A 69,090-nucleotide genomic window follows, 5' to 3' on the forward strand; every position below is an offset into this window, starting at 1 on the left:
TTGCAGTAGTTTCTTGACGATAGAAGAGTTTGTGGGGGGCGGTCTTGTTGCGGTGATTTTGATCTTGGCGGGGCAGACTAAGCACAGTGCAACAGCGCTGCAGGAAAGGGAAACCGGTTACAACTCACCTAGACACAGTCACGCGATCTGTCGGTGCAGCTTCAGAGCTAGGGCCCGCTTCAGACTTTCGAGTAATACAAGTCTGCATTGAAACACAGGGCAAAAGAAATTGGGACTGACACGGTTCAGAAATCATGACCCAAGGAGCACACTTGACTGCGAGAAGCCGATCCAAAGAGAAGATCAAAACCTACCGGCATTACAGAGGACATTCTCTCCCAGTTTCCGGGCGTATTGACGCGGTCATGGAGCCAGGATTGGATACTTGACTGAGGAAGGGCTGTGTAACTCTGAGGAGTCCATGAGGGGGCGGCCGCATTCAATCCGTGCAGTTGCCGTGAGTTCGCCATCTGAGACAATGAAGGTTAGCAAATTAGAACTTTGAGACACTACTATAAGACGGTGCAGATGAATAGGATATGCTATCCGGATGATGTGTAGCTGCAGGAGCACCGGAAACCCAGGCAATAAATGATGTGTTGTACGTTTCGTACTTCCAGGTTCTGCGCCTTGGCCATTAAGCATGCCGAAACAAAGTAAATCAAGATGCTCTTTCCAAAGCGGTATGAGACAAATTGAAAATGAGGATACCAGGGCTGGCAGTCTGAACGATTGAACACCCTGGATGCTATAGTTGATATGATATATCTGTCCGCGATGAAAGGTCCCGAAGCCCTAGTATTTGAATGACGAAGAAAGAATTTGGTTTCAGGGCCTAGCTATTCCTGCTTCTCTAGACACCAACGCATTTCCTGTGCAAGGCGCCTCTTGTTGTCGAGAGTTTAGGTATATGAAGAGTCGGAGGTTAAGATCTGAACCGTCCTGGATCCGCACCATCCTAGATCTGACGGCTAAGCAGGATAAGGCCTCAAAAAATCCAAAGTAGCTTTCCCATGCGCTTCAAGTAATGAAAGAGAATGGATCGGGGTTGGTTTTCGTTGCTAATATTGAAGAGAACCACTGGTGTCTAAACCTCAATACTAGGACCCAGATCAAGGTGCCATCCGGTAGCACACTTGACTGGGTTGTATTGAGCTGCTGGAGAAATCCCCTGCATGGCGTTTAGCTATGAAGAAGAGTGTAATGACCTCTATAGTGAGGACGAAGCAAGACGTAGTTTGGGCGGTAGGTTATTGCGTAACCAGAAATTAGAGCAATGCAATAAGCGCCTAGCTCTCCGATTGAACTACCTCTATGGCTCCTGCTCGTATAACGAGGTATCCAGTCTACTTTTGAGTGATGGTGTATGAGATCAATCAAGTGTTCCGCGACGTTGTGCAAAGCCGCCAGTATCGTTATAAGTTGTCAGTCTAGTTTGTTCTGAACAACTTCAATTGGTATAGGAGACTGCGAATATTAAGTTTTGAGTAACCGCTGATGAGGGAAGGTCGTGGCTTGGGCCCTCCTCGCTCAGACGAACTTGAAAAGGATACCAAGCAGCACGCGCCGTCTTTGCCAGTTGGGCCGGGGCTATCCTAATTTCCCCAGGAGATGAAAGTTTTATGCTTCAATCTGTTTTCAAGTAGTGAGTAGAGGCGAAGAGAGGTCAAGACTTGAATGCTCTCATACCTGTTTGAACAATATTGAAGTCAAGCGACCACGCAGTAATCCTGCCAGAGTTATGCACGCAGTTCTTTGCGATGGCAATGTGTTCGTAGCTTGTTTTAAGCCCGCTGTATGTCGTGATGCAGTGAGCTCTCCAATTTTCTGGTCACCGGAAATATGTTTCCAAACAGCTTGCGCTTAGTGCAGTAGCACTGTCAAAGCTATCTGACCACTTTCGTATGATATCTAGCAGTAACCTCAGATCAAGATTGAATGTCCCTGGGCGAGGAGGTGGAAGGGGATCGCGATGGAAATTTAGCTCCGAGCCATCCAACAGCTGAAGAAGCACTGCCAAATTGCAAAGTCGACTAAGCTACTCCGCTAGGGATGCGTCTGTACCGCTTCTAGAGATGGAGGAGATCCTGCTTCGGCCCAGGGTTCTAGTGTTAAGAGACCAAAGGTGTTTGGTGCGGCGGATCCGTCTAGGCCAAGATCTAGGAGTATGCGGCTGTGTAGGGAATGGAAAAGGTTTCAGAAGAATGCACTTACCGCGACTTCGAGGATCCAAGCTCGTTCGAGTTTGATTTTAAGATGAAATGGTGATAAGGATGAAGTGGCGGGCGATGTTGGTGTTGGTGAGAGTTTAGGTGAGAGAGTAGATGAGGCGGGTAGAAAGGAGAGCTGTGGGGGGTTTCTAGCGGCATGTCTTCGGCAGGAATTCACCTAATTTTCCAAGGAGCAGTGTGAAAACGCCCCTCAATACCCAAGGCAACCCCAAACCGTACATCAGCAAGCTCTACAACTCTCGGTAGTAGGGTAACTGGAAGAAATTGAGCGAAGAGTATCGGCCATCGACAGCTTCTTGAACTTTCTTACATCATGCCACATAGATAGGCTACGCCGCAGCCGCCCTTGGGATGCCGGGAGCAGTCTTTATTTTTGTGACTCGAGCCCCGATAGCTCTGTCGCCGAGGGCAGATGATCTCCATTCATTTGTACTTTCGCAGAAAATAATGGCAACGGTCCATCCAAACAGCGTATCTCCTCGAAAGACGGTTTCGAGAAAAGTAATAATGCGCTCCTCTGCATTAAGTTAAGTTTGTTGATACGACCCGATGAATGGAATTGGGCACTTGAGCTTTGGCTTTCGCAGAACCAATAAACTGGGGGAAGAACAAGATCTTACTGGTGTAAGCAGCGGTTGACATCCTGGTTAGAGTTTGTAGGCCAAGGAAAACTGGATTGCTTGGAAGGCTTAGGAAACTACAACGGTCTTAAGCCAACGGCTTTAAGCCAACGGCTAGGCTCCCCCTAGGCTTTTCCTTTGGGAGCTGGTTTTGGGTTTAATAGATTACTGAATCGAAGCGAACAGCTATACCTGTGACGACTAAGGCCAAGCAACAACTGAAGAGCTCCTCAGTAACAGTATCAGTTCAGCTTCTCAGGGGTGTAACAGCGCCGATAAACCAAACTATGCTACAACCAATATATTGAAGGTTCTCATGTCCCATGGCGCTAAGATACCAAAGCGATTAGCCATCCAAACATGGGGCAAAGCTACAGAGCTGAATGAGATTCTTAACTGTGTGCAGCGAGAAATATCTTGACAAATCGCTTCATGGACCAGATTGATGGCATTGTAATACAATTGGTGAACGAGTCGGAGCGGCAGTGGACGATGTTGACGGATGGAACTTTCGGGTTTGAGGAGTCCTTCATTTCGTTCAAGGACAGACGGATAATGAAGATCGTTTGGGAAGATCAGTTCTAGTGCTATAGTAGTGGACGAATACGTGTGAAAAACTTACCCTTTTGATATGAAGATAGGAAATGTCAAACTGAGGACGGTAATGAGGGGTGGTACTCCCAGAGTAACGCGGGTAGACGTACCATAGGATTTGATGCCATAGTTTCATTTGACTACCTATTCTCAAGTCCATGGCGCTAGCACGGCACCGAATTTCTTACGGCTCACGCCTATTATCACTTCGCATATTATCCCTCATATATTTCAATGCGTAAGAGCTGATTTTGATAAAACGGCAAAGAAATGGGCCACTTTCAAGTTGGAGACGATAGTTCATTATTGAGAATACTTTGAGGGGTATTCCGTTCAATAGAAACGGTTATGAAAATTACCTCATGGAGCAATCAGAATTTGTTTGGCTGCCGTAATTTTAGACAGGGCTCTGGTCTATCTAGGCATAGAATATATACCCCAAAGCCATTTTTTCCCACCAACGCCAAGCATCCATAGGGAGGTGCTATGCTCCAAGACTTCGTCGAGGACGCATCTATCAATCATTACAACATGCAGCCGATATTCAGTCAAACTGGAATATGGGTTAATGAAAGAAACAAACTAGGCATTGATGATGTCAACCAACCGGTGTAAGGAAGGATTCAGCCACAAACCGCGCCCTTGCGTTCAGCTGATGTTTGTGTTAGCCAGGTTACATAGTTCAAATTTTCAGGCACATAATGTCGATATAATGGCTTGCTACTAGTTGCGAGTACTAATGACTTACGAAAAGTTTCATTTCTGAAATCTCTTTGTCCACCTCCTCCATAAACTGAATGATGAAATCAACCAACTTGTGTTTGAGCATCTCTTCTGTATGGAAGTTGGTGATCAGGAAAGAAATGTCATATCCCTAAGCACAATTCAGCCTTTAAATCCGAATATAGGAGCCAAGTGAGGCAGCTACTTTAACAGGCTTCCTTCGAAGAATGAAGAAGGCCTCTGCTCTCTGCGTCAGAAAGCGCGTAAACTTATGCACTAGTATATGCTCTATCTCATCCGCCTGCTTAATTTTGATGCTAATCCGCACGCTATTGATACTGGGCTCGATGAACACCTTCTCATTCTCGTTCCTCGATACTGTTAACGGGTTCAGTAGAACCTCGGGAGAGCTCGCTGCTTCGATCTCAGGAACATTATGCCGCTCCGATGCTTGGGAAGCAAAATTTGAGAGGGATAGTGCAGCGGTAAGGGACGAGCGAACGCATTGGAGGTACGGCCGGAGAGATTGGGACTGCGGGGGCATCAGCTTCTCGAAGGCTACATGAGGGGCTTCTTAGAGGTCATTAATTACCATGTTGATAGAGAACTCCGAATCAGTCAAGGACGCGACCTGGTATGCTTTTATGGCCTCGTCCACTCCATGCGTGTTCTCGCTGATGACGCGGGGATGTGATTAGTCAGTTTTCTTGGTGCTTCTACGGACTGCGAGTCTTCGCCCTTGCCCCACGAAAACTTTATAGATTTAAACACATTTATCTCGTCCTTACCACCCATTCTTCGCAAGTTTTACATTTTCTTACCTTTCCGAAATGGATCCCTTACCTGGTAAGAATTAAATTGCTCTCCACTTCTGGGCTATTGAGCTAACTTCCCGGCGCTCCTAGTTGTTGTCAAACACCAAGGCAAACGTTATGATGTCGAACTAGACCCTAGCTCTACCGGGGAAATCTTCAAGTACCAGCTCTTTTCTCTAACTGGTGTGGAGCCGGATCGCCAGAAGATCCTCGTAAAAGGTGGACAACTCAAGGATGACACCGACATTTCGAAGTTAGGCATCAAGCCAGGACACACATTTATGATGATGGGCACGCCGTCGGGAGATGCTGCAAGCAAGCTGGAGAGGCCAACGGAGAAGATTCGATTCTTGGAGGATATGACCGAGGCCGAAGCAGCTCAATCCGAAGGAGCCACACCGGCGGGGTTACAGAATTTGGGCAATACTTGCTACATGAACTCTACACTTCAAACGCTTAGATATATTCCAGAACTGCAAGAGGAGTTATCTCAGTACTCTCAAAGGTAAGTGCTAGTGAATTTATGACTTTCATAGATCTAACAGCTATGCAGTGCGTCAAGCTCTGGTGGACAAAGCGAGCTCAGCCAGTTCGGTCTCGGAGGTCTCGGAGCTTCCATGGATCTTACTGCATCTTTACGTGATCTCTTTAAGCAAATGTCAGAGACCCAAGAAGGTTTTCCTCCTCTGGTGTTTCTAAACGCTCTTCGAACCACTTTCCCCCAATTTGCGCAACGTTCTAAAGACGGGCATGGTTATGCCCAGCAGGACGCCGAAGAGGCGTGGTCACAAATTGTCTCGCAGCTACGACAAAAACTCAAGATTAAGGACAGCGCAGCTTCCGGAGAGGACACAACAGGCAAAGCTAAAGATTTGTCGTTCATCGACAAATTCATGGCGGGGAAGTTCCAGTCAATCATGGAATGTGATGACCCTGCGGCTAAGGAAGGTGGCGAAGAACCGGCGAAGAGCGAGGATGAGTTCTTCAAATTAAATTGCCACATTAATGCCGAGACCAATCACCTTCGTGACGGGCTTTTATCTGGTCTTAAGGAGCAAATCGAGAAGCGGTCTGAGGTGTTGGGTCGAGATGCCATGTACACGAAGACTTCACGGATTTCAAGGCTACCCAAGTACTTGCCAGTGCACTTCATGCGATTCGATTGGCGTAGAACTACAAATAAGAAAGCCAAAATCATGAGGAAGGTCACTTTCCCCCAAGAATTGGACGCGGTGGAGTTTTGCACAGAAGACCTAAAGGAAATGTTAATTCCAGTAAGAGACAAGATTAGGGATATTCGGAAGGAGGAAGAGGATGTCGAGAGGGCACGTAAGCGACAGAGACGCATGCGCGCCGGCGAAGAAAATGATATCGAACCAAGCGGTAAAAATAAGGCTGCTGCTGCTACTAAGGAGCCGCTGCAGAAGAAGGCAGAGCAGAAAGCTGCAGCAGAGGCCAGTGCCTCTGGAGACGTAGAGATGCCTGATATTGAGTACAAGACGGAAGCACAAATTGAAGTGGAGCGCGCCGCCTCTATTCTCGCAGCCAAAAAGGAGCTTCTTACTCTTGTTAACCCGAAGCTTGCTGCCGACGAAGGCGCCAATCAGACTGGCCTTTACGAACTTCGTGGAGTGATCACCCACCAGGGTGCCAGCGCGGACAGTGGCCATTACACGTCGTTTGTTAAGAAGCTTGGACCAAAAGATCCTGTTACAGGAAAGCGAAAGGAAGAAGACGGGAGGTGGTGGTGGTTCAATGATGATAAGGTCTCGGAAGTCGATTCTGACAAGATTGAGACACTGTCAGGTGGTGGTAAGTGCTGGACGAGCTCCATTTAAACAAGTGGTCACTAATGAAATCTCAGGCCAGAGTCATTCGGCCCTGATTCTCCTCTACCGCGCTGTTCCTCTAGTCAAGATAGAAGATGAGGCGAAAACAGAGAGCAAGGCATGATCAACCTCGCTCTGAATTGCATTATGCCGAGTCTTAATGTTCATGTTCTCAGTCTCCACGGAGACCTGAAATCCTTGGGCAAGGCAGGCGTTTATCTTGCATAGCATAAGAATGAGGGCATGACTAGGTTTAGATTTTGCATTGTGCTCAGAATTGTGTTAGAAATGTTTAGATGACTTTAGCTTTCAGACTCTAAGGGCGCATTTCTCTCATAGTCCTGTGATGTCACTCACTCACGACGTGCATTTGCTTAGGTTGCGCGCTTTGAAGATGTTTCCGCGTGTCTACCTGGCCCTCTACTTCTCATTTCAACGCCAAGCTCTACACCCTCTGCTATCCGCGTCTGATCTTCGTGTATTTGCTTATATGTATACTTCAAACTTCTAATAGTGATAAATATCAGATGCGCAATGTTTTACAGTCACGAAGGTAAGCTATCTCTCGCTTCAACATAAAGGTCTTATCGCGCTCATCCTTCCAGTTCTCACTTCGCGCAAGTACGGAGTTGCTACCGTCTGGTAGGCCATCTCTCTTCGCTATACCTCGTGCTTTCATGAAGCTAATTGGCTATCTAAGGCTCGTTGCCACCCTTGGTTCTAAGTCTACGCTTAAGAAAATCAATCGCAAAGCGATCCTCGACGTCAACGTCCCAAAGGCATGCCAAACCATACAAGCGCCAGAAGCCCCAATGGCTTTGCGTCTGCAGAGCAATCTCCTGTGAGCTAGCCTTGCGCATTGTAGTAGTCTTTCTATGGTGGCGAAGTAATTGCTGACTTGTCCAAGCTACGGCCTCTCACGAGTCTATCTCCAACAATGCGGATATGTGCTTGCAGACGCGCAAAATGCGCATAATGCTATGCGTGCGATGCTGAAGATTGTCAGAAACGCGGGGCTGGACCCGGAAGCTGGCAAATCGAGGTGATAATATCAGGATTACTGTAGTAACATCTTGCTAATATCTTGAAGGCGCGGCCAGCTTGTCCTTGAAGATGATCCATCCTTCTTGCCCGACTTTGCTCTTCTGCCGCTTGATTACGATCTTGCGAACCTCGCGAACCTCGCAATCTCTCTTCCTGGCGAGACTCAACGCTCAGACTCCCTCTTAGTGACGCCTTACGGCTCTCAAAACCTTCACGATGAACAGGCTCTTGCGAGACCTATCGGAGGCCTTATCAATCCTTCGTCTGACGCTGGAGACCGCGGGGATGTTGGCGGGTTTATTGTTCACAGCGATGACGGTCGTGGAACGAGTAGACTGGCCGGTCCTAGTAGCATCATTGGACGAGAGGGCGATGGATTCCTACCCGATGCAGGCTTCGGTTTTGATGCTGAAGGCAATCTATTAGAATTCACACCTATCCAGCGAATAAGCAGTACACCGGCTGTAGGCGAAGGTCGTGCATTAGGAAGTGATGCTGGGGCAAGTGCCAAAGTTAGGAAAGAGCACGAGGAAGGTCTTAAGGCTAGTGCTAATGTAAGTTGCTTTCTCTACAACAAATCCAGTCCGCCTTTCCAACCACTTGGAGTGATAGACATTGAATAGTTCAATGAAGAAATTGAAACTGGGGAAATCAAAACCCGGGCGATGCTGAATTTTAACAAGTTTTTCATTCTGCTAAATGGGCTAATAATTATTTGAACCCAGCTCGGTGGCGACTACATGGATATCGACATTCTCGACTTAGGAAACGACTTCGATGTTCTACCGGAAGGCGAAGCATTCCCATCAGCCACCCGTCAAGCCAGTGATGAGCACACCCCCTCCTCTGAGACTTCCTCCACCGCGGAAGCACTGATGCGCCGCAAACGTCGTGCTGCGCGCATCATCCCTCTCGATCAGACAATGGAGCTCCGCAACAGCGACCTCTCACGCTGGAACACTGAATACCTTCAAAACATGGCGGAAGCCACGCGCATCAAAATGCAACACAAAGCCATCACTCAAGCTAAGAAGAATGCCGAATTCTGGATATGGGGATCGGGAATAGGCAATATCGGACGTCGGTTTGGCTACTCGGAGACCAAGACTCCATTGGACATATTCTATGGCGACGCGCTTTTCGAGGCCTTGACAGGTATTAACAGAGCAGCTACGGCTGGGCAGAAGCGCGATCGCGATAGCGGCATCGATGAAGCCACTGAAGGTGAATCGCGCCGCATTCGTCGTCGATCAGATGAAGACCAAGTCAGTCGAGGCAATGACATGGAATTAGGCGAAGGCGTCTTCGCGCCAATGGGGGACGAATATGTGGAGATGCCCCGAGATGCCCCTTCAGCACTTGATGATCAGCAGCTCTTTTCTGCTATGCCATGGAACATCTCAGCATCAATTCGTGGCTCGTCCGTGACACGCGGGAGATCAGCTCTTCGATCTGGTTTTCCAACCTCTGCCGGGCCAAGTTCTCTCGGTGGGCTTCTAGGCTCATTGGGCCGACGAGGGAGTCGCACGGTCAGCGCATCACCACTTCACGGTCGCGGGCAACCCGGTGGTCTCGAAGCTCTACGCAGTCTCGAGGGCGAAGACGAATTCGGCATCCTCGGTGGTGATGACTTTGGCTACTTAGGGGCGGGCGCCGAAGACGACTCAGACCTCTACGCTGACCCTCCGCTTATTGAGCCCCAAACCAGCCAGAAAATTCGTGATGCGCTAGATGCTGAGGGCATCAACTTTCTCGCTTTCGTCCATGATGGGATTCAGGAGAAACGGAAACGCCTTCAGGAAGAGCTGGATGCAGACTTCTTGCAAGCAGAAGCAGCGGCGGATCTAGATGAAGTGTCATTCGAAGAGCTGTTGCCACCACTGACCAACACGAGGGTTGTGGCTGCGCAGGCGCTGCTGCATACGCTGGCCTTGGCGACAAAGGGCTTGCTGACTGTCCGGCAGGATGAGCACTTTGGCGAGATCGGGCTAAGGATCGTCGAGACTATTGAAGATGCCGATGTTGCTTGACGGTAAGGCGATATATGAGATCCAGACATTGTGGATGCATGAACATGGAACAATCTTCATGCAACGATCTTAACTGCAATATAAATGGATGGGAGGTGTTTGGTGCAATTCCTCACTATGCCACTTTGCGGGTATTTTCGACAACCTTTCTAGAACGCGTGTCTTTCTTTGCTTTTACAACTCCGAGTTTCCCGAATCATAATTTGCGAAGGCCATGGAGACTCTAATCTTGCCGGTTCGGTTTCGAAGCTATGCTTCTTGCCTTTTCTTTAGCAAGGTAAAGCTTCTATGTCTACTTCTCTAGATACCCTGTTCTTAGACATCAATGATGCAATCATGTAACTCCCGTACGCCTCGTCCGCCGAATATCGAAGGATCAACGTCCGAGCCATGACCATTTCAACTTCTTCGCACTTCGGTGTGCTAAGAGGTTCAGCCCTTGTAAGACATGCCCACCAGAACTCCTAGTCCAATGACTTCTCATCAGCTCCATAAGACACCCTCCTCGGCATTGCTCTCTCACATCCCGCAGTATCTTTAACCCTTGCCAACCCCATACTCTGATCGAGATCCGCTAATATCCCCTGCAACACCTTCGCACCCGATTTCCCCGCTATTCCTAGCCCATAAAGCCACGGTCGTCCGATGCACACACCCTTAGCGCCTAGACACAAGGCGTTGATCACATCAGCACCAGCGCACACCCCGCTATCAAACGGTATAGTGACGTCGTTCCTAACTGCGTCCACGATCTCAGGCAATACTTCCGGCGACCCAATCGCGCCACCCAATTGGCGTCCACCATGATTCGACACAATAACCCCATCCATCCCCACCTCGACCACCTTCCTCGCGTCATCCACGTGTTGAGTCCCCTTCAGCACAATTGGACCCTCTTAGTTATCCCCGAGCAGCTGCAGCTGGTCCCACGTGTGCCCTCTGCCGGAGAAGACGTCGCCCTGCCAGGCCAGCGCCGCGGCGTGCCTGTCTTCATCCACGGATTTGTGCTCCAGGTGGTCCGACTGGAAGATGCGGCGGACTGCGAGGTCAGTGAAACTCGTGTTGTCGCCGATGCCTTCCATGAAGGGCACGTAGGCAGAGTCGAGGTCCCAAGGGCGCCACGAGAGGGCCCAGGTACCGAGGGTCACGATGAGGACGGAGAAGTTGCATTTGCGGGCGCTGAAGAGGGGTTATAGTGGATCAACTAACCAACCCTCCACATCTCAAGATTTGCCGTGTTGAGGAGAGAGGGGGGGAGGGTAGTCTAAATGCAAGGCCACAGTGGGTGCAGGCTTACCGATAGCGTTATCTCGTCCTCCTGCGGCCAATACAGCTGGAACCACCTCAGGCCATCCCCGCTCGCCTGCGCCACATCTTCTATCGACGATGAGGCCGCCGTACTTATGATATACGGCACGCCCAACTTGGTGGCAATCTCTGCGATGCCAAGCTCGCGGTCTCTGTGGAAGATGGTCTGCACACCGACGGGCGAGACAAGGAGCGACGAGTCGTAAGTCTCGCCGAAAACGGTCGTGAGGTGGTTTGGCGGAGCATGCGCGGGATGAGCTAGTAAGGACGGGGTGTGTTAATTCACCGTCCTACACAATACACTTGTAATGGAAGATGTTGAGCCATATCCTGCCATGGTAGCATGTCTAACACGCGGGGGAACTTCGTTGCCTTCCACTGTCGGAAAGCCGGCCTGTTCGCGCCCATTGTAGCTCCCTCGTCTGCCCCGCCGGTGACATAATTGTACCCTCGGGACGTCATAGCTTCCTTAGCCTGTGCCTCAAGTTTGTTTGGATCTGTGGTTACGGTGGGTACGACGTTCTCAAATATGCCGCGCTTGTAGATGTCGCTTCGGTAGGTGCCATACTTGCGGGCTTTCGGGTGCGGTTTGTGATGTCCTTGGATTGCGGCCGTGGATTGAGGGTTAGTATAAGCAATTGAGGAGATTGGACACAAAAATTCGGTTCTAACTGAATGGCAATTGAAGTAAGATAGCGTTGAGAATGTTATAGATTAAGTAAAGTTAAAGTTGCAGGTACTCTAAATGTCAAGCTTAGCGTCATATTTGCTGCATGACGTTGTCGATCCCCACGTGCCCAAACAGGAAAACGAGATACCTTTGACTAAAGCTTTTCACTACAGAAAATCCTTCATACCACTCTACTCCATACGAAGGGGGAATTATACGCATTAACATTATCTCGTGATTCTACCCCCCAAAACAAAGCACCGTGCTATATTTTTCCGCTCACCTGGACGCATTTGCTCGTCTCAATAATTTTGTTCTAGGTACAGAGTTAGCAAGGACGCGATGATAAATCATTGGAGTTGCTTACGGTCATTCCAGTATAGAGTATCTAAGGAATTGTCTATTAGCATTTTTATTCTTATAGGCAAGCAAAGTGGAACCCTTACCGTGCTGAACCTCCGGTCCGGTAGCACCAAGCTCCCATCCAAAGTTCAATTTGATGTATTGCATCAAGTGACTAGCAACCTTTACATGGCCGACATCCGTTGGGTGGTATTGAGGGCCCTATGGTGGTGAGTTACAACAATTTGATAAATGAGATATTCTGGATAGCTCACAATATCATTGTGCTGCATAATCCCTGTGGTATTGAAGTAGTGAACAAATCCAGTATGCTTGTAATAATTGTAAACTTCCTCAATCTCCTCGATAAATGCACCGCCTTGAGCATAGCTGTTCCCAACAGGACTGAATCCATTCCAAAGAGATACCAGGATAATCTGTGCATAGGGATAGACTTGGTGAACACCTTGTACGAACTCAAGATAGCTTTGAAGAAATTTCTCGTTAGTAACGTTGTTGTGAGTGTTATTGTCGTTGGTGCCCAGATTAATGACAACAATGTCGGCCGCTGGACGCTTGCGGAAATCCCACACTTCCGGATTGTCATTGTAGATCTCTACCGCTCGGCCAGACGTGTCTGACGCATGATACCATTGGTAGGTCTGGCCACGAGGATTTCCCCAGCAGTTGGTGTCTACCAAGCAGATCCCGGGATAAGCTGTGATGAAAAATTCAACATTCCCAAAACCAGCACCAAGACCCCAAGCGTAGGACGATATGCCTTCATATGTGGCATATTGACCTGCACTAAGCGAATCTCCGATGATCTCAATTGTCTTGGAGTAGTTTGGTAATTTAATCAATTTGCTTGAGGAGCTGACATGAACGCCAGCAATTTGAATACCATATGCCCAATTGGTGACCCGGAGTTCTAGCGTTTGTGGGAGCTGGGCTTGCGTGGTTAGATTAAAGCTGGTGGTGGTGCTAGATATGAACTGGTGAGTGGAATTTGCCGTGACATTGGTAAACATCTAATCAATGTTAACTGACGTTCAAACACTTGACTTAAAGCAAGGCAAGAGCTTACCCAATCCTGACCGTCCAATCTATATGCAACCAAGACTCCAGGTGAAGTATAATTGCCAAAGCCGATAGCAACCTAATTAAGCATAAACCGTCAGCCTAAATTAAGTGAATCGACGTCCCAGAATGAGGGAGAGCCGGCCAAAGAAATGGCAGTCTCAAAATGAAAGAGGGACCGTAACATAGAGTACGGATTGGTCGCCTATGCCGCTAAGACGAATCTTTCATGGCGTGCAAAACCCTCGTGCGTGTTCATTCCCACATTCCAAGTACTAACTTACTTTGTCTCCGATGAAGCTGAATTTCAAGCCAGGAGCTCTAATTTCGCGTAAGCCTTCTGTAGGCAGTGTCAAGTGAGATGTTAGAATACTCACGACCACCCTGGAGACCGAATACGAATCAGTAGCTGACAGTCGTAGTTCACAGAAGAGTGCTCACATGAGATGTGCTTGCTGTCCCATCTTCCCTTGTAAGAAATCTCGCTCGCACTTGGCCCGTAAGTTCTCCAGCTACGATCGCTTGCTACTGAAGCAATTGTTGTGTCTAGAAAGACCATATCGCGCACCTGGCCATTCTGGAGAATTGTCGCGGATGCTACTGCCGCAAGAAGACTCAGGGTAGATGAAAAGAACCTCATCTTGCAGTTATTGAGATGTAAAAGGTCGAAGAAGGGCGGAGAAGCTTCCGAGTCCAAAAGACTCGAAAGCTTTGAGCCTTTTAATTCACCATGATCATGGACAAAAATTTCCAAGCTCAAGCGGGATGCTTGCTGCGAATAGCAAGACCATCGTGTCAACAAATTCCGGGTCCATGCTGCTAGATGACGATAGTTGACTATGCGATCTCCAGGATTACTCGGCTTAGTACTCTCCGCAGATCTAAGAAGTGTTAGCTTCCGGGTTTAGTCCTCTCCACCATGCTCTGGCGGGGCCACTGTTGGTGGAAGATGCAGACGGCAAAGGTAAATGACTCCAGAACGCACCCAAAGATTTTTGCGGACTTGCATCATTGAGCTGGGCGTGCTGAAAGATGCAGCATGTCTCTCACGATCACGTCCGATGAGGTGATATCTGATCGGCTTAAGGGAGTTTACCCAATATGCCCCCCGGCTATCTAGGTCGGGAATGCTTGAGCGGACAGGGCGACTCCGCACCGGGAAAGGGTAGCACTGAGGTTGCACAAGAGAGAGACAAGCAATAAGAGAAGGAGGAGTATAGATCGCTGCTGGCAACAGGGACAGCCGAGGAGCATACAGATATGTCTGTCGACGCCCAATTGCTGGCGACGGAGTGTTTTGGACGCCGCACGGTGCCTGCTTCCCGGGCCAGTACTACGCAGACGATGATGCGGTATGTAGGGCTGCAGTTCGGTCTCTATAAAGGTCTCTGGCGAGCTGCTATTGGAATGCTGGGCTCCTGGGGGGGTGCATGAGAGCGCAAAAAGAAAACACTGGTCTTGGCTTCCCCATGTCTCTCCTCAACCTCGCTCTGTGCGACTTACCACCCCTCCCTATCACGGTCATATCGTCACCGCCAGCAACCGCCAGAGACACGGCGCTCTCTCCAGCCCACGCCTGGCGCCATGAGCATCGTGTCTTTGGTCCGACAATGACATGGCCTCCATAGCAAAGACGTCTAATGGCCTCCCCCGCCAACTCCATCCCAGATACACAGCTGGGCCTCACCCAGGGCGAAATTCAATTACTCCGCCAGCACCAAGCCCTCGCTCTCTCCCAGGCCGGCAACTCCTCGTCGCGAGCCGCCAGCAATGCCTCCAGCCAAGGGCGTCTCCTGCTCGATCCAAGCAGTCTCCAGGCCTTAAGCTCTCATTTCGACCGTTTAATGTATTCCATCCAACAGAGATGGCAAACAGTGAGTATTTGAAATCTCTAAGCCTTATCCGCCAGTTGAGCCCAATCAGAGCCATTCATCGTGCTAACCTTCAGCCTCTCAGCTGACCACACAAACACAAACCGCAACACAAATCCAATACGACCGCGCGGGCAACGCGATCCAGATGGCCGACACAGAAATCGCCCGCTTCCGCGAAATCCTGAAGCAAATCGACGAGCTCCAGGTTGAGTTCGATAAGGTACGCCGCATCGGTGAGATCGTGAAAGGTTTTCGCGCACGCGTAGAACACCTCGAACGGAGAATATAAAGATCGAGTCTGGCGCAAGGGCATGTCTCTGCGCATTTCACGAAGTTACGACACCCACAGAACCCATTGTCCTCGCGGACTATATCATTATTACTTTAAGAGCGGAGGCCTCGCGGCACAAAACATCTGATAGTGGACTGTTGAGATTGGGTGTTTCGCGGCTTCCAGTGTCCTTACTGGAGTATCTGTATGTTCATTTGGAGTATACCCAGGTTTTTTTTTTCGTTTCTTTAGTAGTTTGGATCTCTCTTAACTCTAGTCCCCACCTAGTATCTCTCTTAATCCCTTCTAGTCATTCTCACCCACTAGTTTATACTATTCTTAACTTGCAGATTTGCCTGGTGGTCTCAGCAGTTCTGCTTTTAGTTGGCTAGCGCGTTTTCCTAACGTCTTTCAACCCTTTGCTCCTTATAACTATCGCTTTCGTGCTGCATAGCGTGTCTGAAATGAGCGGCATTTACTTTAAAGAATCCAGCGAGACTGAAACCGGCTAATAATTTTTTATAATCGTAAATCTTCCATATTAAAATATAAGCCTCCGATGCCTTCGTTCAAAACTTGGTTTCGGTCTAAGACTAGTATACTTTGTATTCCGCTATTTGATTTTGATGGACAAATTCCTTTCCTTGATGGAATCTTGCAGCACCCCTTTCTCCCGCATGCCTCCCAATCCAGATCTAATCTCGAGAATCTAATGTTGCAGATCGATTTATTCGATTCCTTAACAAGACTTGTGCTACACAACACGTCAGCCTCTCAATACTAGCGAGAGAACAGCAACAGGTCCCACGTTATGCCCAAGAGCAGCTATCCGAGAACAATTATCCAAAAACAGCTACCCCAAAAGCTACTCATCACTATCCGATCTCTCTCTCTGCCAGGTCAGCTTCACATAAGTCACTCTTGGAGATACCACCCACACCTCCAAACAATGGCCCAGAAGCACCCTCATCCTTACCATCAGTTAAAGCTATATCACGAATCCACCGCAAGGCCAATCTACCCCATATAATCTTCAAAATTCGTCCTCTGTCGTCTTAGGATCGAAAGCCAACAGATAGATCCAACTAGCTCCAGTCACACAGCACGAGACTAGAAACCCCGCGCAAGCAATCTAGTAGCTCAAATGAAAGCTAGAGCTCGCACTATGCGTCTCGTGACGCCTCCCCCTCCCCACCCCTCCCGCTACCGATCCCACCTCTCCAACTTCAACCACGCCTATCTCGACAGGCCCCGCGCCCTTTCCGTTCCGGCCCGTGGAACCGAGCCACCCGCCACCGATTGCAACGCAACGAGCGCAGGTACGCTGAGCGTGTCACGCGACGCCACGGGCTCGCAGGGCTTGCTCAGCGATGCTACCTCGCTGTCTCACCTACCTCACCAACGCGCAAATCCTAGAATCACACACTCCGATTCGCCCGCGACACCTTCTCGAATCCTTCTCGAAACCCTCGCCACAGATCTGAGTAGGACACACGCACTTGCGCTTAGCACGCAGTTCAGATACACCGGCTTCCAGCCTGCTAAGAGTGTTTTGTCCTTGCTGTCGGATCCACCAAGACGACCGCATACGATCGCATCAACCCCCAACCCCTCGCGCACTCCTGCTATCATTACCAAAAACGTACACAGAAAGTCGTAGAAGGCCTACAGCACCATTAACACAAGCAGCCCTGGGCCCCTCAACTCCCGCATCCGCTCCCAACTGCGTCACTAACACGACCAACGACACTCATACAATCCAGTCCAGCTACCCCGCCACGAATCCCCCTAGCTCCTCCCGGGCCAAGCACGAAGCTGTCGCGTTGCAAGGGCGGATTCGAGCCAAAGGGACCCGTAAAAGAGACCCTGTTTTAGCATGAGACATAGGCGGGGAAGTGGGCTCTGCTCCTATGACGCTGCTGTCGCGTGCGCCTGCCGTGTGGCGTCGGAGCTGGTGATCGACGTTGAGATGAGGCGCTAAGAGGCGCTGGCGCGAACTAGTGGGGCCATGGGAATGGCACACTAAGTGCTGTCAAAAAGGGGATTGGGGGCGAGTGGGAATGGGGGAATGAGGTAAGTGGGATGAGGGAGTTAACGATGTTTAGGTGGGTGAACCTGGGTAGTGGGGATGGGCTTAGTGGGTGAAGGGGCATGGAGGCGGAGACTGTTTGGGCGAAATGGATGGGGATGGAATTGGGGAGTTGGGATGAGGAGATGAGGTTTTGTTAAAGTTTAACTAATTGCTGTAGTTTGATGGAGATGCTTGCTCGAAAATTTTAGATATGTCGTCCCATCTTGAGCCGTTGGAGAGTTGAAGACCCAATGAGATATTCTGGGGGCGGAAGTAGTTATGAAAGGCCCTTGTGTCAGCCGTATATTAGGTAGTAAAGCATCTGTGAATGCGGTATGCCAGCCACCGCCACACAAACGTATGTGTTGAGGGAAGGTAAAACTTTCGAGCAGTTTACAGAGGTCAAGCTCTAAAGTAGTCAGGGTCACAGATGTAGATGCAGACGTGGCAATACAGGAATCGCTTCTCTAGTCTCCAAATTCTGTATAGTAGCTTTGCATTTTTCGTAATCTCTTGCTTAGACTTGCCTCAGCCAAGCACGGGAAATATGCCGAAGCTACTGTGAGTAGTGCGAGCCCGATGTGAGAGCAAAACGGCTGCACAGGCGCTATTAATAAAGGACTGATATAGCAACCGCAGGGAGAACCTTACCTTTAGTGTGGCGCGGTACGTGAACCGGTGGGAATATCCGGCGTTAACTCCATAGATATGCCTCCAAACACACCTTTTATAAGTCCACGAACGCCCCAGCTCCCGCGGCATCGTGTAAATGCTCTTTTTTGGGTGTAGAGTTTGGTAGATTTGTTTTGACTGCGTTCAGCTCCCCACCTGCGTCTCCAGCCAGGAAGCGGAAGCCTCTAGCCAAGCACCGAGCCGTGTACCAAGTCAAATGGTGGTATTTCCAAGGAACCGTAGATTACCCCCCTTCCGATTTCTTTTGTTCCCTAGCGATGCGGCGTGCAGACACTTCCGCTATCTTCCTTTCCATTTCTAGCTTCTTGGACATCAGTCGTGCCTTGGCAGACTCAAGCTGAGCGATTCTTTCCTCTGGTGGGGCTTCTAGAAGAATTTTCCTTTCCTAAAATGATTCCATATATCAGCAAATGAAGGCATTGGTGAGGGAATTCGGCTCGGAGGACTGAATGGAGGATAGCGGAGGCAAGTGCAATGAATCATGAAAGGGTTACTATGTATTAGGGAACTTTCTACCATGGAAAGAAGATAATGCAATTTCGCGGGATTGACGCACCTTCTTAAATTCTTGCTGGGTCTTCAACCCAGCCCCGTACCAAGCCCCAGTTGCTGTGATGGCAAAAACCGCTCCGGTCATGACAAAGCGGCGAATCTTCTGCTGCTGTGCCATCTTAGATAAGCTGAGAGCAAGGAAACTCTTCCGGCAAGGCCGTCCGGGGGATTATTCCTGGTACTTGCGTCAAGAAAACAGCATCGGGATATGGTGAAGCGAAAAGACAAGCTCAAATGAACTCTTAGAGATTCACGGAAAATCGTCGGAGCTCTGCTTCCGTACCCGCGCCAAGCACTCTCGAAGATCAACAACACCACGCGCAACCTAACACACACCACTTCAATCGCACTAAGCACAACTCGATTGCAAAAGCATCTCTGCCTCGCTCACAATGTCCCAACTTCAGCGCCCACAAACAAGCACCTCGTCACGTCTCAGCACCCTCCCTTCGCAAAAGCCTCGCCAGTTATCGCATCTTCACGCTCAACTGGCACAGCTGACAGCAAATGTGTCTGATCTCGAGAACCTGCTGCGCATGACAGCAGTGCAGGCCGAAAGCATGCGCGGCCTTGGTGGATATGCTAGTGGAATGTAAATGTGCCCCAATTGCCCGGTTTTATGAGGGTTCATGAGAGAGGCGTTAGATATCTACAGCAAGCTGACAATTTGATATGCGCAGGTTCATGGCCGCAAGCAAAGTCCTCGGCGAAGAAACTGTTCGCGGTGGTGGCAGCAATGTGGGAGTATCAGGTGGACAAGCGGATAAACAAGATACAAATGGGCCGTGATATTGATACGGAGTTTGAGGGCCTGATTGTGTGCCTTATCGACGACTAGCCTCATCTTATGCACCTTATCCGATAAAATCCTATTTTGTGGAGTGCTGGAGGGCTTCTGCCACTCACGTCATGCAATCCATAAGATATGATCTAAGACTCAGACGGTCTCCATGCTTGGAAGTAACAAGGACTTGAAGCACAACGTCGAGTTTAAGTCGCTGCTTGACGAGGCAGTGGTAGTACAAATTACTGTATCAACTCCCCAATCTTATCTTTAGTAACGGGTTGTCAAGGTGGGAGGACGGGCGTGAGTGGTTGCTAGCGGAGTGGTGAGCGGTATTCGTTGTTGAAATATGAATATTCAGCACAGATCCATAGCGAAATACGAGGAGCAATAGAGATACTGTTGTTGATTAGAAGCGATCTTGGAATTGTGTGCACAATACTTTAACCTCTGGAATCTTGTCGGGCTAGCCAATTTCGAGATGTTTAAGCTTGAGATGAAAAGTATATAGCACAGTAATTAGCTCTCAATCAACGCTTGTGCATGGCGTTGAAGTCTTATCTCATGCTCGGACTACCCCGTGAATTCGGTTCGACGGAGTTTGATCCACAGATGCAAAGTCACCATTCGTCGCAGCAGTCATCCAGCGATAAGGCGCCTGAAGAGCCGCGATAGGAAGCTGACTGCGTGGTTTTAAAAGTGTTGATATCATCGTCACCCCTGTCTCACGGTTAGCAAGTGCATTCAACGCCCAATGTTAGCGGAGGATGATCTCTGCCGGCCGATTCATTGGTAGGATCCACGAAAGCGTCGTTATCATCCGAATAGATAAGCTATCGTGTCTCAACCTTAAAGTTTTGGCGAACACACGCTCTCTGAAGTATAAAGGTCTGCTGTACCCTGTTGACTACGCGGGAAGTATTCACTTCGACGATTTAGGTTTCAGAGCACCTTTTCCGCTGTCCTTCCGCCCTCGATCTGGTACCTGCATTCTCAGGTGCCAAGCCCGACTCGACCATGTCACTACTCTACTATGGAGATCGAAAGCAATGCGACTGGGATCACGATATTAAAGGGTTCCTTTATCCAGGACATTGATGTTGAGGACGGTCGCTTTCGCCATCCAGGACCCGAACGTAAGGCTGCAGGACATCATCAAAGGCTGGGTAAACGGTCACGGGACACGGGAACCGGGAGACGGGAGACGGGAGACGCTGAATGCGAGGCCTGCACAGCATAAAGCTATAACCGGATAGAGTCATGTCCATCAACCACGGCGCGCATACACAGCTGAGAAATGTTCTCAAGGTCTATGATCGGTGAGCGAAGGCCTGCAGAGTGCAGTCGACATTGAGAGTTTCAAGGGTGGAAGGCATGAGTGATGAGACATACCCCACTCATCATCCCGCGCTCTTCTCCATGGGTCAATTGCCGTCCATCAAACCTCTCCGGATCAAGCTCCAAGTGGTTGGATGGCTTGTTTGCACGGCTAGCGTTGCCTTTCTGCGGTCTGCAAGCTCAACACGGCCTTTTTTGAGAGTCCTGTGCGCTTGATTTTTGCGGCATCTGCGGTCCTCGTCTTTTATGGGTTTGATTTAGAGCCTTCACCCCGGGCCCCCTCGCGGCCAGTCAGCAGTCTCGACCCTCAACACAACTTCAGCAGCACAAGGCCAGAATATTTTCTGGTTGTCGCGACGGCGAGGCCGATGGAAGTGGTCTGCAGAGTGCACTTGGCTGTAGAAGCACCGTTAATTTTGAAACTGTGGATGGACGTCTCTGGCTTGCAGGACGCGCCCAAGGCTGAGTCAGGCGAAATGACGGTTTTCGTCGGCTCAAGCCGCGAGCCGGTGCAGCCCAAACCTCGTTTGCGCTGACTTGCAGATTTTCTGGCAGACGTGGCTTGAGAGGTGCAGGGAAGGTGACCCCCACGAGTTCCGTCGATATTGGATCGCGCATCTCACAAGCTTTTACCCTGTCTGAAAATCCGGAAAATGGGCATTGCTCAGACGCACGCCTGGCACCACAAAGCGAAGCCGACTCCAGACTTTTTCGTAACCCGCTCCCTGCCCATTATAATTTGGCAGCTCAGGATTGGCTGCTGGCAAAGACAAGGGCAAGGCGGACCGCAGATCTGCCTGCCCACTCCAAATGGGTTACATAACGTCGAGCATCTCACTCCACCGTTAGTTCCTGAGTCACGATGCCAGTCGAGGATAAAAAAAATCCCTCCCTGCTGTATCCTAGAAATCGTGGTATGATTTTTAAAGGCATCTCTCAGAGAAACGAGCCGTGAGTGCGGATGGAATTCTAGACCGTGTGCGCCAAGCAATCACGTCAAATACCCCAAATATATTTTAGAGCTGCGTCGTCGCCACTAGATGGTACGGCTGAAAGCCCGCAGCACCGGTTTGCAGTAGACTGCCAATGGAGCTATGGGGCCGACTATTATGGCAGAGCAGCGATGCCAGGGTTTTATTCCTGTAGAACTGCTAGAAAATAATTGCTCGATCTCACAAACGTCATGGACCCCGTGCAGATCGCCATAGGACCCTGCATCCGCAGAACGTGGTATTGTAGGATAAAATGCTTACGGAAATCCGCGGCTTTTACTGAAACAACTCTGCAAAATGGCATCTTTAAGACGCAAGATGACCGAAGTATCTGTGGAGAACGAGGCTGAATGCAGGATTTCGTTCGGGAATATCACGTAGATAATGAGAAGAATTCGCTGAAGCCACCAACTTCATTTTTGCCCAGATTTGCAGTGTCGGCGCTATCTACAGCTCGGTACATTTGTGGTAATCATGCACATGCTCAAGGCCAAGCTTTAAAAGTCGAAGTCCTTAGTGAGACCAGTTGTAGCCAGTTATTGCGACGATGCCCCGTCCGCTGCTCGGAATAGGGTTCCTAGGTACCTTGGACAGCGAGTGGCGGAACCAGGATGATCCCGCTAAGAATCAGCCTTTGCTTCCAGTGCATATGGAAAAAGCCGTCTTATTGGCAGCATGAACGCGGCGTTTAACGAACAACAGGCAGAATGGACGGCGTCCAAAAGCTCAAAATCTTTGAAAAACACGTGCGTGAAGAAGGGCAATCAGAAAAAGAGGGTCCAAAAAAGACCATCTGGAGAAATGACGCAGGGCCAGAAAGACCCTGCTCAGGATTTCTAGAGGCCAAAAGCAAAACCCCGGGCCGTTGTCGGCCAAAAGAGGAAATGCCGTTGAGATTTTGGAGACTTGCGCGGTGGAGTTTCGGGGGTGGCGAGGGAGTAGCAATGTACAGATACGACTACGAAGGCCAGTCTCAGAACCTTGCCACTCTCCGGGGTTTTTCACTGAGATAGTGCCTCTCTTACACCAGCGCCCTGGCAGTTTACTTGAGGGAATCAACAGCGCGGAGAATGGCAGAGGCACGCGGAGCCTGTTGCGGTTCCACTGTTTTTAGTACCGGTCCCGAAGCGGCAACCGAGACCATCAGCAGTAGTGATGGAGGGACTGCGGCGGGACGAGGCAAACACGACGGCAGCTTCCCCTCTCGCTTGGCACGCGAAGGCATGGAAATGCGGCCATAGAAAAATGCTTCGTCATGGCCATCGACGTTTCGCGGCTTGTAGACGGAAGTTGTAGATCGATGAGCAGGATCGGTGGTCCTTAGCACTGGGTTGCGGTAGCGGGTTGTGGGCGGCGAGGATGGGGCGAGTGAGGTATGGGTATGGGAGTGAGATGGGCGGACCCTAACTAACGTCGCTGAAACTCACACGAGCATCACAAGTTCGCCCGTTGTGAAGCATTGCTTCGAACTCCTCAGCACCTTCATCACCACCCCAAACCGCCCACTTCTGCCCTGATGCACCTACATCCCACATGCGTACCACGCGCGCACCCTAGCAGCCTCATACGAAGCTTCGTGCAGGCTTCGACATTCTTCCGCTCTCGCACGGTTCATCTGCATTCCTTCCTTGACAGGGAGCCGCGGCAGCTTGCATCTAAGCGGCACAGCTTCTCCCGCCTCTACCTTTGCTTTTCTGCCGTATGACATAGCCAACAGGCAAGCCTTGCCAGAACACCGCGTTGCCGTCGAACTGCCCAAAACCCGTCGCTGCGCAGGCCTGCTCAACGCCAGTGCCTTGTGCCCTCGTTCGCTGGCCCGTCTCAGTGGCGAGCCCATCACCGTCCTCCAACGTCTCATACATCCGCCCTGCTCGGCTCGTCACCATCAGCGGCGGCGACAGCAGCTGTCAACTCTTGTAGCACCCCCTGCGGTTGTCCACTCGCTCGGGGTTGAATCCTTGAGGGTGGAAAGCGCCACACGTACGCCTGATTCGACGAGTCGGGCGACCCCCACTGGTCTCTCCCACGGCCTCAGCAACGACCACAACACCAGCAGACCCAGAAGGGCCCGAGGCCAGTCAAGGCGTCGCAACCGCTGTAGCCAAAGAGCCTGCCAAGGGTTGCTAGGCTTGTTGCAGTAGCAGGCCGGTCGCTGCTAGCCCTGCTTCTGAAATTGTCCCGACCTAATTCTCACCCATCACGCCGCTTACTGCCCACCGCTACGAGATCCAACAGGACTCTCTTCATTCAATCCAAAGCTTCCCCGTGGAAGAAGGGAAAAGCAAAACTCCAATTGAGTCCTGCCTGTCTGCATAACATCAACACCCCTCTCAAGTTGCGGGAACCCCAGAGATTTGCGCAACTTGACAGTCGGCAATGTCTGGGGCGCAATATGGGGAGCGTGGGGGAGACCTGCGCGCTTCTGCCCTCTCCGACGACCTTAACGCACCCGCCATTGGAGGACTTGCAGATCCGCAGTTCTTCCCTACATCATCTTCTCCAAAACACGTACGGTTCCCTCCAGGCCACTCTGACAACTCCTCTGGATCCTCTTCCACCATCCAGTCTCTGACATCCGCGAGCACCTTGGACAGCAAGCTGGATTTCTCACCGTCGGAGGCCGCAGCTCGCAAGGGCGTGCTTGAGGATAGCTTCTTCCCTACCTGGAAAAACGATGCAGGTGGCGCCAATCTAGACAGCCCGGAGGAGATGCAAAAGAAGGACCCGTTGGCCATCCAGATATGGAAACTGTATAGCAAGGCCAAAACCCATTTACCAAATGCGGAGCGCATGAAAAACTTGACGTGGAGGATGATGGCTATGAGCATGAAGCGCGCTGAGCTCCAACTAGAAGGGTTCGTCTTTAAATTCGATTCGGCAAATTGACTATTTTGTAGTATATGTCGGGATTAATGTTGACCAACTATCACTGCCAGGTTATCGCGAAAGAACACCGCTATAGCAGCTACGGCAGCTACAACAGCTTCGACAAGCTCCACAAGCGCACCAAGCGCACCAAACACCTTAAACGCACCCAGCGTATCCAGCGCACCCAGCGGCATCGCGCAGCTTCGAAAATCAATCGATCAGCAAGCGCAGGCGCAGCAGTCTCAATCCGACGGCATGGATTTGGACGATTTTATATTTTCTTCGTCCGTGGCCTCCCCAGCGGGACTATCTCCTTCTCCGTCGAATGAACGGTCAGCTTCCTCTAATGCCACCGCACCGGCCATACCGATCAGGAAGACTAGTCAAATGAACGATCAAACCTTCCACTTCACCCGCGCATCAGCCCCATCCGTACCACCAACCATCACAAGAGAAAACGAGTTTGGATATATACAACGGCACGTGCGCAAAACAAGTATCGACGAACGAAGGGTGAATCGCTGCCGTACCAAGTCTTTAAATGCTTTTTAGATTGGCTAACATTATATCAGCCCCGTAAACGGCCTGCCGATTGCTCTCCTCAAGTACCTGCTGTCAACAGCATAATGATACCCAATGATCCCGATGCGGAGGCGGCTTTGCATCATTATTCCCTAGATCAACCAATCCAACAACCTAGCTTCCAGCAACACGCTTCTCAGCCCCAAGTACCGTTTGCCATCGATACTTTCCAACATAACGAAGACCCCATCATCAGCTCCGCTGGTCCATTCCAGCAACAGTTCACATTCTCTCCTGTCGGATCACCTCTCATGAATCAAGGTGGTCCTTATTCCACAATGTATAATCCTAACTCGATGGCCTCATCACTTAATTCCACAGACTACTACTCTCCTCCAGGCTCAGCCTACCCTTCCACAGTGTCCACCCCACAGCCAATGGCAGAAGGCGATCAAATGTATTTCGATCGCAATGGCATGGACATACGGCACCCTCACGGTATGCCTGTGTACGGTCCACGTCGGCCCTCAAACTTGGCCAACTCGATGCAACCGCAGTACATCTTCAACCCAAGCGGAAATTCCATATTTAGCGCTGTCACTAGTGCTGGCCCTCCTCCCCCATTCTCAGCGCCCTCCTACCACCAGCCTGGACACGTCGACCCAACCCAGGTCCTACGTCACGATTTCCCGGGCACGTCTCGGTCGGAAAACATGCAAATTCCACGACACGAAAATATGTTCTCGTTCGGTGCCGATTCGGACAACGAGGATGATGAAGGCGGAGCATTTCCTGACAGGACGATGCCGATGCAAGCTGACTATTCGCCAATGGATGACTCGTCACTTGACTTCAATGCTGGCTTCCAATGGGAAACCAGCCTCTCTAACCAATTCAACCCGGTGCCGGCTCGCTACCCAGCTGGCCCGCCACGCAAGACGGTGACGATTGGCCCAGCTGAGATGGTCCCTTCACCGCAAGATCATTGGAGCCCGGGCGGAGGCCTTGGCCGAGTACATGGATCTGCGGCTTCAGTTAGTGACATTCGGAATCGCGGCAACGATCCCAGACGACAGAAAATACCCCGCACCAGCTCAACTCCGAACGCAGCAGGTTTGGTGCACCCTCAGGCTATGCACCAGCGACCTCAATCATCACCGAGCTCACCTCCAGAATCCGGCTTCAGTTCTACTGCGCCATCCCGTCCCACCAGTCCAGGCGGAACCAAAAGCGGTGATCAGAATGGCGTCCCAACAACCTGCACAAACTGTTACACCCAGACGACTCCATTATGGCGGCGCAATCCTGAAGGCCACCCACTCTGTAATGCTTGCGGGCTGTTCCTGAAACTCCATGGCGTCGTCCGTCCATTGTCATTGAAGACAGATGTCATCAAGAAGCGCAATCGTGGAAGCAGCAACACAGTTCCCGTAGGCGCAGCTTCAACAAGATCTTCAAAGAAAGCTTCTCGCAAAAACTCGCTGGCACAGACGCCAGTGACAACACCGACATCAGGTAAAACCAGCGGCGGAGATTCGGAATCCCCCAAATCCGCGACTGGATCAGTCACTGGCGGTACGACCGTTTCCAATGCCGCCAACAACGTCTCTGGTGGTATTGCCGGAGGTAAGAGCGGTGTGATTCCGATTGCGCCCGGTCCGCCTAAACCACAGGCTGCTCCGTCAGCAAACTCGGCTCCAAATCGCGGTGTTAACGTCGCACCAAAGCGACTACGAAGACAGAGCAAAGCTGGTATGCAAGAACTTGAAATGGTAGATGCCGACGATACAAGTGGGAAAGCTCCCGCACTGCCAACAGCAAGGAAGAAAGATCCACCTCTGGTGCCGACAAACTTGAGCAATCAAAATCTTGGCAGCCTTCCAATGGGTGCTATGGGCCAGGGCCTTGTAACTGGCGTAAGCGGGCCTCAGGAGTGGGAATGGTTAACGATGAGCCTGTGAAGCATTTAGGCTTTACCCATTAGACGTCTGGTTGATGGGATGATTATTCTTTACAATACCCTTGGGTGGCAACCATGGTCTAAGATATGATACATATGAAGGTGGTATTTGTGTGCTTTGCTCGCATCTCTGGATGGGATCTTACAGTGCTTGACGAGCTAATTATGGATTCATTCCATTACGCTCTCACGGCCTTCGGGATGGGATATGCGGGACGAGCAACCTCGGTCGATTTTGGAGAAGTCGTTTTGTGCATGCATTGCGATATAGTACGACAGAAGGCGCCTGGAGTTTCAATGGCTTACTTGAAAGGATTATGATCTGGCGGTGCTGACTAGTCTGTCCTTACTCCCCTCCTTGACATAATTTCGATTCATTCTTCGTTTCTGCTCTTGATACCTCAAGCCTTTTGCTATATACTTTTCCTCGCAGTCAGAGATCACTTGTAGAGATGTTTCTTCCATTTCTTGCTATTCCATTGCTTTCCTCTATTACTCACATACTCCGGAGATTCCGAGGTTTCGGTTGTCCACTGGGTGGAGGAGGCAGGCGCTCCATCACGGCTGGACACCACTTAATACTGCAAGGGGCTGGAGGCGGATCCCGGCTGCAGGCAGGCTCTCCGATCCACTGCACTTGGCGATGGATTAGCGGTTGGCGCTCTGTTGGTCTTTTTTACATGAGCTCACGGATGATTCCCTTAGATCTATGGCTGCTTTCGTTTCTCTACTCTGCTTAAAGGACGTGGATATCGAAGGCGGCTTCTACGTTTTCGATGAGTAGCCAGACGTCATGGTATATAGACGATGAGCGAAGGATGAAGGGAAAGCAAGACGATACTGACCGAGTTCTTGGTCTGGACGCAATGAAACATAACAATTCCTAATACTGTATCCGGGCCTTATGCTATATCAACATCTGCGATTGAACAAGTTCCATTCAGTGGTCTGAAATGAAACGATCCGCGGTTAACTAATCAACGTCTTCTCCTTTCCGCGACTGTTATTCGTCTTAAAAAGCCTAGCATATCATCTATTGGTTAAAGTGATGCCCCTCACTACTTCCATTCGTCAATTCAGCTGCTCGCCAAAACCCCAAGCATCAAGCTCTGACCCCTCCGAGGATGCAGGCAAGCAGCTCCAAAACGTCATTGTTGGAATTCTGAACCTCCACCTATACACTCCTTACCATACAATTCCTCATCACTGTGCTATTGACTAAGCAATCGAAACAACCCAGACAATGCCAGCAGCACTCATCCTCATCGCGGATGGCACCGAAGAAATTGAGTTCGTGACACCATATGATGGTACTCAGCCCCTCACCCAAGCTCTTAAGCTTCATACAGCATATGGTAATATAGTTAAATCCTCTTAGTCCTCACTCGCGCTGGCGTCGCGGTCAAATCGGCAGGCGTGAATCTCAAGAATGAGAGCTTCGCTATGTAGGTGTCCCACCTTCAACCCTCCACTTCGTTCATGCCCCAATGCGTTGCGCTGGCATCCCGACGTTCAAATACACTATAAAAAACCGTGCTCTGCATACTTGTTAGCTGCTCACACAACGCCCAGCTGTTCCCGCGGCGTCCGTATCCTACCTGACGAGCCATCGATTGACAAAATCGCAGCCGAATACGATGCCGACATCCTCATTCTACCCGGCGGCGGTCCTGGCGCTAAAACGTTCTGCGATTCTGACACCGTATTAGAGCTAGTGAAGCAATTTCGGGAGAGGGGGAAGTTTGTTGGAGCGATTTGTGCGGGCACAACGGCTCTAGTGAAGAGCTATGAGAAGGAAGCCGGAAAGGTACAAAAGGTTACCGTGACATCTCACCCTAGCGTCGAGAAAGAGATTAGAGATAAAGGCTGGAGTTATTCTAGTGAGAGGGTTGTAGTGGATGGGAGAGTTGTCACGTCGCGTGGGTGAGTTAAGGCTTTCTCGTCTTATACTACACAGCTATTCCTCAGGCATGAAATTCGCAGCAGCAGCTCAGTTTCACCTATACAGTACCGCTAAGAGCATAGCTAACATTTATTTTTTCAATTTAGACCAGGGACCGCACTCCTCTTTGCGCTCACAATTGTCGAAATGCTCTGTGGAACGCAGAAAAGGGAAGAAGTCGCTGGGCCGATGATCCCGCCCGCGACGCTATGAAGTGGTCCAATTTGAGTCCAACTGGTAGCTACAAAAGGCGGAGGGTTGCAAGTTGTCACGACTCCACGGCAGAAAATTGTGGGTGGTAATTAAATATTTTAAAAATTCCTTTTATTCCTTTTTATAAACTATGGCCTAGCTATAATAGTTATATATATATTTAATATAATAGATTCTTTAAGTAACTATCTCCCTCTCTATATAAATATTCCAACGATCCACCGAGGGTCCGATTTATGAGATGAAATTCAAAGGGGTTATGGAGCAGTACGCACGTGCTCCCCCCCCCCAATTCTTGCCCACGAAGCGTCTGATTTATGAGATAACATTCAACGGATAAATGTTAAGCAGTATACCAAAAGCAAAAATACAATATGCAGCAGCCACTCTCTAGCTCTTACCCACTTCCATCCCGCTGTTCATCTAGACCCTACCGCTATCAACTTTATTCCAAATCCTTCCTCTATACCTCACGATCGCCATTCAGGCTTTCCTTCGATCCCCGATCTCCCCCACCTGTTTGATGAGAGCAGCCGTATCATCCATCGCTTACAAAAAGCATTAATAAACCCCACAACATTCTTTGCGGAAACCTCCCTTTCAGGCCGCCTGCATAATGCTCTGCAGTTACGACCTTTACCTGCAGGATGCACGTTCTAGAACCGCACTGTTACCACGATTTGAGATGAACTGCAGCCGTCTAGACCAATACCATTTTTCGGCTTTTCATCGCGGATCAGCCAGTAAGAGGGCTCAGAAATAGCTTAATGACAGAACCAACCAGTCGCTCAGCATTCAGGTGCCATACAGTGATGGCCGTGCGTCCTAATACCTAGGTGCTCCTGATTGGTAAACTTTAAGCTTAATTTAACACATTCTTTTCTGTATGCTATACGTTTTTAACAGTATGACAAACAGTCTCTTTGAGCTCAGCGACGTGTCACGTGACAGCGCGCGGGCCATCGTGTAGATACCTTCTCGGGGCCTTCAAGCCCCTGAGATCCTTCCTCATAGAGCATCATATGTATCATTCCATCAGCCTGCTCAGTGCCCTGACAGATTTCTTACTGCTAAGGAGGATGTACTAAATATTTCGCATTATGCGAGGCGTGCACGGTCGTCATACCATCCACCCAAGTCGTTCGTCAAGTCTTAAATTTCTGTCCTGAAGAACCCCACTATATTAGTCTCCAAGCATAACATACTCTTATAGTACCACTAATGGAAAGCTAGTTATATAGTTGGTAGGCTCGACACCCCACTACACTAACAGTGTATTTATTAATATTCAATACTTATTAATAAGGATTTAATACTTTCCAACACTATAATAAAATTTTATTATTAAATAATATTATAGATGCTTAAAGGCTCTTTAAGTAATATTTAATTCAATAACATGTTAATAGGGTGTCGTCGAAAAGTGCTGAATCCTTATCAATAAGTATTGAATATTAATTAAAAACACTGTCCACTTACTAATTCTCCTGTCCCACATTACAGTGCTATTCACGCACCACCGCTGCTCTTACTACTCATACCATCTATCTAATCATCATATAGTTGCAGCACCGCGTATACTTCATACCACTTCATATCACACCTGATCTAGCGTCGGCTCGCCTTTTTTTTTGAAATTATATACCGTTTTAGCTACCCTAAGGGCGCCATACCAGGTCTTCTATTTTACAGAGGTAAATCCTAGGTAATCACCCGTCTCACCTACGGCAGTAATTACGTGAGGCCCTCACCCGCCTGTCTATTACATGCTGTAGGTATTTTTTTTATTATTTATTTTTTTATCCGTTGTATTATACTACGTACAATACTGCGCATATAGCCTTAAGCTATGGCGCTATAGTTCTATATACATAAATCCTTTCTAGGCAGCTTAATATATACTAGTAGCTATGTCCTAATAGTTTATAAACCCCTAAACTAGAAGTATATAGTTCCTTAGTAAACTACTAAGTTACTATAACTACTAGAGAATAAGAAAACGGTAGGAAAAACTAAAAAAAAGAAAATCCTAACACCTGTCCCTGTCCTTTTGCAATTTATTTCTATCCTTTTACTCTCTAATATATTTTTAAGAGCCTAGTAGGAGTTACCTCCTTCTAGAATCCTATTAATTTTATTCTTCTATAGAATCTTCTTTACTAGTATTATCTACTAGTTTAGCTGCTTTAAGAGTCTCGTAGTCTTTACTATTAGCAAAGTGTTTTTCTTTACAATTAATGCAAAGAGGGGTAGTGTGCTTACAAGGCTTGCCTATTATTATATAGGTTAATCTTTAAATAAATATGCAGCCGCATAATATCTATAGGCTCTAGTAGAGCATCTATCTCCTATATAGCCAAATTTTTGGCAGCTAGTGCACTGCATAGTAGGAGAGACTTCGAGGTATTTTACTACCTTAGTAGCTATACCTACAATTAAGATCTCTTTTTACTTAAGGATTTCTTGTCTTTTTTCCTTATTCTCTATAGTAAAAACTATAGAGCCAAATCTAGTCTGTGGATCGTGTCCTTTTATACTAAAGGAGATATATTTAGGTAGTCCTTGCATCCTTATAGGATTAAAGGTCTTAATTTCTTCTTTTAGAAGCTTAGAGCCTCCTTTTCCTAGGAAAGGTAAGGTAGGAACCCCATAGGCTATAATTTAAACCTATAGTTTTAGTTTTTGTTCTCTTTAAAAGGTAAAGTAGTTATACTAGATTTCCTTATACTTAACTAGGAAATCTACATTACGCTCTTCTATAGTTATAAGGAGAATATTTTGTTTTCCTTTAGTTCTAGCTATAGATGCTAAAACGGGTTTTTTTACTTACAGTTTTAGTGCAAATAGTTAATTAACTTTGTTTTTTTATAAAGAAGGTATCTAACGTGGTTATTGGGGTTTTGACTGCTCCCTAGGTTATGACCGCGCTAGCGTACCGCTTGCTGTTTTAAGTAAAGTTTTGTTATTCTGCCAAAATTAAAGTAACACATACATTTAAAAGGCGGTGTGTCGTGATAAGGCTTACCTAGGCATGATAGATATAACCTAGGTAAAGTTTTAATGTTCAAAACGGTCATAACCTAGGGAGTGGTCAAAACCCCGTTAACCACGTTAGGGGTTAGTCCTTTTAGTCTATAATTAGAATTAGCTTTTTTTCTTATAGTTGCTTTTTCCTAATTCTAGTAGAAGTAAAAGGGGTAGGAGACGGTAGTGATAAGGGTAGAGAGGACGAAGTAAGGAGGTCCTTCTTTAGCCTCTCTACGTAGGTTTCTTTAGTAGGGGCTACCTCCTTACGGAGAGCTCTTACTTCTTTAACTAGTTTTTTTAGGACACCTTTTACCTTTTCTTCTTCTTCTTTTGTAAAGGGGTTTTCTCCTATTAGGATACTTTCTATATAGTTTATTAGCCGTCTAACTTATTTTTCTTTCTTGGGTAAAGATTTTTACTAAACTTAATATCTGCTAAGCTTTTTACTAAATTAAAATGGACCCTATATTTAAAGACTTAATAACGTTCTATACCTATTATAGGTTCTATAAATATAAAGTTCTTCTCTTTAGACTAATAAACGGACCGGCTATATACTAAAGGTATATAAATAACATTCTTTTTAATTACCTTAATAAATTCTGTATGGTATATCTAGATAACATTCTTATATACTTAAATAACAAACTTAAGCACTAAGTCTATGTTAAAAAGGTCCTAGAGAGGTTATAGGATGCGGGCTTATAAGCTAATATTAAGAAATATAAATTTGGGGTAAAATGTATAAAGTACCTTAGGTTTATTATAAGTATAAATAAAATTAAAGTTAACCCTAAAAAGGTTAAAGTAATCTATAATTAAAAGCCCCTTTATATTATAAAGGGGATCTAGTCCTTCCTTAGCTTTTATAATTTTTATTACTAGTTTATCCGCAACTATAAAGTTGTGGTAAAGCCTCTTATATAACTTACCCAGAAAGACACGCTTTTTATCTTTAATAATAACTATATAGAAGCCTTTAGAGAGCTAAAGGATCGGCTTATCTCTTCTTTAATTCTTTATTACTATGACCTAGATTTTAAGTTAATATTAGAAACGGACGCTTCTAACGGAGTTATAGTGGGAATCCTATTACAGTTATATTTAGACAGTGAATAGTACCCTATTACCTTCTTTTTAAAGATAATAGATTTAGCTAAATATAACTATAAAGTATATAATAAAGAAATGCTAGCTATTATCTAATTGCTATTTTAATAGTGTGTAGAGCTTAAAGGTATAAACTCCTAGATTAAGATATATAGATTATAAAGCCCTAGAGTACTTTATAACTATAAAGCAGCTAATTAGATAATAAGCTTACTAGGCTAAAATTCTCTTTTAATTTTTCTTTATAATAATATATTATTCTAGTAAGTAAAACTCTAAGGTAGATATATTAACCCGAAGGGAATAAGATATAGGACCCTAAAATAAGCTAAGGGCCTAATACTAGACGCGCGCCCTTTTCTACCCCAAATAGCTTAACCTGCGGATCCTTAAGGAGCTATACTCTAAATAGAATAATTTAGTACCTATAAAAGAAGTCTTAAATAAACTAATAGGGCTAGTTAACTATATCCTAACTATAAACCGTATGGCTAACTCCCTAAATGTCCTCCGCAATTAAGCTATAAAAGGTAATCCCAATTTAGAAATAGAAGAAGAACTACTTCTATACTAAGAATAACTTATAGTTTTAGATATTAACAACCTATAGACAGAGCTAATCCGTAAAGCCTACTGTTAAGTTTTAATAGTATACTCTAGCTAAGATAAGACCTACTAACTACTAACGCCCTATTATTACTAGTAAGGACTTCTATTAAATATAGATTAATTTATAAGAAACTGCCACGCCTATAGATGAATAGATACCCTTAGGGATTAAGTCCCTAAGTAGCTATAACTGCTGCTAGTTGTAACGGCTCGCATAAATACCTCTAAGCTAAAGCTTGTAGATTGCTATCTAATAAAGATACTAAGCTAAGGAGGAGGAAAGGGGGTCGCGAGGGCTGGTGTTAATAAATAGGTAGCGCAAGCCGCCAAGGCGCTAGCAGTAGACGAGCCAATAGTAGGCGAGCTAATAGTAAGAAATAGTACTAGATAGTATACGATAGTACTAGATAGTATGCGGTAATATAATAGGTAGCAGAATATAGCAAAACTTGGCAGGTTAAATAAAAAGATTAAATTAGATATTAGAATAGTACTTAAAATACTATATTAAATATATACAGAATAACTAGGTATTGCTATTACTAATTATATAGTTTATATATAATATAACACTACAAGAAGGAATAGGCATATTACTATTTAAGGCGAATTGCGAGCATAAGCTAAGAATATTATTATCGCTATAATAAGTAAAGAAAATAAGTAGCATGGCCAAGTAATAAATAGAGATATTAATAAATCTTTATGTAGATCTTATAGAATTAGCTAAACTAGTATAATAGTAAATAAAAAAGTACTATAATTCTAAGAGATCTAAGGGACTAGATATTAAGGAGGGGAATAAAGTATAGCTACTATACAAAAATTTTAAGAGTTAACGACTAAGTAAAAAGTTAGACTATATTAAACTAGAACCTTTTAAAATTATATAAAGAATTTTATTAGTTATATTTAAGTTAAACCTACTAGCCAAAATAAAGATTTACCCTATATAATATATTATAATACTAAAACCTGCATATAAAGATATTAAACTACTAGTTTATAAAGTAAATACATATAGAGAATAAAAAGAAGATAAGTAGTAAGTTTTAAAGATCGTTAGTTATAAGGACATTAATAATAAAATATAGTATAAAGTAAAGTGGATAGGCTATAATAAGACTACTTAGAAACTACTATAAAACTTAAAAAACGCTATAGGAAAGATATAGGAGTATTAAAAGAGAACTAAAGATAAAGGGATTAGTTAAAGGTAATAGACGAGCTAGGTTATCTAAGGGATCTACTACTAGTATATAAGTTATTTCCGCCTTAACTTAATTGGAATCCTTTTTAGACTCCTTAGCCTTAAGATTGGCTAAACCTTATTTAGTAAGACGCAACTCCTTTAAGCGCACCTTTTTATAAACCTATAAAAGACGAATTAACTAAGTATAAGCATCTACCTAAGCCTTTAGGGCCTAAGACACTTTATTAAAACGGCGTTAGGCCTTAGCTAAGGCCTTAGCTAGCTTACTCTCTAGTCTTTTGGCCGCTACTAATATATAAAACCCTAAGATAAATTAAATAAGGAAGTTTGAAACTTTAAAACAACAAGACGTGTATACTTAGTATTAGAGATAAATTGAACTTTATAACGTGATCGGTAAGTATCCTGGCCACGCAAGTAAGCTGGCCACCTTAAAACCCCACCAAAAATTAGAAAATTCATACCTTAATATCTTAACAACCACTTAATAATAAATTCTAATGATTTAGATTTAGACTTTTATATACGCTTTGTAGCTTCTATTAAAGTTACATAATAATTAGTTGCGTAGTTTTTAAGATATAGCAATTTAGCTTTATTTTGGCCCCCAAATTATAATATTTTAAAAACCACTAAACCAATTACTATGCAACTTTAATAGAAGCTGCAAAACGTATATAAAAGTCCAAATTTAAATTATTAGAATTTATTATAAAGTGGTTGTTAAGATATTAAAGTATGAATCTTTTAATTTTTGAGGTGGCCAGCTTACTTGCGTGGCCAGGATACTTACCGATCACGTTAGGACGATTGTATATTCGCTTACGTATACTTAGTATATAAAGAAGGTTAGTAACTAAACGGAGCCGTAATTATAACATATACTAACTTCTTCTCTATATAGTAAGAATAGGACGGTATAACTTTACTAAGTAAAAGAATTATAGTTACTAGCTAGTTATAATAATTAGGTATAAAGGATCTAATAAAAGGCATTAAAAATAATAAAGGTTATTACATTAAAGACGGGAATGCTATACCTTTAATAGACGACTTAAAGATAGGAAATATTTTTAAGGATAAAGATAAAGAGGAGGGGGATAGTATTACGGACCTTATATTAGTAGTAGGAGAACTACTAAGGAGAGAGATATATAGGCTAGTTAAGATAGTATAGGAGGCACTAAAACCAATTAAGCTATAGAATAAAAGGTAGCTAAGTTATATAGCTAGTTATATTATAAATTTAGAATATAAAAACGTAAGAATATAGGAATGTAATATACTAATATACTAACGTATTAACGTACTTAGTACATTTCTTAGGCGCAGTATTATATATTTAAAGGACTACAGTTCCTACCTAGATAGTTTTCTTCTTTATAGTAAATTTTGGAATATAATTAGAGTTAATCTATTAGGTAATCACTCCACTAGTTATATTTACTTTATTAACTTAACCTATATCTATATACCTAGCCCATTAATAAGTCCACCGTAGTATTTTCTATAAGGCTTTGTTATAATAGGATTTCTACTTAACCTAACCTAACCTCCCCAAACTACTATATAAATTAGATAACTAAATTAGGTGCTAGGAAGAGGGGTTAGATAACTATAATAATTTAAACAATAATAGGGAGCTTAGACAACGCCTAAGGGCAGGCTTTTTTAGAAAGAGGGGGTAATATAACGGTACTGGAGCGCGTTACCTGCCGTATTTAACTAATTAGGATTTTCTATCCCCGGGATAGAAAATCGCTATTAGCTTGCTTACTACTAGCACCTTAGCGGCTTCTCTATATATTGTTTACCCATAACGCCCTTTTCTCTTCTTCTCTTTAGCTTAGTATCTTTATTAAATAGCAATCTATAAGCTTTGGTTTAGAGGCATTTATATAAGCCGTTATATATTTAATAGAAACTAATAATATAGTGCAGCTAATTGCGTATTTGCAGCTACTTATACTTAATACGCAATTAATATATAATGCCCTCCTCGCGCATTCTATATATGTTGCTTACTTTAAGCAATAAATAAGTGTTACTCTTTCCGTATGGTTATTATTAAGTACTTATTCTACGCACTTAATAGTATTTACTTAGTTTACGCGGTTAGTACAAAATAAATTATATTATTTTAGATAATTTAATATAATATAGCGATAGTTCTTTTCTACTTACCTATTTACTAATCTACCTACCTATCTACTTGCCTAACTACCTACTTGCTTACCTACTTACCTACTTACTTACCTACCTACCTACCTACCTACCTACCTATTTATCTATCTGTCTGTCTGCTTACTTACTTACCTACTTACTTACCTACCTATCTATTTATCTATCTATCTATCTATCTACCTTTTAGTTTTTTTTTTAAATCCGTTATATTATATTACGTATAATACTACGCATATAGCCTTAGGCTATAGCGCTATAGTTCTATATATATAAATCCTTTTTAGGCAGCTTAATATATACTAATAGCTAAGTAAACACTCTGGCCTATTTTTAAAATGCTAGGGGAGCTCTAGCGACTAGTGTTTTTTTATTTTAGTATTTTGCTTACTACGGTCTAGTTCGTATTAAGAAAATTGCACCAAGGAAATCCTAGCTCTTTTATCTATTTTTACTATATTCTACTATTCCTAGAGTAAAAAAAGCGCTCTAAAAGATAGATTTTAGTTATATTTTGCATATAAAAATAAAGGAAGCTATATAGTTTGCCAGCTTGGAGATAACTACTAGTTATTTTTATATAACTTTTTTTCCTATACCTTGTTCCTCGCTAAAGAAATAGGTAGGGAATTAGTAATTAATAGCTACTCTCCCTAAAAGTAGATTATTAATTCTAGATTTACGTTCTAGAAAACGGGTATTTTATAAGGGCGAACCTCGTTATATAAACCCACTCCTATAGGAAAAATTTCACGAGGTTGTCTTGTATAGGGTATAAACACCAATTCGCCTATACACCTTGTATTTTACGTGCTAAAGTAATACGGGCCGGCCCCTTTCCCCCTACTATAGCTACCCTTGGTGCATCTGCGGTACGCCTATAGTGCGGTATTATGTGGTATATTGTGGTGGTAGTGGTGGTGGTGGTTATAGTGGAGGTCGTCTACGGCAATAGCCGTAGACTGGTTATGGTAGAGGTCGTCTACAGCGATGGCTGTAGACTTGTTGTGGTAGAGGTCGTCTATAGTGCAATGGCTGTAGACTAGTTGTAGTGGGGTCGTCTGTAGTGGCGTCTAACATCTTAGCCACTCAGTCGAGCCAGCCACCCGGTCGAGCCACCTGTCGATCGCGATTCAAATCACCTCCTTTTCGATGCATACTACCTTTTCCTACACCACAACCATGGGCTCAACGGCCACCAAATCGCTTGATCTTGATCAAGACGCTCGAATAACACTTGCGATTTCGCATCTATAAGCTAACCCCAACCAATCTATTCGTTAAATTGCCCGAACTTTTAGTGTACCATAATTAACTCTTAACCACCGTTAGAACGGCCGTTAATTAAGTTAATAGTTTTCGCAAGCTTAACAAAAGCTCTTAGTTATTAAAGAGGAGTCTCTAATTAAATAGATTAATATAATGGCAAGCTGTAACGGGACTAGCCCAGTTACAGTAGGAATGTCTCGGTAAAACACTCGACAGATAAATTCCGACGCTTTAACCAAATTCTGCTAGATTAATTGAATTCTACCGAAGTCCGTTGAAGACCGCGTGCGTATATACGCACGTATCGACCACCAAGCCCCTAACTATTTAATTATATAATTCTCTTATTATTCCCTTCTCTTCTTTACATAACGTCTTGTTCTTAGCGAGAGCTATATACCCTTAGATTTAGATAGAATTTATATTATTTCTTTAAATCTTTCTTAAAGTCTCTCCGCGCCCTTACACTAAGGCTCTATATAGCGTAGTATTGTTAAGGCGGTTTTTATAAGCTTGTAAGAGAGGACCGAATATACTAATATTTAAAGGCTATAGTATATACGTCAAATAAGGAGGAAGGTAGAGAGGTATAATCTTATAAGCCTTATAATATTTAACAAATTATATTAAGACGTGGCTCTTATAGCCATTAAGAATTAATAAATAATAAATTCCTTAAAGTTATGGCTTAATATATAAGTTAAAGTAATTTAACTAGTTAAGAGCTATATCCGAATTAGTCTAACCTAAATCACTTACTTAAATTACTATCTTAAAATTAAGACATGCGGTTATCTAAGCTCGTTATACTTACTTACCCTTAAAAATAATATAAGAAGGCAACTAAAATCGACCTCCTAATATATATTTAATTAAGGATACCTACTTATAACTACCTAGCTCTATAGTAAAGGCTTAGGCCTATAATTAAGGAACTAATACCTTAACCTTATTACTAACTCCTAAGGCAGTTCCTTTCTTATCTATATTATATTAATCTTCTATAGAAACTCTATACTTTGCAACCATAGCTATATATAAATTAAACCATTCTTAAACAGTTTTAGGATTCTTAGCGTCCTTTCTTTTTTAATTAAGGCCTTTAGTAAATCTAGCTTTAAGTTCTGGGTGGCGATAAAGGAAGTTCTTATACTAATATTAGCCAAGCTTAGTAGGACTCCCTCTTAATTTAAGAATATCTTTAGCTATAGACTTAAGGTATTATACTCTTAGTAGCCACCCCTAGCTTATATAAGGACGCGAAGAGACTTTAGGGAAGATTTAAAGGAATAATATAAATTCTATCTAAATCTAAGGGTATATAGCTCTTGCTAAGAACAAGATATTACGTAAAGAAGAGAAGGAAATAATAAGAGAATTATATAATTAAATAGTTAGGGGCTTAGTAGTTAATACATACGTATATATACACGTAGTCTTTAATAGACTTTAGTAAAAATTAATTAATTTAGTAGAATTTGGTTAAAGCGTTAGAATTTATCTATTAAGTATTTTACTAAGACATTCCTACTATAACTAGGCTAGTCCCGTTATAATACCCCCTTTAGCTAAAGGTCCAAATAATTTTATTTTATTTAAGACTTATAACTTATTACGTGTCGTATTTTTGCGTTAGGTGGCGGTATAGGGTTTTACTAATTCTATTATTAAATAAGCTAATTAAGATTTTCTATCCCCGGGATAGAAAATTGCTATTAGCTTAGTTAAGGTAGTAAGCAGAACTAATATCTTTATAGTAGGTCTTAGCAAGGCGGATCTAACTAATTAAATAACTTTAACTGGCGGTCGAAGTTCCTTAATATCTTATATATTACATAATCATATCACAAACATTATAATATATTTTAAGTTTTTTTTTAATTTCAAGCTTCCTGCTATTATATTTTATATATTTATATTAAGTAGCAGTTATTTACCTTTATATTATTATCGGTATACTCGCTTTATTAACGGGCACGAATATCACTATATAATACGTATACGGTGTTAAAGTTGGTAGTTAATTAATTGTTCTAGAAGTAAGGGGTTGCTCTAAGGTTAGGTTAGCTAGCCTCGCTTTATAGTCCCGTAACTACGTCATATAACTAATATTCCGACACTAGAGCAACTCTAAAAGAAGGCTAATCTATATTCTAAAGTTAAGTTTACTTCTAGACTATTCGCAGCGTATACGTAATAGCTAAAGATCCAATTAATACGCAATAGCTTTTACGCTCCTTTTACAGGTCCGTAATTATAAGAAGAATTGTTAGGGGTAGCAGGTTAACATATCGCGAGGGCCGCTAAGGCGCTAGTGGTAAGCAAACCAATAGCGATTTTCTATCCCGGGGATAGAAAATCCTAATTAGCTGGTTAAATTCAGGGTCCGTACCGTTATAATTAGTTACTTAATGCTAAGTTAAATCCAAGTTCGTTTGTTTAACCCATCCTATAACTTATAAATTAATTTAGTTTGTATTAATAAGCTATTAAAGAGCCGCGTAGGGTTTTCCCTTCGTTATGGCGTTAGTAGGGTTAGCCTCTCCGTTAATCCATTTCACCTCCGTAATCTATCTCCGTTTGTAGGCTTGCCGAAGGCATATTACGTTAATTATTAGGCGCTTTTCTTGGGTGGTTTTAAGTTATACTAGACAGTTATATAAGGACTTAGAATTAGTGCAAAGTATGAGTAGAAGGTTAATTTATAGGATCTTGTCTACTATAGACTTAATTGCAACGCCGATATTAAAGCTATAGGCCGTACCGTAGAGTTTAGAAGCTAGTATGCTTTAAGTAACTCTTTTACACTTAACCGAGCTCCAATAGACGATGTTAGCCTTCTTTATAGCATCGGCTAGTATAATAATATAGCCAATCTGCGAAGAGAGGTCCTTATTATTGGTAAATAACGCATCTATAAATACTAGGAGCTATAGGGTTTTAATATCTAACTTAACGAACTTAAGGCCTCTATTGGCGTTCTCAATTTGCCAGTTTAGATGCTTGTTTAACTATTTTACGTCTTTTTTATTAGGGTTAATTACCTAAGCGGTAAAGGATAAATTAAATAAGGCTTTTGGCTGGCAAACTAAAGCAATATATACACCTCTAGCACGTTAAGTAATATACTAGTCCTTTAGAGTTAAGGTTCTTGTAGCTCCTCTTAATCCTATACTTATAGCAAGCCTAGTGCTAATTATACTAAGGTTTATACATTATCGTTCCTAAGTAAGCGTAATACTCCTATTAGTTAGTAGCTAAATAACTCTACTATTAAACTTAATGGGCGTATCGACGGTAAGTTATTCCCGTTCTTTAGCTATAAACTTAGCCTTATACAGCTTATTTTGCTCTACGCTTATAAAGGTTTTATCTACTAGGAATAGAGTATCATTAGTTTATAGGCCTATAATACTAAAGGGTTTATTACTTTATAGGAGATAGGGGTCGTATATAGACTAGTCTATATACAACTGTTGGATATAATGCGAGTAATATATCTTAAACTAGTGGTTACTAGCTTTTAGTACTCTGTAGAGTGGTTTTATAACCTTTAAAATGGAGGCCTTATTAATCCTAAGTTGCTTAATTAGCTCGTGTAAAGGTCGTACGTAGAACTCTTAATTTAGTATAGTAGTTAATTATACGTAGGCCTATAAAATATCTTAGAGGTAAAGTCGTGCCTATAAAAGCTTTATAGCGGCGATATAGAGGATTAGTCGTTGGCTAACTTATTAAATAGTTGGTAATTAGGTAAGAACCAGTTCCTTTTCTAAGTCGTTATAAGCTTATATAATTAGTTGGGATTTCTTAAAGGCTTTATCGGTTCCCTTATTCTTAATCTCGTTAATAAATCGCGAGTTAAAGAGTTGTACGCCTTATGGTATATCCGTAAGTCTTATAATCTTAAAAACTCCCTTCTTAAGTAGACTAGTAAGCTCCTTCTATTAGGAGGCGCTAAATTAAGTACTAAATTAACTGTTATCCTATAGGTAGATGGTGATATTAGTTATGGCTATAAGTAGAGGGTATTTATGAGGGCGTCCTTTACCTTATTTTGGGGGTTGTTACTAAGCTTTAGTAGGTCTCTCTAAGACAGTCTTAGGAAGGGCTGACCTAAGTAGAGGTTTAGGTAGTGATTCTGGTCTAATAATTTGCTCCTGCGATTTAGTTGCTTAAAGGTAAGGTTTTACAACCGTAGATTAAAAGGCTATAGGTCCGCTAGACAGCTTAATAGTATATATTTTACCCTTAACGGTAAGTAAGGTAAATAACCCGTCCTAATAGCTGCTTTAGCTAGTATTTTCTTCTCTCTAGACTAAAACGGGCGAATTTGGTAGGAGATTATGAATCGCATTAGCATTAAGTCCGTTTTGCATATTTAGCGCGTTAGCAATCTGTTGTTTAGCTCATAGCTTCTATATCTCTACTATAGCCTTTTTAATTATGGTAGCGCGTTATATAACCATAGGGGATAGTGCATTAGATTTAACTATTTGGGGGTAGGCTCTAAAGACTAGAAGTGTAGGAACTAGTCCTTTAGGGCTAGCTAAATTATTAATTGCTTTAAGCGCTATTTAGAGTCCCATCTCCTTATTAATTTCGGGGATTTTAGTTATAATAATCTGGTAGGCTCGCCGTAATAGACTATAGTAGCGCTCTACCATTCTAATAGAGTTATATACTTCGACCGGTACTCCCTTTATACTAATTCCTATAATAATAGCGTATTGCTTAAATTCTTTACTAATAAAGTTCTTTTTAGTATTATAGGTAATTAGGTCTAGTGGCCCTAGGTAAGTATTAATCTAGTATATCCGTAGAACGTCCTATATATATTTGGCGCTGATGTCTTGTAGCTATCTACCAGCTTAGAATCGCGTTCCTTTATTAACAATGTATAGGAGGGATAATCTACTAATGTATATAATGTCGACAATAATATTATAGTTAAAATTGAAGTCGTTTTGTAGGGTGAAGCGGAATCTGCCTAGTAATTTACTAAACTTTTAACAGTAGTGGCAGAACTTAGTTAGTTGCTTAATAGCCATTCTGTTAGTTTTATGGCCAGTATAGTAGAGTAGTTTTTGTAATTTCTTAACTAAGGGATGTTTAAATCGACGGTGCAGGCGCCGTAGCTCTATATTTATTAAGTAGCAGGGGTTCGCGTTAAAGGATTTAGATAGATATAACTATAGTAATAAGCTCTATAAGAGAAATAGGTAGCTAAACCGTTATACTACTGGCACTTTTTTGGTGTAAGTAATAATAACGTTTCTAAGGTTATTGTAGTAGATTTGGAGTCTATCTATATCCGCTAAATAGAGTAGGAAGGGGGTATCTATATAGACAATATAAAACTATATCTTGCCTATAAGGGTAACAACGTCTATAGTTTTAATAGAGGTAGTAATTCTAATGCCGAACTGCACGTTAACTTATCCTTTAGTTAAGGTATTAAGTCTTATAGATTAGTCCGCGTTCTATAATGCCTAGAATTATCCGTAACCGGCCGTAGACTTCTTTAACGTACTAGTATTAATTATAATTCCTATAAATACTATGGAAGTATAGCGTAAAGTGGCGGTTGTTGTGTTATAGTTAAACGGGTTAGTTTCCGTAGTAGGTTCTATGGAGGTTGCGGTAAGTAAGTGAGCGTAAGCCTTATTAGCTAGTTCTACGCTTATAGAGGTTGCTTTGTCTATAGTAAGAGTCCTAAATAATATAAGGTAGTAGCCGTCAGGGTCTTCTAGTTCTTCCTCGCTATTATTGTTATTAGTATTTTTGTTAGCATCTATATTTAGCACAAGAGCTTTAAAGGTCTTATTGCACTTATTATTATCATCTCCTTTATAGTAGATAGTGTATTATCTAAAGCGTTCTTTAAAGTTACCGTTATGGCCCTTATTATTATTAAAATATCTTTTATACTTATTTCTAGAACGGTTCCGCTTCTCCTCTATATATTTCTATAAGCGGCAGCTTTCCTTTTAGCAGATATAGCACTTGGCCTTTAGGGATCTGATGGTGTTTTGTCTATAAGAGCGGGTTTGTTTACGGTTGTTACGGATATTACGGCAGTATATATAATCCGTAAAGTAGGCTCCTTAAGACGGTCTTATTAAGGCCTAGGAGGGGTGTTCCTTCTCTTATATAACTATAGAAGATTGCAACTTGCTAATTAACTAGGAGAGGTCTTTAGAAGGGTTGGAAATGGCGATATAGTATGCTGGTACTCCTTAGTAAGCGGTAACTAGCTTATTTATAAGGAAGAGGTCTATATAAAACTCTAGGTGTAATCTATAGCAATATTTTAAGAGCTTATTAAGGAGTAGTTGGAAACTCTAATAGATTTACTTATTAGGGTTCTCGTTAATAATTCCTTGGAAGTTAATAGCGTTCTATTTAGTAAGGTTTCTCTAATAGTACTCTAGTCCTTTAAAGAAGTGACGTATATGGTTGTATGCCTTAGTAAATAATCTAGTTAAAAGGTTACTATTATAGTAGTGATCCTAGGTAAGTCCCTTTAGCATAGTTAGGAATGCAGTTATATAGCCTTTAGGAGGTAGACTAGCTCTCTTGCAGATATTATAGAAGATAGTTAACTTAAAGTTAAAGCTATTACTCACTCTATTATACTTCTGGTCGTCTGTATAGATCTTAGCAATAGTAGCTGCCTCTTTACTATACGTAGGCAGGTGTATAGTAGGGTTGGTATTAGCAGTACTAGGGTAAAGATGCTAGGCAGGAGGAAGACCAGGTGGGATAGGAGCGGTTGCTAGAGGGAGGGTAGAGGCAGTTGCCGTAGGCAATAATTGCTAATTCTGCGTCTGTAGGAGTTAAGTAAAAAAAGTAAGTAGTTAATCTTAGGTAAAGGTAGGTACAGCTTGCTATTAGGTGGCAGTTAGTACAGCTTATTAGGGTATAGATATAATAGCTAGTTGGGGTGTTATAGGGGTAGGTATTTGCGTTCTAGGTATTATAGCTATAGCTATAGGCTAGATTACAGGCGTTAGAGGTAGTAGAGATAGTTAATAGTTTGTAGGCATTAGCACCGTATAGGAAGGTAGTAGGCTATGGGGGGGGGTTGTAGGAGCTGAAGAAGCTATAACTGACGGGGGTATAGCTTAATTTAATATCAAAGCTGTTTATATTAAGTTAAGTTGTTCTTATAGTGCTACTATAATCATAGGGCTGACTTCCTTAAGAGCTCCTGTGATTTCCTTATCTGTCCATTCGTGAGGTTCCTCTTCTATAAGAATATTATGCAGAACCTTATAAAGTGGGTATCTATTGCTGTATATGGCGATATATACTCCTCTTTAGAGTAGGTAAGTATAGAGCTTTACTCTAATAATAGAGCGTATCTTTCTAAAGTCCTTAATAGTAAAGCCTTTAAATTCTTTTTAGAATAGCGACTATAATATATAATCCGTAAAGTTCTTATATATATACTTATAGATTTTTGTTTCTATATATTCTTCTAGGTCTTCCTCTAAAGCAGTTATTACATCAATCCCATAACCATGTCTGGTAATTCTCTCCTTCTATTTAGGATCCATCTTATTATATAAAGCAGTATGCTAGTCCTTATATATATTGTAGTTCAAGGTTGAGGTCAAGGTTAAGGTTAAGGTCGTCGAGGTAAGGGTGTCGAGGTAAGGGTATCAAGGTGAGGGTGTCAAGGTAAGGGTGTCGAGGTGAGGGTATCGAGGTGAGGGTGTTGAGGTGAGGGTATCGAGGTGAGGGTATCGAGGTGAGGGTGTCGAGGTGAGGGTATTTAAGGTGAGGGTGTCGAGGTAAGGGTATCGAGGTGAGGGTGTTAAGGTGAGGGTGTCAAGGTAAGGGTGTTAAGGTAAGGGTATTTGGGTATATACGTCCTTTACAGCCGTCGGGCCTGTAAAGTATTCTTAGCAAGACTGCGATTCTCTTAGCGATCTATTATATTGGCTATAAGGCCAGTACAAATTCTCTTAAGCTTAAGGGAGGTCGTAATCTTCTCTAAGTAAAGATATAATTCTCTAGGCGATCTAACGCGTTAGTAGTTAAGCTAATACGTGGTCTTGAGCTTTAAGGGTAATATAGCTTTCTCCTATAACTAAAATAAACAAGGCCAGGCAATCCGTGTACTGTTACTAGTACGGTTCTTAAGCTCTAGCTTATTACGTATTTCCTAATCTATACGTCTACTGATTAGTATTGGTATACTCGCTTTATTAATGGGCACGAATATCACTATATGATACGTATGCGGTGTTGAAGTTGGTAGTTAATTGATTGTTCTAGAAGTAAGGGGTTGCTCTAAGGTCAGGTTAGCTAGCCTCGCTTCGTGGTCCCGTGACCATATCACATGACTAACATTCCGACAATTATATTTATCTAGCTAAAGTAGGCCGTAAAGGATAGTCCTTATAGAATTCTTTTACTAAGGAAGGCGCGTTAGCCTTAATCTAGTTATAGGTTTCCTAGGTTTATATTTTATATCCTTTTTACTTAATAAGAAGTTTAAATTATTTAAATTATATATTTTTTTGCATATTATTAATTAAGTTAATAAAGTAAGAACTATTACCATTATTAATAACTACGGAAGATAGCGGTAGCACTTTATAAGTTATAGGTTTACCTTTTAAGGGTTATAGCAAGTTTATATAAAACGTTAGATATATTTTTATCTTAATTGGTAGTTTAAGCTTATAAGCATATAGGCTTGGTTTCTTTTTAATTTAGTATAGGCCTGTAAACTTCTAGTCTAGTTTCTTTAAGGGTTATTAAGTCTTTAGGTTTCGTGTATTTAGGTAAACTATATTACCTTCCTTAAAGTCCTATATAGGAGCTTGTTCTTTATTTATATACTACCTCTATACTATTTAAGCGTACGCTAACCTACTTTATAATAGTTCCGTTAACTACTTTATTTAATTAGCGAAGTTATACGCGTTAATTAGTTAAATCCTTTTAATTATAGGTCCTATTGTATTAATTTTGGGTTATGGTTTAAATCTAAGTTAAAGGTCTTTTCCGTAGGTTGCGTAAAATAGTGTTACGCCTATTAATTCGTTTCTTATATTATTTGTAATAAACTTAGCTAAAGGTAGCTACTTTTCCTAGTTATCTTATAGGTAGAAGCAGTATATTTATAGGTATTATTCTATAATTGCGTTTATAATTTTAGTTTAACCGTCTATCTCCGGATAAAATATAGTTAAGAGTTATATTTATATACTTAATTGTTTATATAGGGCTTACTAGAAGTTTAAAATAAACTAGCTTCCGCAGTTAGATATTATCGAATTAGGAAATCTATATAGCTTAAAGACGTACTTAATAAAACATTTAGCTACCGATATTACATTAATTAAGTCTATAAGAATTATATATCGTATTTTCGTAAGATAGTTAATAACTACTATAATATTTATAAACCTATTACTGTTAGGCAGGTTAACTATAAAGTTAATCAAAATATCTCGCCATCTTTGTATTAGAATTGGTAATGGTTAAAGTACTCCTTACTTCTTTATATAAGAGGTCTTCCTATACACGTATATTCTATATACTTAAACGTATTTTTATATATAGTTATGCATTATAGGCCAGTAATATACTTATTAGATAATCTTATAGGTCTTTATACGGCTAGGATATCCTACTATAGGGGAATTATATATAAATTTAAGTATCTTAAATCGTAAGGGTTCGGAATTTAGGACTACTATCTTCTATTAATAGTATAACCGATTATTACAGATTTTAAATTTAGCGAGTGTAATATCCTTATATTACCGTTTCCCTATTTAAATTACTTTTATTACATTTACTATCTAGGGGTTATTTTTATATTTATACTCTATTAATTTATTAATTTCTATATCTTACTTATTAATTTCCAATTTATTCCTATTAAGCTCCGCGTCTAAAAACATAGGGCGTAGTTTCTTAAAGTGTTTAGGGGGCAGTAGAATTTATAATTAATTTATTATCCGTTTATTAGAGGCGTTTATAGGTAAGTTCTATAATTATTATATTAATAAGTTAGGCTTCTAATTAAGTTTACTAGGTTAGTATATAATTTTAAAGTCAAATTATAAGAGGTATTTAGCCCAACAAATTTAGTGCTGCGTTAATTGCTTTATAGTTATAAAGTACTATAGGTTTTTATAGTTTGTTAATACGCATATTAGGAATAGTAATCCTTTAAGTTCTAAACGCTATTATTTAAAGCATCTAATAATTATAAGTAGTTCCTTATTATATATCTTATAGTTTAATTTAATAGGGGTAAGTTTCTAAGAGAGAAAGGCTACTAGGCGCAGCTCGCCGTTCTTATTATATTGCGATAATACCCCTTCTAGTACATAATTAGACAAGTTTATTTTAACAATATATTTAAGGTCTAGATTAAAGTGGGTAAAAATTAAAGTAGTTATAAAATAATATTTTAGGTTATTAAAAGCTTATTCACATTTAATAGTCTATTTAAATCTTATATTCTTCCTTATTAAGTTTATTAATAGCTAAATAATTTTTAAGAAGTAATTAATAAATTAACGGTAGAAATTTACAAATCTTTAAAATCCTTAGATGTCTTATATACTACTAAGACTTTTCTAGTTTATAATTATAGCAATTTTTTTAGGGTCTATTTTAATTCTATTACAGGATATAATTAGGCCTAAGTACGTAACTTCAGACGCATAGAACTTGTATTTCTTAATATTATATTATAAGCCCGCGTCTTACAGGCGTTTAAGGACCATTTAGATATACTTCCAATATTTAGAAAGCGAAGATAAATAGATTAAAATATTATTAATATACGCAGTAATAAATATATTAAGGAATTCGCGAAGCGTATTATTAACGTATTACTAAAATATACTAGGACCGTTTTTTACACTAAACGGCATTACTAGGTATTTAAAAAGTCCCTATTATATACAGAAAGCTATATACTTCTTATCTCCTTTATAAACACGGATTTAATTAAAGGCAGTAACTATATTAAGCTTTATAAAGTATTATACTTTCGCTAAGCGGTTAAGTGTTTCTTAAAGTAAAGAAATCGGGTATTAGTTTTAAATTATAATTATATTTAGGGTTTAATAATTAACACAGAACCTTAAGCCTTCTTTAGGTTTTTTAATAAATAGTATAAGTAAGGCGAATAGTAATTAACTAGAGTAAATAAATCCTTTCTTTAGGTGTTCTTTAAGGTATTATTATATTACTAGTAGCTCTTTTTATAATATACTATATAACGGGCCGAACTTTAGCGTTATACTAGGTTTAAGTTCTATCTTAAAATCGTGCTTATCTTAATNCNGGGGTAGTTAGTNTNNAAATNNTTTCTTAAACNTANTAATTANATNATAATATTCTTTAGGTATAAGAGGTTAGGGGTTAATATATTGCTTTAGTTCTAACGCCTTTTTAATATCTTCTAGTATTACAGTAAAGATTTTATAGTTTTGTTTTCTTACTAATAAATAAAAGGGTGCGGCTTGTACTATATAAATTTTAAAGGTTTTAATATATTATCTTCGCATTCTTTACTATAATTAGCAGTTAGTTTAAGGTTTATAGTAAGGGTAATTTATATTATATTAAATTTAAATAGTTGTGTATATATTTATAGGGCAAGTGGTATTTTAAGTAATAACTTCGGTAGTAGGTTGTATAGAATTTTAGTGTTTCTTTAACCTAGCTAATTAAAGGGTTATATTATTTCAGCCATCTATATCTAAGTATTACTTTATAATGCTTTAAGGGTATTATAAATAGGGAAACGTATTTAAGGTATTTACCTATCTACATTTTTATAAGAGCGTAGTGTATTAGTTCGCTATATATTAAAGGCTTACCATTAAAGCCTTATAGGCCTTAGGGCTTATTAAGTTTCTTTAAATTTAAGCGTTAAGTTTTCGCGTAGTTTATATTAATAAAGCCTATACTAGTAGCTCTGCTATCTATAAGGATTTATACTTCCTTCTATTTTCTAAGTATTTAAATTTCGCCGAGTATATTAAGGGAGTTATATTATGTATTAGCGCTAAAAGAGCCTAGATACTTATACTCTTCCACTTTTTATCTTAAGGTATAACTTAGCCCTAGGATAATTCGTTTTCTAAATTAACTAAAGGTAAGACGCTTTATAGCGACTAAGTATAATTTATAAAACGAGTACGACTTAAGGACTAAGAGGAGTTACGGCGGACCTTTTCAAAAGAGTAAGTTTGGCAATTTCTTTAAATACATCCCTTTTTACCACATCTAAAGTATTCTCTATTTGCGGCTTATATTCTTTATTTATTAGTTCCTAAGGATATATAGAATTAGGTAGTATTAAGGTCTATAGGGTTATATATAGGGCTTTTAGGTCTTAAAGACGGATCGCGCTTTAGAGTATATACTAGTTTTATAAAGTTTTAAATATAAGGTATAGTTAGCTTTAGGGAATAAGTGTAATAAAGCCTTATAGCAGGAACTACGGTAAACTTATTAATAGGCTAGGTATATAGGTAAACAAGAAGTCAATAGCGTAATAATAATTAGTAAAGTGGTTGCCTAATAGATTAACTCTAATTATATTTTAAGATTCACTATAAAGGAGAGAACTATTTAGGTAGGGACTGTGGTCCTTTAAATACATAACTATACTCTTAAGAAATCTCCTTAGTATATAAGGTACGTAGGCTTTACCTACTCTATTACGGATTATATAGATCCTATAGATTATATAAATCACGTTATATAACCTTAGTTACTATTCCTTATTATATAGCTCTATCGGCTCTATTCTAGACTATACTTAAATTAACTAACTAGCTTCTTCTAACTCCTCTCTAAGTAGTTATAATATTGTACTTAAAGCGTCTATAACACCATCTCCCTCCTCTTTATCTTTGTCCTTAAAGATTCCTAATATCTCTAAGTTATTTATTAGAGGTGTAATATCCGTCTAATTTAGTGAGGTTTTCAATAAGCGAAATTCCAGCCAATAAAATATTGGCATTTGTCAATATTTGCAGTGTCAATATTAAATATTGGCAATAATTTAAATAAAATTATTATAATAGAATATACTTATCTTAAAAATAAATATTATATAAATTATTGGCATATATTGGCAGTTTTATAATATAATTATATAACTTAAGATATAATCTAGTCACGTAATAGCGCGCCTTTATACAATCTTTTAACATTAACTCTTTACTTTAACTTTAACTTTACTTTATTAACACAGCAGCAACAATAATGTATATATATTATCTGGAAAGATTATACAAAGCTAATATTAACTTAGGGCTCTTATTCTCTACAACGCTGCCGCCACCGCCGCCGCCCTCGCCGGCGCCAACGCCAACCCCATCCTCATTGTAGGACAGCAGTAGTTGGCTCCCTAGTGTCACAGTCCACAGAGCCGTGCGTTGCTGGCCCTTCTAGGGCAAGATGTGGAGTTCGTACGAGGCGCGATCTCCCCTTATTAAATAGCTTCCCACTAGCCTTCGTACATCAACGCCATCTTTATACAATCTTGGGGTCGGGTAGTAGGCGACCCGTACGCTGCATGCCTTAGCGCTTACCCGGGCTACCGCCTGTTCCTATCATATCATTAGATACCTAGGCACTTTAGCGGAATATATGGGAATTATAAATGGCGTGACTATGCATCCCGCTGCTCCGTACGAGATAAGGATAGAGGTAATAACAGTAGACCTCTGCGCTTGCCACAGGCAGGGCTTAGTAGCAATGGTAGGAACAGCACGGCAGCGGCACCGTTATTAATTAACAATAACGAGCCTAGGGCTACGGCCCAAAATGCAATTATTCTTGCATAAGGTATATACAAACTTTTATTTAGTACATATTAGCATATATCTAGCTATTAGGATTATTGGTAGCACTTATATAAGATCTATAGCTTAACGTGCCGTATAAGCTAAGTAGTTGTCTTATATAATAAAACCAAAACAGATTAGTATATATGTAGATAATTAAGATAGATACTATTAAATTAAAAGCTTTATACGAAAAATGAGTTAAACCACCTTAAATAAGAGCTTAGTTCGCTGCCATTATTTCAAACATTCTACTCTTTTAAGACTCTTAACACCCATTTGTATCCTCTCCTATAAGATTATACAACGCCCTCCTAAAAAGGATCGTTCTGGTTTATTACTTATTACTAGAATTAATAGAATAGTAATAGCTAGTAGCGATAATCGTAGCCATTATACACGTTATTGCTCTTAGCACCACTATTTAAAGGCAGAAAGCTTTCTAATCTAACTTAGAGGATCAGTAATATAGTCGTTATACTCGTCTTAGCTTTAAGGTTAAGTAAACTTATTAAGATCCTTAACAATCTAATTATATAAATTTAATTCTTGTTTAGTAGAGGCTTGCCTATATAGTAAAACTAATAGCTAGGTAGAAAGAGTCTTAGGCCTAAGAGCTTACGATTAGTAATCCTTTTAAAGTCCTTTAACTTTTTTAAGTGTAGCTTTCTACTACTTCTTTTCCTAATTTACTTGGATATATTTTATACAACATTTAGAATAAAGGATAATTGCCGCAGCGTATAATAGGGATTTATTAGACTTTAGGTAGTATTTATTAAACACCTTCTATAACGGAACCTTGTAGTAGGAACTACAATAGGTTCTATCAATAGGCTAGGTGTGTAGGAAATGCAAAGACAGTAGTTAATAACGTAATAATAACTGGTGGAGTAGTTGCCTAACAGATTAACTCTAATTGTATTCTAAGAATTACTATAAGGAAGGAACTATCTAGGTAGGGACTAAGGGTCCTTAAATACGCAACCGTACTTCTAAGAAATCCTTCTTATACGTAATATACGTCTTATCTATATTAAACGTAACGTTCCTTACGTTTAATATAGACAACACGTCCAACTATTATATAACTCGCTTACTATTTCTCGTTATATAGTTCTACGGGTTCTATCCTGGTCCGTGCCTATATTAACTAACTAGCTTCTTCTAACTCTTCTCTAAGTAGTCGTAATATTGTACTTAAAGCGTCTATAATACTATCTTCCTCCTCTCCATCTTCGTCCTTAAAGATACCTAGCATCTTTAGGTCGTTTACTAGAGGTGTAATATCCGTCTAATTAATTTAGTTAATATCTTTGCTTATTATGCCTAAAGCAATTTCTTCTCTTTCTTAGGTTAAGCGTCGCCTCCGTACTATCTCCTTAATACTATTACTGGGTAAAGTAATAGCGATTCCTTGCTCTCGTTATATAAAAGAGGGGTTAAGTTACGTTGCAATCGCGAGTCCTTTTAGTCGCTAACCTTCCTCTTGTTCTAAATGCACTTGCGCTAATATACGTTTGTTATATAACGTTTATTCTATATCTAATATTAAGTATACGCGTCCTATTACTCTTAATAGTTTTTAAGTTCCCTAAGTAATTTATTATAGGGTCTTGTGTTTAATCTACCGCTATAAAGCTTAATAGTAAGCTGGCTTCTGCGCTGTTTAAGGTTTAGCGTGCCTTAAAAGAATCCGCACGTGTTCTTAAAGCTTAGCGTCTAGCTTATACTTATCTTTAGCGTTTAGAATATATCCGTAAGAAAGTTTATTTAAAGGAGTGGAAGCTTATTTAATAAGGTCTTTAGGAGCTAGGTAACGAGAGAACTAACTCTCCTTTTGTGGTAAGGGGAACAACTCTAAGTAGTTTAGCAGTCGCTCTTTCTAGGTCCCCCTTAGGTAACTCGTTCTTTAATAATCCTTCTTTATTAATATTGCCTAACCTATTTTCTTCTAATACTCCTATACCTTTCCTATAGCGTTCTTTAAATTTTCTAGTAGCTCCTAGGTAGTCTTAGTGTAGCCTATTTACTTAACCTTATACTATATTTTATTATTAACGTCCTTATAACTAATAATCTTTAAAACTTGCCATTTATCTTCTTCCTAACCTTTATACGTGTCTACCTTATAAACTAGTGGCTTAATATTCCTATATACTGGCTCTAGCATCGCGATATACTATATAGGGTAGATCTTAATTTTGGCTAGTAGGTTTAACTTAAATATAACCGGTAAAATCCTCTATATAATTTCGAAAGGTTCTAGTCTAACATAGTCTAACTTCTTACTTAGTCGTCAACTCTTAAAATTTTTGTATAGTAGCTACACTTTATCTCCCTCCTTAAGATCTAGTCCCTTAGATCTCTTAGTATCGTAGTACTTTTTTATTCTCTACTATACTGCTTTAGCTATTTCCGTAAGGTTTGCATAAAGATTTATTAAAGTCTCTATTTTTTACTTAGCTTTACTACTTATTTTCTTTACTTAACGTAGCAATAATAATGTTCTTAGCTTATATCCATAATTCGCCTTAAATAGTAACGTACCCATTCCTTCTTATAGTATTATATTATATATAAACTATATAACTGGTAATAGTAATACCCAATTATTCTGCGCGTAATTAATATAATACCTTAAATACTACTCTAGTGTCTGGTTTAATCTTTCCGTTTAACCGTCTGTCTGCGGATAATATACGGTAAAAGTTACTACTTAAACTCCTTATTCCGCCAAGAATACTTTCTAAAATGCTACTATAAATCTTAGATCTCTATCCGATATAATTTTACTTAGTACTCTATGCCTTGCGAACACTTCTTTAATATAAATTCTAGCGATATCTTCCGCTGAGATTTCTTCTATATATGCTATAAAGTATCCCTACTTTATAAGCTTGTCTACTATTACTAAGATTATGTTATAATCTCGTCCGGTAATAGGATCTCTTAACTTTAGTAACTTAATAATAAAGTCCCATAATATAACCTCCTATAGTCTCTCTAGTGTTTTAATAGGTTATAGCCCTCTATACGGCTTATGCCTCGTTAATTTATTTCTTTAGCAATTTAGACACTCTTTAGTAACTCTTCTAGCTATTCTTTAGATTCCGTTAATAATATACTCCTCCTAGAGTCTTAACACTAAGCCCATGGCTTTATTATGTCCTTAAGTTAGTTCCTTGTAGAAGTCCTCTATAAACTACTCTACTATGCTTCTTAGGATATACCTTACTTCTTAATTTTCGTATATATCCGTCTATAGATCTTCTAGCTATGCTTTTAGAATTCTTTGTTCCTAAAAGCTTTCTAGTGTCTTATAGACTCTTTCTAACTCGCTTTCTTAAGTTGCTGCGATTTTTAGATGATTATACCTAATTAGTCTATCTATATCTTTTTATAGTAAAGCCCCTAATAGCTTATTGTTATTTTATAGTTTAGCCTTTTAACTTAACGTATCGGCTTACATATTATCTGTACCCTTAGTATACTAAATCTTAAAATAGTATTTCGTAAGCATCTCTGCCCATCTAACCTATCTTTAGTTAAGTTCCTTTGTCGTTAGGAATCCCATTAGGTTCTTATAATCTATCTTAACTATAAATAGTTTTTCTATGCCTTACAAGAATACTCTCTATTCCTTTAGTACTATAACTATACCTAATAACTCCTTATTATAGATGTTATAGTTTAATTCTAGTAGTGTTATCTTCCAACTATAATATGCCACTAGATACCATCCGTCTAGATGCCTTTATATAAAATATACTCCTAGTATAAAGTCTAATGCATTTGTTTCTATAACCGTTTCTAGTCCTAGTTAATAAATCTTAAGAACTGGCTCCTAGGTGAACAACTCTTTAACTTTTTTAAAGAGTTCCCGCTATTCCTCTCCCTATGCCTATAGTTCTTCTTTCTTCGTTAATTATATAAATAGTTCGATGTCCTTTAACTATTGCGCTATAAACCTCCTATAGTAATTGCAAAACCCTAGGAATAATCTTAACTGCGTAACGTTCTCTAGTTCTTACCAATTCACTATAGCCTCAATCTTCTTTAGATCTATGCTAAGTTGGCCTAGTTTAATAATAAATCTAACAAAATCAGTCTTCCTGGTGAAGAACTCGCATTTCTTAATTACTACTAGCATTTATTCTTCCTGTAGTCTCTTTAAGACCTACTTAATATATTCTCTATGCTCTTCCTTATTTATTAAGTAGATAATAATATTGTTAAGGTATACTATAACAAATTTATCCAAATATTCTTTTAATATATTATTAATTCGCTTCTAGAACGTTGCTAGTGCGTTTATAAGCCCGAATTATATAACTAATAGTTTATATAGTCCTTCCTTTAACCTAAAGGCTGCCTTCCATTCGTCGCCTTCCTTAATCCTAATCTAATGGTACGCCTATCTTAGATCTATTTTTGTAAAGATTTGCGTATTACCAATCCTATCTTAGATTTTGCTAATTAAGGGTAAAAGATATCTATCCTTTCTGGTAATGCTGTTTAACTATCTATAGTCGATGCATAGCCTTAGTTTGCTATTCTTCTTTAGTATAAATAGTACTAGATAACCCACTAATAACTGTAATGGTCTAATATATCCCTTTTATAAGTTTTCTTAGATAAACTCTTTTAATACTCTACCTTCTTCTTTGGTAAGCTTGTAGATTAGAAAGAATCTTAAACTTATTCCCAATTCTAATTCTATTTTATAGTCCTATGCTATATACTCTAACAGCTTTTTACTCTTAGGTAACCATAGTTTCTTGCCATATTTATGGTATCTTTTTGGTATATAGCTTAGCCCTTTTTCCGTTTCTTTGTAGGTCGCTCCTACTTAGTACTATACTAACTTGGCTTATTATTGCATCTTACGGCGTTATATGTCTCTAATATCGACCTAACCTGTAATCTAATTAATCTTTAGATTATATTTCTATAACTAAGGCATTCCTAATACTGCCTTATTATTCCCTAATGGTAATATATTAAAAGACATCTCGATTTGTCTTCCCTTAATAGTTAACTAAATAGGTCCTGTTTTAAGATTAATAATACCTCCTCCGTAGGCTATCGGATCTCCTAAAATTGTTACTAATAGGTAAGGACATTCCTTCTGTCTATATGGTAACCCTATTCTTTTAACTATTACTAGTAAGATGTGGTTCCTTATTGCTCCACTATCTATTAATGCCTTAAACTGTTGATCTTGCCATTTAACTTATAAATTTAGGTATCGTCCTTGAATTTCTTTAAGGGTCTAAGGCTCTACTACTGGCTCCCTCTGGTCCTATGGGCCTTTTCTTTTCCTAACTACTAGCTACTAGATCCTATTTATACTTAGTCTAACTTAGGCTAATACTTAGTTCGCTTTTTATCTTTAATATGCCATAGATAGGTGTTCTCTAGATATTCCCACTATTGTCGTCTATCTAGGCATTCTTCTATAAGGAATCTTCCTGGTTAAAGTATTAAGTCCCCTTGTTCTTAAACTTTTACTAGGTGCCAACTATGTATATACTTAGCGTTTTAATACTTCGCCTTATCCGTCATCTAATATATCCTTATTAAATACTTTTAATTTTTGTTTTTTGGTGCCCTATGTATATTGCACGCATTATCTACGCATGCTATCCACGATAGTGTATAATGTGCTTAATGTCTTAGGTTAACTCTTAGTTTATCTTCTTTCTTAAGTTTAAACCTTTCTTGTGTTAATCTGAGCGTTATAACTTTATTCACAGGTACTAAGATTTGCCTTTTACTTCTCTAGTCCTCTAATTGCTCCTTTAGATCCTTTAATGTTATAATTAAGGCTCCCTTAATATAAGTTATAGCCTTTTCTATAATCGGGTGGTTCTAGATAACTTTTTTGTCTAACTATATATAGAAATCTTCCCACTTATTATTGTGTCGTTGCCTATACCACTTTTAGTATAGCTGTTTAAGTGTATACGGCTCGTCCGTAAGGAAATATCTCTTTATTACTGCGTTGTAATAGCCCTTAATGTATCATTCCTTAAACCTAGTAGGAATCCCTAGATTCTCTTCTTATTCCAGTTCCGTAAGCTACTTAGCTCTTAGTGTGCCTGCTCTAGGCCTATTGGTAATCCTTTATACTAGCGCTCTGTCCCTTATACGTCTTAGTATACTAGATCTTTTATCTAGTTTCTGTTCTTGCTATAAGGTAATTTTTACTCTAAATTCCTCTATGGTTTCTTTTACGTTACGTCTTATAAGTAGATCCTTAAAGTCTTCTTGCTTCTTAATCTTAATATTAACTTTTTAATCTTTAGGCCGAACACTATATTCCCCTAGTAAGTCTTCTAGGTCTATATATCTGTCTCCTAGTCTAATCATTGTTTGCGCTATAGATTCTCTAATCTATAAAGAAGCTCCTTACCTCTTACTTATAGGTGTTTTAATTTATGCTCTAAATTCTTAACCCTTTAGATTCTTTAATCCTGAGCTTGCTTCTAACTTAAGCTTAGCTCTAGCCTTAGTCCAACTAGGCTTTACTAGTATCCTCGTCTTATCTTAAGAGTCCTAGATCTTACTTATCTCTTTTTAAAAATCTTATACCTGTGGGAAACTTTATCCCGAGCTTATTTATATATCTTTAAACTAAGCTGCTGCTCTGCTCTATCGGTTTTTGTCCGTTATAGGTCTTTAAGCTTACCTTATCTCGTCTTAAGAATCTTAGTCGTCTCTTATCTTATCTTAAGAATCTTAAGCCTTTAGCTTTTTGCCTTTATTAAGTGGTAAGCTAGCACTAGCAGTCGTCTGCTTGCTTAATTGTCTCTAGATATTACTCCTTCCGTCTTATAAAGCGATAAATGCCGTATCTAATGGTATTATAATACCCATTACTAAACCTTACTCTATAGCGGTCTTAGTCTCTACTTCTATTGCGTTATTAAGGTTTGGATACCCCTAATTAGTTCCTTTACTATCCTCGTCGCTGTTAATTAATAAGTACTCTAACTCTATTATTATTGTTGCTAATTATTATTTATACGTTGCTATAATATTTTAATCCAGCTTATAAAGTCGATCTTATTCTTTATCTAACTCTTTAGTTCCTTTAAGTCCTTTTAACTCTAGCTCTTATAGCTAATAGCTTATACTATACTTAGCGTCTTTATAAATTCGGCATGCGTTATTGTAATAAAACGCAAAACTTTTAATTAAACACTCTTTTGTTCCTTGTAATACACTATTATCCCTTTATACGTATGTGTTATATACTATTAGTCTAGTTCCCTTTATTATATAATAACTCTAACTATCTTTACAATCCCTCGTAAAGTAACCCTATTTTCTATAATTTATACAAGCTCCATTTCTAAACTATTAACTTTATTATAGAGTCCGCCTAAATGTCTTCTACTGTTGAGATCCCTAGTTTAGCCTCTACTCTCTAGTCCTGTAATTACTAGATCCTTAACCTTTAGGTTTCTATAGTTTCTTACTCCATCTCTTATAGGCTTCTTTAGTACCACTTAGGTCCATTAGCTCTGCGCCATACTATAGTTTCTAACTTAGCTTTAGTTGATGCGTACTCTGCGTCTTATATAACTATAGAACTCTATTCTGGCCTTTCTTAGCCTATTCCCTTTAGAAGATCCTATTGTTAATCTTAATTGCTTAATCTATTAATTCCCTTAGGGTGTCCGCATCTTCTATTAGAATAATTACGTCCTAGACTTTAGCCTTAAGTCCTTATTTATACTATGCTATAAGCGCCTTATCGTTCCATTCGACCTATATTATAAGTATTTAAAACTATATCGTGTACTTAATTGCTAAAGTTCGCTATATTAGGTCCTAAAGCTTTCTTTTTACTATAGTCGTTGCTTCCGGGTCCCCAAATATCTGTGTTAATTATTCCGTAAATCCTACCTAGCTAGAAAACACAAATCGTACTTCTTAATTTGTAGTAGTTATTCCATTAGTCTATATTTCTATTAAGTAGGGTTTAAACTATTTAAGTGCCCAACCCATTAGGAATAGTCCTACGTAGGCTATCTAGTCCATTATTATGGCTAACTTGGCCCCTTTTTGCATAACTTTAAAATGCACTTACGTTAGAAATCCTTTAAGCTTTAATCTCTCTCCTAAGAATCGTTTAATTGATGGTAACTTAACCTTTACTACTCCGATTCCATTAAGTCTATTCTTAAGTACTATATTATTTTCTATTAATTAATCTACTATTTCTTATAATTGTTCTACCGTTATAGGTTGTTGCGAGTTAGTGTCCGCTATACTAGTGTCACCACCTAACCTTAAAGTAGTTGCCGCCGTTAATGGCGTTGTGGTGGCTGCTTTTGGTGGCATATTGTTTAACTTTCTATATTTAATACTGTAATTAGGTAGTAATTATGTAATGGAACCTTATAGTAGGAACTACGATGGGTTCTGTTAATGGGCTAGGTGTGTAGGAAATACAGAGATAGTAGTTAACAACGTAATAATAACTGGTGGAGTGGTTGCCTAATAGATTAACTCTAATTATATTCTGAGAATTACTATAAGGAAGGAACTATCTAGGTAGGGACTAAGGGTCCTTAAATACGCAACCGTACTCCTAAGAAATCCTTCTTATACGTAATGTACGTCTTGTCCGTATTAAACGTGACGTTCCTTACATTTAATGCAGACAACACGTCCAACTATTATGTGACTCGCTTACCATTTCTCGTCACATAGTTCCACGGGTTCTATCCTAGTCCGTGCCTATATCAACCAACTAGCTTCTTCCGACTCTTCTCTAAGTAGTCGTAACATCGTACTTAAAGCGTCCGTAACACCTTCCATCTAATTTAGATCCTTTTACTAAAGTAGCTATTATTCTTATAGTATTCCTATCGTACAACGTTAGAAAAACTCTTAAAAGTAAAAAGAATTCTTATAAGACTCTGCTTAAAATGCCTTATAAAAATATCCATTAAAAAGAGAATATTTAAGATCGTTGCATTATGTCCCTAAGTTTCTAATATTACCCTCTTAAAGATATAGAGGAAGTCGTATGTCGTATAAAGCAAAGTCCAATCCTATAGAGTTAAGAAATCTTCGCCTAAGGTCTTAGTATGCTTCTTTATATAAAGATTAATTGCTAACTTATGCTTTAAGGCAACCTAAAGCATCTTATGCTAGCTATTCTATCTTATACGATTATCTAATAGGATTCTTCTTTAAGTAAAAGTAAAGAAGTCTTTTATACGGCTAGGTGAGCTTTAAGTATATATAATAATATTATAGAGTTTACCTAGTGCACTAAGAGCTTAAAATTGGCTACTCCTAGAGTTTAGGTTAACTTTAAGTCCTCTTTCCTCTTTAATGTTGTATAATATAAGCTTATCTTCTTAAATCAAGTCTTTAAAGAGGAAGGCCTTAATAGTAAGGTAGATAATATAGCCATTATACCGGATTCGTTGGTGTATAGATTTCCACTCTATATTATATTCTTCTTAAAGATACTTCTAAATCGTATAATATAAGACATTATTTGTAGATATATTATTAGCGATAATAGTACTAAGTCTTTATACGATACTATAGTCCTAAAGTATTAGAAGCAGCGTTTAGAACTAATCCTTTCCGCTATATAATAGAGTTATACAAAGCGCAAGAAGGCCTCTTTTTAATCTTTTATTTTAATCTACAAAGTGTGCGCAAACCCTAAGTAAAAGATGTCAATTTGGGGACGTCTAGATATCTAGTAAGAGATAAACCTTAGATATTGCTGATTAAAGCTTCTTTTATACGATATCCTTCTGCACTATAAATATATTCCAGACCATATTACTAACTGTAAAGTAAGCTGTTGTAATATAACCCTTAACCTCTAGATTAAGGACCCTATAAAATATATAAAACTTTGGCTATTTAACTATTCTAAATAGGAGTCTTCGTACGGTTATTAAGGAAATAAGTACTATAGCAATAGCTTCCTAATTTAGGGCGTTTTAAAGGGTAAGCGTATTAATATAGTTTAACTGCTTTATATCGCGGAGTTGTAAATAAAGATGTTAAAGTTAATTGTGGGTTTTCGTATAAATAGGGCCCTCTTGCTTTTCTAAGTGGATATTATACTTAGTTCTTAAGTAATTTCGAAAGTTTATGGTGGATTTTAAGCAATATACTATTATTGTATAATGTTTATAGTATATAAGCCTTATTCTCTTATAATATATATCCTTATCTTCGTCCGGAGCCCGAGTATATATCTATAGATTAGAAGTCTTCTTTTGCTAGCGGTTTAATGACTTCTCTGTATTAAGGGAGTCTAATATAGGTATAAAAAGTAATAAGTCTGCTTTAGAAGCCATAATATTTAATAATCTATTTATATGATGTTGGGGTTAAAAAAATTTTAGGGGGCGCTAAGAAGGTCTGCAAATATTGAAAATATCGCCAATACTCGCCAATATTGATTAGTGCCAATATTGATCAATCTAATTAGCCAATATTAATATTGAAACCCTTACTGGTCTAATTAGTTTGGTTAATATCGTTGCTTATTATACCTAAAGCTTCTTCTTCTTCTTTAACTATTCGTCGTGTTTATACTATCGCTGCGATATTGTCTCTTAGTGAGATTATACTATCTCCATATTCTCGTTATGCGAAAGAGGGGTTAGTCTATATTATATTAGCAAGTCTATCTTTATAACAACTATCCTCTTACTTAAAGTGCACTAAAGCAAATATTTATTTGTTTTATAAAGTTCGCTCTATCTCTAATACTAAGTATACACGACCTATTACTCTTAATAGTCGTTTAGTTCCTTAACTAATTTGTTTTAGGGTCTTATATTTAATCTACTACTATACGGCTAGATAATAAACTATTAGTTGCCCTAGTAAAGTTATATCGTTTTTATAATACTAAATAGGAGGCTGCTAATACTTAGCAATAGGCCTTTAAGTCTCGTCTTACGGCGTCCGCTTAGTTAATCCGTCTTAAGAAGGTTTATAAAAAGGTTTGTTTTAAGGAGTAGAAACTTATAAAATAAGGTTTATAGAAACTTAACAATAAAAGAACGGATTCTTTTCTATTTAGAAAGGAAATAGATCTAAGTAGCTCGGCAACTACTCTTCTTAGGTCCCCCTTAAGTAACTTATTTTTTAGTAATTTTTCTTTATTAATACTACCTAACCTAATCTCTTTTAATACTCTTATACCTTTCTTATAGCGTTCTTTAAATTCTTTAGTAGCTCTTAGGTAGTCTTATTATAGCCTATCTACTTAACCTTATACTATATTTTGTTATTAATATCCTTATAACTAATAATCTTTAAAACTTACTATTTATCTTTCTCTTATCCTCTATACGTGTCTGCCTTATAAACTAGTAGCTTAATATTTCCGTATGCTAATTCTAGTATTATAATATGCTGTATAGGGTAGATCTTTATTTTGGCTAGTAGGTTTAACTTAAATATAACCGGTAAAATTCTCTAAATAATTTTGAAAGGTCCTAGTCTAATATAGTCTAACTTCTTACTTAGTTGTCGACTCTTAAAATTTTTATATAGTAGCTATACTTTATCTCCCTCCTTAAGATCTAGTCCTTTAGATCTCTTAGCATTATAGTACTTTTTTTATTCTTTCTTATACTTTCTTTACTAATTCCGTAAGGTCTACATAAAGATTTATTAATATCTTTATTCTTTCTTTAGCTATACTACTTATCTTTTTCGCTTATTATAGTAATAATAATATTCTTAATTTATATCTACAATTTACCTTAAATAGTAATATACCTATTCCTTTTTAAGGTGTTGCATTATATGCAAACTATATAACTAGTAATAGCGATACCTAATTATTTTGTGCATAATTAATATAATGCCTTAGATACTATTCTAGTGTCTAGTTTAATCTTTCTATTTAACCGTCTGTCTGCGGATAATATGCGGTAACAGTTACTGCTTAAACTTCTTATTCTACTAAGAATACCTCCTAAAATGCTGCTATAAATCTTAGATCTCTATTTAATATAATTTTACTTAATACTCTATATCTTACGAATACTTCTTTTATATAGATTCTAGTAACATCCTCCGCTAAGATTTCTTCTATATATACTATAAAGTAGCCCCATTTAGTTAACTTGTCTACTATTACTAAGATTATATTATAATCTTATCTAGTAATAGAATCTCTTAACTTTAATAACTTAACGATAAAGTCCCATAATATAACCTCCTATAGTCTCTTTAGTATTTTAATAGGTTATAGCCCTCTATATAGCCTATACCTTATTAGTTTATTCCTTTAGCAATCTAGATACTCTTTTATTACTTTTCTTATAATATTCTAGATTCCGTTAATAATATATTCTTCCTAAAGTCTTAACACTAAGCCTATTGCTCTATTATATCCTTAAGTTATCCCTTATAGAAATCTTCTATAAAATGTTCTACTATGCTTTTTAGGATTTACTTCGCCTCTCTATACTTATATAGTATTTCTTTTTCTAGATATTCTAACTGTTCTTCTAGCTATACCTTAAAGATCTTTTATACCTAAAAGCTTTCTAGTATCTTATAGACTCTTTCTGCTTTATTATCTTCTTAAGTTGCTACTAGTTTAGGGTAGTTATATCTAATTAATCTATCCTTATCTCTACGTAGTATTGCTCCTAATAGTTTCTTATTATTTTATAGTTTAGCTTTTCTGCTAAGTGCGTCTACTCTTACATTTTTAGTTCCTTTAGTATATTAAATCTTAAAATAGTATTCTGCAAGCATCTCTACCTATCTAACTTATCTTTAATTAAGTTCTTTTATTATTAGGAACTCCATTAGGTTCTTATAATCCATTTTAACTATAAATAGTTTCTCTATACCTTGTAAGAATACTCTTTATTTCTTTAGTACTATAACTATACCTAATAACTCCTTATTATAGACGTTATAGTTTAACTTTAGTAGTGTTATCTTTTAACTATAGTATACTACTAGATGTTATATATCCTTATATTTCTATAGTAAATATACTCCTAGTATATAGTCTAATACGTCTATCTCTATAACCGTGTCTAGTCCTAGTTAGTAGATCTTAAGGATTAGCTCCTAGGTAAACAGCTCCTTAAGTTCTTTAAACTGCTTCTTTTATTTATCTCCCCATACCTATAGTTTCTCTTTTTTTATAAGCCTAGTAAATGGTTTAATATTCTTTAACCATTATACTATAAACCTTTAGTAGTAGTTATAAAACCCTAAAAATAACCTTAACTGTATTATATTCTCTAGTTTTTGCTAACTTACTATAGCTTTAATCTTCTTTAGGTCTATACTAATATATCCTAGTTTAATAATAAATCTAACAAAATCAGTCTTCCTTATAAAAAAACTCGCATTTTTTAATTACTACTAGCATTTATTCTTTTTATAGTCTCTTTAAGACCTATTTAACGTGTTCCCCGTATTCTTCCTTAATTATTAAGTAGATAATAATGTCGTTAAGGTATACTATAATAAACTCATTAAGGTATTCTCCTAATACACTATTAATTCTTTTCTAAAATATTATAGGTGTATTTATTAATCCAAATTGTATAACTAATGGCTTATATAGTCCTTCTCTTAATTTAAAGGCTGCCTTCTATTTATTGCCTTCCTTAATTCTAATCTAATAGTACGCCTATCTCAGATTTATCTTTATAAAGATTTGCGCGTTGCCTATCCGATCTTAAATTTTGCTAATTAAGGGTAAAGGATACCTATCCTTCTGAGTAATACTATTTAACTACCTATAGTTAATGCATAGCCTAAGCTTTCCGTTTTTCTTTAGTATAAACAGTACTGGGTAACCTACTAATAACTATAATAGTCTAATATATCCCTTTTATAAGTTCTCCTAGATAAACTCTTTAAGTGCGCTCGCCTCCTCTTAAGTAAGCTTATAGGTTAGAAAGAATCTTAAACTTATTTCTAGTTTTAACTCTATTTTATAGTCCTATACTATATAATCTGCTAGCTTTTTACTTTTTAGGCTCTATAGTTTCTTGCCGTATTTATAGTATCTTTTTAGTATATAACTTAAGCCTCGCTTAGTCTCTTTATATATTACTCCAACTTAGTACTATACTAACTTAGTTTATTATCATCTCTTGCGATATTAAGTATCCCTAATATTAACCTAACCTGTAATCCAATTAACCCTTAGGTTATATTCCTGTAACTAAAGCATACCTAATACTGCCTTATTCTATCCTAATAGTAGGATATTAAAAGATATCTTAATTTGTCTTCCTTTAATGGTTATCTAAATAGGTCCTATTTTAAAATTAATAATCCCTCCTCTATAGGCTATTAGATCTCCTAAAATCGTAACTAATAGGTAAGGTTATTCCTTCTATCTATAAGGTAATCCTATTCTCTTAACTGCTGCTAGTAAAATATAGTTCCGTATTACTCTACTATTTATTAGTACTTTAAACTGCCAATCTTACCAATTAATTTATAAATTTAGGTATTGTTTTTAAATTTCTTTAAGAGTTTAAGGCTCTACTACTAGCTCCCTCTAGTCCTATAGGCCTCCACTTTTCCTAACTATTAGCTATTTAATCCTGTTATATTTAGCTTGTCTTTTAGCTAATATCTAGTTTACTTTTTATCTTTAATATACTATAAATAAGTGTTCTCTAGGCATTCCCACTACTATTATCTATCTAAGTATTCTTCCGTAAGGAATCTTTTTAGTTAAAGTATTAAGTTTCCTAACTCTTAAACTTTTATTAAATGCTAGCTATGTATATACTTAGTATTTTAGTATTATTGCTTATCTAGCGCCTAATATATCCTTATAGAGTACTTCTAATTCTTTTTTTTTAGGTTTTTATATATCTTATATATATTATCTATATATACAATCTATAATAGCGTGTGGTATACTAGGTGCTTTAGATTAACTCTTAACTTATTTTTATCCTTAAGTTTAAACCTTTATCGCGCTAATCTAAACGTTATAACTTTATTCACGGGTACTAAGATGCGTTTCTTACTTCTTTAGTCCTCTAATTATTCCTCTAAATCCTTTAACGTTATAATTAAGGCTCCTTTAATATAAGTTATGGCCTTTTCTATAATTGGGTGGTCTTAGATAACTCGTTTATCTAACCATATATAGAAATCTTTCTACTTATCGTTATGTCGTTACCTATACCACTTTTAATATAGCTACTGGAGTATATACAGCTTATCCATAAGGAAGTATTTTCTTATTACTGCGTTATAATAGCCCTTTATATATTATTCTTTAAACTTAGTAGGGATCCCTAAATTCTCTTCGTTTTCTAGTTTGGTAAGCCACTTAGCTCTTAATATGCCTGCCCTAGGCCTATTAGTAATTCTTTATACTAGTGCTCTGTCCTTTATATATCCCAATATACTAGATCTCTTATCTAGTTTCTATTCTTGCTATGCAATAATTCTTCTATAGTTTTTTTAGTTTGCGTCTTATTGCTAGATCCTTAAAGTTATCTTACTTCTTAATCTTAGTATTAATATTTCAATCCTATTACTAAGCCTTACTCGCAATCTCTTTAATAGTGCTCATTCTATTGCTAAAATCTTAGTTCTATAAGATTCTTAGTCCTAAGCTTGCTTCTATCTTAAGCTTTACTTCAGCCTTAGTCTAACTAGGCTTACTTAGTGTTCTTATCTTGTCTTAAGAGTCTTAAATCTTACTTATCTCGTCTTAAGAGTCTTATGTTTTTAGGAAACTTCGTCCTAAGCTTATTTATATATCACTAAACTAAGCTATTACTCTGCTCTATCGGTTATTATCTATTATAGGTCCTTAAGCTTGCCTTATCTCGTTTTAAGAATCTTAGTTATCTTATATCTTGTCTTAAGAATTTTAAGCTTTTAGCCTTTTGCCTTTATTAAGTGCTAAAGTAGTTCGCTAACCTACTTCTCTTACATCTCGCGAAGCGATAGACATCGTGTCTAGTAGGGTCTTAATCCCTACTAATATTCCCTATTCTATAGTGGAATCATTCTCTACCTCTTATATAACATCTCTAAGGTCTATATACTTTTAGTAAGCTACCTTTATTGCCTTATTATTATAGAATATTTCGCCTATATTAAATTTATCGTCCTTAATATCTAATCTGTAAACTAGTTTGTTAGTTCCTTTATATTTTACTAAGTATAGCTCTTATAGCTAATAGCTTACGCTATACTTAGCGTCCTTATAAATTTAGTATATATTATTATTATAATAAAACGCGAAACTGTTAATTAAATATTCTCTTATTCCTTGTAATACACTATTATCCCTTTATATATATATGTCTTCTACTAGTCTCGTTCCTTTTACTATATAGTAACTCTAACTACTTCTATAGTCTTTAATATAGTAACCCTATTTTCCGTAATTTATATAAGCTCCTTTTTTAAACTATTTTTCTTGCTATAGAGTTCGCCTAAACGT

The 69,090-nt window shown here is 39.8% G+C and overlaps 13 protein-coding genes across 13 annotated transcripts in view; 8 read left to right on the plus strand and 5 right to left on the minus strand.

The window, feature by feature from the left end:
- The window catches only part of K441DRAFT_680682 (uncharacterized protein), a gene marked incomplete at both ends in the record, with an annotated part of 1,859 nt that extends 1,221 nt beyond the window's left edge, over positions 1-638 (minus strand). The window contains 3 exons of the mRNA XM_067651390.1: positions 129-202; positions 315-470; positions 615-638. Coding sequence (XP_067499476.1) covers positions 129-202; positions 315-470; positions 615-638 — 254 coding nt within the window. The remainder of the gene's footprint in view (positions 1-128; positions 203-314; positions 471-614) is intronic.
- Positions 639-4,043: 3,405 nt separating this feature from the next.
- On the minus strand, positions 4,044-4,763 carry K441DRAFT_680683 (actin-related protein-like protein 2/3 complex subunit 4; the record flags this gene model as incomplete). Its single annotated transcript, XM_067651391.1, has 4 exons — positions 4,044-4,097; positions 4,194-4,319; positions 4,374-4,700; positions 4,761-4,763. 4 exons carry the CDS (start codon positions 4,761-4,763, stop codon positions 4,044-4,046), a joined length of 510 nt encoding a protein of 169 aa, XP_067499477.1.
- Positions 4,764-4,929: 166 nt separating this feature from the next.
- On the plus strand, positions 4,930-7,187 carry K441DRAFT_264335 (cysteine proteinase). Its single transcript, XM_067640835.1, has 4 exons — positions 4,930-5,014; positions 5,074-5,488; positions 5,537-6,795; positions 6,848-7,187. Exons 1-4 carry the CDS (start codon positions 4,999-5,001, stop codon positions 6,934-6,936), a joined length of 1,779 nt encoding a protein of 592 aa, XP_067499478.1. The 5' UTR covers positions 4,930-4,998; the 3' UTR covers positions 6,937-7,187.
- A 159-nt stretch (positions 7,188-7,346) lies between these two features.
- On the plus strand, positions 7,347-9,886 carry K441DRAFT_581741 (uncharacterized protein; the record flags this gene model as incomplete). Its single annotated transcript, XM_067644425.1, has 6 exons — positions 7,347-7,365; positions 7,418-7,454; positions 7,513-7,653; positions 7,720-7,854; positions 7,903-8,410; positions 8,582-9,886. 6 exons carry the CDS (start codon positions 7,347-7,349, stop codon positions 9,884-9,886), a joined length of 2,145 nt encoding a protein of 714 aa, XP_067499479.1.
- A 1,986-nt stretch (positions 9,887-11,872) lies between these two features.
- K441DRAFT_264343 (SGNH hydrolase) lies at positions 11,873-14,288 on the minus strand. The gene is made up of 10 exons (XM_067640836.1): positions 14,272-14,288; positions 13,728-14,167; positions 13,664-13,670; positions 13,571-13,607; positions 13,294-13,365; positions 12,482-13,237; positions 12,311-12,428; positions 12,232-12,252; positions 12,013-12,180; positions 11,873-11,935 (listed from the first exon to the last, which is right to left on the minus strand). Exons 2-9 carry the CDS (start codon positions 13,924-13,926, stop codon positions 12,167-12,169), a joined length of 1,224 nt encoding a protein of 407 aa, XP_067499480.1. The 5' UTR covers positions 13,927-14,167; positions 14,272-14,288; the 3' UTR covers positions 11,873-11,935; positions 12,013-12,166.
- Positions 14,289-14,926: 638 nt separating this feature from the next.
- Positions 14,927-15,449, plus strand: K441DRAFT_581645 (uncharacterized protein; the record flags this gene model as incomplete). The annotated part of the gene is made up of 2 exons (XM_067644423.1): positions 14,927-15,160; positions 15,243-15,449. 2 exons carry the CDS (start codon positions 14,927-14,929, stop codon positions 15,447-15,449), a joined length of 441 nt encoding a protein of 146 aa, XP_067499481.1.
- A 946-nt stretch (positions 15,450-16,395) lies between these two features.
- Positions 16,396-17,260, plus strand: K441DRAFT_264386 (uncharacterized protein). Its single transcript, XM_067640838.1, has one exon. It carries the CDS (start codon positions 16,576-16,578, stop codon positions 17,089-17,091), a length of 516 nt encoding a protein of 171 aa, XP_067499482.1. The 5' UTR covers positions 16,396-16,575; the 3' UTR covers positions 17,092-17,260.
- Positions 17,261-17,739: 479 nt separating this feature from the next.
- Positions 17,740-18,704, minus strand: K441DRAFT_666860 (uncharacterized protein). The gene is made up of 2 exons (XM_067649723.1): positions 18,154-18,704; positions 17,740-18,098 (listed from the first exon to the last, which is right to left on the minus strand). Exons 1-2 carry the CDS (start codon positions 18,262-18,264, stop codon positions 17,970-17,972), a joined length of 240 nt encoding a protein of 79 aa, XP_067499483.1. The 5' UTR covers positions 18,265-18,704; the 3' UTR covers positions 17,740-17,969.
- K441DRAFT_264377 (uncharacterized protein) lies at positions 17,974-19,115 on the minus strand. The gene is made up of 3 exons (XM_067640837.1): positions 18,752-19,115; positions 18,154-18,580; positions 17,974-18,098 (listed from the first exon to the last, which is right to left on the minus strand). Exons 1-2 carry the CDS (start codon positions 18,863-18,865, stop codon positions 18,419-18,421), a joined length of 276 nt encoding a protein of 91 aa, XP_067499484.1. The 5' UTR covers positions 18,866-19,115; the 3' UTR covers positions 17,974-18,098; positions 18,154-18,418.
- On the plus strand, positions 19,028-20,005 carry K441DRAFT_666862 (uncharacterized protein). The gene is made up of 2 exons (XM_067649724.1): positions 19,028-19,339; positions 19,428-20,005. The coding sequence occupies exons 1-2, from the start codon at positions 19,140-19,142 to the stop codon at positions 19,534-19,536; spliced, it is 309 nt and encodes a 102-aa protein (XP_067499485.1). The 5' UTR covers positions 19,028-19,139; the 3' UTR covers positions 19,537-20,005.
- Positions 20,006-23,375: 3,370 nt separating this feature from the next.
- K441DRAFT_666865 (uncharacterized protein) lies at positions 23,376-23,784 on the plus strand (the record flags this gene model as incomplete). Its single annotated transcript, XM_067649725.1, has 1 exon — positions 23,376-23,784. A coding segment is annotated over one exon (191 nt), but the record flags the coding sequence as incomplete, so codon positions are not given.
- Positions 23,785-24,237: 453 nt separating this feature from the next.
- Positions 24,238-27,212, plus strand: K441DRAFT_581389 (uncharacterized protein; the record flags this gene model as incomplete). The annotated part of the gene is made up of 3 exons (XM_067644410.1): positions 24,238-24,716; positions 24,798-25,242; positions 25,302-27,212. 3 exons carry the CDS (start codon positions 24,238-24,240, stop codon positions 27,210-27,212), a joined length of 2,835 nt encoding a protein of 944 aa, XP_067499487.1.
- Positions 27,213-28,454: 1,242 nt separating this feature from the next.
- K441DRAFT_581437 (DJ-1 protein) lies at positions 28,455-29,366 on the plus strand (the record flags this gene model as incomplete). The annotated part of the gene is made up of 4 exons (XM_067644412.1): positions 28,455-28,521; positions 28,590-28,656; positions 28,784-29,134; positions 29,261-29,366. The coding sequence occupies 4 exons, from the start codon at positions 28,455-28,457 to the stop codon at positions 29,364-29,366; spliced, it is 591 nt and encodes a 196-aa protein (XP_067499488.1).
- Positions 29,367-69,090: the final 39,724 nt, after the last annotated feature.

Source organism: Cenococcum geophilum (genome assembly GCF_001692895.1).
Source record: "Cenococcum geophilum 1.58 unplaced genomic scaffold K441scaffold_51, whole genome shotgun sequence".
NCBI lineage: Eukaryota > Fungi > Ascomycota > Dothideomycetes > Gloniales > Gloniaceae > Cenococcum > Cenococcum geophilum.

What these genes read in the sequence shown, in the direction of transcription:
- K441DRAFT_264377 (XM_067640837.1), bottom strand. Translation starts at nt 18,865, where the DNA reads ATGGCACAGCAGCAGAAGATTCGCCGCTTTGTCATGACCGGAGCGGTT. An exon ending in CCCAGCAAGAATTTAAGAAG is followed by an intron (nt 18,581 to 18,751) that starts GTGCGTCAATCC and finishes GAATCATTTTAG; the next exon opens with GAAAGGAAAATTCTTCTAGA.
- K441DRAFT_264335 (XM_067640835.1), top strand. An exon ending in TTATCTCAGTACTCTCAAAG is followed by an intron (nt 5,489 to 5,536) that starts GTAAGTGCTAGT and finishes ACAGCTATGCAG; the next exon opens with TGCGTCAAGCTCTGGTGGAC. An exon ending in TGAGACACTGTCAGGTGGTG is followed by an intron (nt 6,796 to 6,847) that starts GTAAGTGCTGGA and finishes ATGAAATCTCAG; the next exon opens with GCCAGAGTCATTCGGCCCTG.
- K441DRAFT_264386 (XM_067640838.1), top strand. Translation starts at nt 16,576, where the DNA reads ATGAAAGCTAGAGCTCGCACTATGCGTCTCGTGACGCCTCCCCCTCCC.
- K441DRAFT_666862 (XM_067649724.1), top strand. Translation starts at nt 19,140, where the DNA reads ATGTCCCAACTTCAGCGCCCACAAACAAGCACCTCGTCACGTCTCAGC. An exon ending in GGTGGATATGCTAGTGGAAT is followed by an intron (nt 19,340 to 19,427) that starts GTAAATGTGCCC and finishes TGATATGCGCAG; the next exon opens with GTTCATGGCCGCAAGCAAAG.
- K441DRAFT_264343 (XM_067640836.1), bottom strand. Translation starts at nt 13,926, where the DNA reads ATGAGGTTCTTTTCATCTACCCTGAGTCTTCTTGCGGCAGTAGCATCC. An exon ending in GATTGGACGGTCAGGATTGG is followed by an intron (nt 13,238 to 13,293) that starts GTAAGCTCTTGC and finishes AACATTGATTAG; the next exon opens with ATGTTTACCAATGTCACGGC. An exon ending in TTATGCAGCACAATGATATT is followed by an intron (nt 12,429 to 12,481) that starts GTGAGCTATCCA and finishes TCACCACCATAG; the next exon opens with GGCCCTCAATACCACCCAAC.
- K441DRAFT_666860 (XM_067649723.1), bottom strand. Translation starts at nt 18,264, where the DNA reads ATGCCGCGGGAGCTGGGGCGTTCGTGGACTTATAAAAGGTGTGTTTGG. An exon ending in CGTACCGCGCCACACTAAAG is followed by an intron (nt 18,099 to 18,153) that starts GTAAGGTTCTCC and finishes GCGCCTGTGCAG; the next exon opens with CCGTTTTGCTCTCACATCGG.